Source organism: Sebastes umbrosus, chromosome 10 (genome assembly GCF_015220745.1).
Source record: "Sebastes umbrosus isolate fSebUmb1 chromosome 10, fSebUmb1.pri, whole genome shotgun sequence".
NCBI classification, from domain to species: domain Eukaryota; kingdom Metazoa; phylum Chordata; class Actinopteri; order Perciformes; family Sebastidae; genus Sebastes; species Sebastes umbrosus.
In genome coordinates this window covers 6,198,186-6,269,827 of record NC_051278.1, presented here as the reverse complement: position 1 = coordinate 6,269,827, position 71,642 = coordinate 6,198,186, and the positions used below count along the sequence as shown (strand labels likewise).

At 38.9% G+C, this 71,642-nt stretch overlaps 1 long non-coding RNA gene across 2 annotated transcripts; it reads right to left on the bottom strand.

The window, feature by feature from the left end:
* Window positions 1-30,483: 30,483 nt before the first annotated feature.
* LOC119495197 lies at window positions 30,484-62,960 on the bottom strand. Of its 2 annotated transcripts, none has more exons than XR_005208388.1 (3): window positions 62,804-62,960; window positions 49,563-49,715; window positions 30,484-31,792 (listed from the first exon to the last, which is right to left on the bottom strand). It is a non-coding gene; the product is annotated as an uncharacterized LOC119495197 (long non-coding RNA). The 2 variants fall into 2 exon arrangements; XR_005208389.1 differs by having other exon boundaries at window positions 30,484-31,353.
* Between the last annotated feature and the right edge of the window lie 8,682 nt (window positions 62,961-71,642).

Genomic DNA, 71,642 nt, shown 5'->3' with positions numbered 1-71,642 from the left:
GGGCTGTAAAAAAGTAAGTAAACTAGTGAGCTGATGGTCAATTCAGGGTTGAGGTTATTGTAGCAGCTGCTTGAACTTGCAATACTGAAGTAAATAAGCTACTAAATGCAACATTTCTGATTATAATATCATAAGTTAAAAAGGGATGAATAAGAAATATTTGACATTTCTGAAATGTTTCTTCCTCAGTCAGAGCTGGCAAAGATGCCACAATCCCAAAAGAGGTGCTTTTAATTAAAAAAATAATATATTATCATTACATTGGAGTCATATTTTTTTTATACTGAACTACATTTGAATCTGGAATTTAGTCTAAACAAAGCTGGAAAGTGAAATAGTTTGTGAAAAATCCCTCTTGCACGCTCTAATTGATATAAGTGAGTTGGCTCAAACTGTATTTGAGCCAACGTTATTTTTTATTTGATCCGGAAGATCAAATTTAGAGTCTGAAATGCTCAGAAACACATGTGCATGAAGAATATGCAAAAGAAAAGAAATTAAAAAAAAGCACGAAATCAGCATTTTCTTCTGTTAAAATTACGAGTGACTCTTCTTTAAAGATTTCTATATTCTCCTCCTGCTTTTGAAAAGCATTTCATTAAATGAAATTGCATTTGTTTTATGTTGTGGCATGTGAAACTTTAATGTATGTTTAGATGCTGCTGTCTTGGCCAGGTCTCTCTTGCAAAAGAGATTCTTAATCTCAATGAGTACTACCTGGTTAAATAAAGGTTAAAAAAAAAAAAAGTTATCTGGAGAAAATGAAAAAGGACTCAATGGATGGATTTAAAGCTTCCTTTGGAATATTTCATAAACATATTATATATAATATGGAATATTTACAGCCCTAAAACTGTCCTGTAATATAAAGCAAGCATTTTCTGAAGCCTGGATATGAGGGCCGGACCGGGGATATGGAGACATGCGTACTAGTGCGTGCCAGACACCGGCAGTGACAGAGGGCCTGGCTCAGGGAGATCCAGGCTGGTAACAGGTAAACATCTCGGCGACTGGTTTGTGGAGAGAAATTACGCACAGCAGCTCACCAAGAGCTGCAGATCTGCATGGAGCTCGGTATGTTTTGTGGTGTGTTTCTCCACTCTCCAGCTTTCTTCAAAGATCTTTTTATTAATTGTCAATAATCAATAGAACAGTCACTATACAAGGAAAGTTATTTTTCTGAACAACACTCACCCTTGACACAACACATCAATCAATCATACCTGACAATATATATATATATATATATACATACATATATGTATATATATATATATATATATATACATACACATACATATACATACAAACTCTCCAGCTTTCTGACCAGAGACATCCGGATGCTTTCGGCTGGTTCATAACCAGAGATGTTTCTGTCAGCACCTTCCTGAATCTCTCTCTCTCTCTCTCTCTCTCTCTCTCTCTCTCTCTCTCTCTCTCTCTCTCTCTCTCTCTCTCTCTCTCTCTCTCTCTCTCTCTCTCTCTCTCTCTCTCTCTCTCTCTCTCCTCCCCTCTACCTCTGTGGAAGGTCACCTTGGCAGCTCCAGGCAGGGCAGGAGGTCCAGAGGAGCACGGGGGGTGTTGAGGGGGTCGGCTCCTTTGCTCACCTGGTGAGTCCGGATCCACTAATAGCGTCCTCCCCTCCTCTCCCCTCCTTCCACAGCGTACACCCCCTTCCCTACTCGCCCTCCACCTGCTAGTGGATATGATAACAGCTTTGGCACACAGTAGAATCATCTCCTCCGCACTTTGCATATGAAGTATTTCTACCTTTACAGTAAGCACTTACACAATCACTTTGCCCTCCTTCCTCCAATATCTGAATCCCTTAATTCACAGTCTCTCCCAGAGTTTTGATGACTGAAGCCCAAAACAGTGACTCAGCTGCAAAAGGTGGCGGTTCAAGTCCCAGAGGAAGAGCTCTGGACACCTTCATCCTCTCCTCGCTGCCAGGATATGAAACTGGTTACAGTAGAATGGAGCTATTGTTTGCGCGTAGAAGGGACGTCACCAATACCAGACATTTAATTTAAACATAAGTGAGATTAATATATCTGTAATCTTTTTAGGATATTATTCTGACGCTCGGTCGACAGTAAAAAATAATCAACTCTGAGAATTATTAGTTATTTATTGGTATTTTTATATATTAATATTATCGTTATAATAATGTGTTGCCCTATGTTTTAAGCATGCAACATTTGGTTTTAAATTAAGAATCATGGTGCATTTGCATTTTGATGCAGAGCTGCCCTCGATCATCAATTAACTCGTGCACGTACTGCATGGGTGCGTTTTAATTCTGCTGTCTCGCGGCTATAGTGCCGCCTTCACCCTCTGCACAGTCGCACCATTGAGCTGCTGCAGGGACTGGCTGCTTAGGCCTCCAAGAGTAAACAGTGAGGAAGCAAGTCGAGACAGGACAGAGGGGCTGAATTCCAGCCACAGCACAATACTGATAAAGTATTGGCCTCGAGCCACAGCTTTCATTAGTTTATTTATATGTTGAGGCTACTTCACCATTCATCATACACAATCCAATCTGTGCTCCAATCTCTAAATGTGTGTTGGGCAGTGGGGATGTTTTTTTTTTTCTAGAGAAGTATTGGGCTGTAAAAAAGTAAGTATAATAGTGAGCTGATGGTCAATTTAGAGTTAAAGTTATTGTAGCAGCTGCTTGAATGTGCATTACTGAAGTAAATAAGCCACTAAATGCAACATTTCTGACTATATAAAAAGGGATGAATACAAAATATTTGACATTTCTGAAATGTTTCTCCCTGAGTCAGAGCTGGCAAAGATGCCGCAATCCCAAAAGAGGTGCTTTTAATTAAAAATAATATACTACCATTACATTGAAGTCATATTTTTTTATACTAAACTACATTTGAATCTGGGATTTAGTTTAAACAAAGCTGGAACGTGAAATAGTTTGTGAAAAATCCCTCTTGCACGCTCTAATTGATAGAAGTGAGGCTGTGGATGTGCTACCCATCTCGCATATTCATCAGCCTCACATCAGTGATGGGTAAAGAACAAAAATGTCAGCTCCTCCCGCTCTCACCCTGTCAGTCGGTTTCCACCCTCCGACTGTGACAATGTGCGTCTTCATCGCTGCTGTTGTTTTGTCTCTGTTTCTCTACGCCTGCAGCCTCAAATCTGTGTGTGTGAGAGCCGGGGCAACTGTAACAATGAAAGCAGCTTTGACCTTGTCATTTAAGTGTGACCTCAGTTCAGATTTAATTTGTGGAGGTGGACAAAGTAATAGCACTAAACCAGTATATTCAGTAAAAAAGACATGCGGTGTTCTCCAGCAGGCTATTTTCTGTCCATCCCCTGTGATTCATCTTCCTTTACACTTTTCTCTAATTAAGTAAAAGTTTGATTACTGTGAGAGTTTCATCTCATTCAGACTCTCTCTGAGTAGAGTTTCCTCTTGTTTTTCATTCAGTTGGTGTTTCTGAAACAACTTTTTATATTTTTTGTTTGTTCTCATTTCTCCCATTTAAACCACTTCTGTCTGCATGGTGATCTTTGTGGATCTAAGAAATTGGCCTCTTTGCTGCAGCTCTGCCATTTACTTAAAAAACTGTTCAGCATAACGCAGATGTTGTTTTTGGTATCAGATGTGTTGCTTATTTAAGTGTTGTGTGCATTCTGTTTTCCTCTTTTAAAGGGTCATAAATCTTCCTGATTGTCGTTAGAGGTAAGTATTAAAGCGCTACAATAATTTCTCTTCTACATTAACTTAATTTCTTACCAATTGCGCCCAAAGTCATGCTTCCAAAAACCAATTATGGGCCACAGTTTTTACAGATAGTACAGATAGATAGTCATTTCTAGAATGCCATAACAGCGATCCATGTTTCTTAAAGCCCCGATGTAGAAGCTTGCATTTATAGCATGTTTAAAATGATTATGTCAAACAATGAAACAATCCTGACAGTTGGTGCAGGCTATGTGTTGCTTTCAACATGTCATTTTCAGTGTCTGAGGGGTTGGATCCATGCGGGGGAAGTGTCTTTTTACGCTCCCATGAGAATTCACCAAAGTTAGACATATTTAAATCCTATATGTAGGGGCTTTATTTAACATAATTTATTCCATAGTATGACAGGATGTGAATGAGTGAATTCCCTGATTGGCGAGACGGTGGCAATGTTGCATTTCAACTTGCTGAGCCACGAGCCACTTGTCACATTAATGCAATGGCATATATTTAATATAATATTTACATAACAAACAGTATGTGACAGTTGTGAATGTAACCTCTTTAGAATTATGAGTGTTTTGAGTAAAAATTAAGAGCTGCACACCTGATACATAATTGGATTTAAGGCTTAAAAATAGTGCGTTTTAAATAAAGTATTATAAAAACAGCACAAGACTACTGCACACAAGTGGAAAGGCAAGTAGTGAAGCTTACGCTGTCTACATGGTCTGAACTGCCTTATCTTTTCCCATCTTTATCAGTGCCAGGAAGCATTACTAAAGTGTGTAGGAGGCAGACTCTGGGAAACTATGTCCAGTTGTGAAAAAAATAGTGTTTTATTTACAGTATCACCACGTTACTCATGTAACATAAATATATACAAACAAAAGAAACAAACAGTTAACTCGGCTTTATCTGAATATGACTCAGCTCATGCTAAAATAACAGTTAGTAACCAAACTTCACATGCACACAGCTACACGCTGACGTCTTTCTCCATACCAGCCCAAAACAAATGCTTATATAGTCCCTTCAATCACCAAGAGTCACTCAGCAGCAGGCTGTACCATTCTCCCAGGAAACCCAGAACCTTCTCTGAAAAGAGATGGACTAATAAAGTTGGTAATTCCCACTAAGTTAGTACTAAAATGCTTTCACACACATCCCTGCATAACATGCATATGCAACCACGGTTAAACTGATTGCAATACATAAACATAATTCCTTTATCCAAATTTTCACTCCCCCCACTTGCTTGGTCCGATCCAGTGACATCACTGATGATGTCACTCAGTGGATAAAGACTACCAAACACAAACAAACCTGGGATAATTAGCAAGTTAAAGTTGATGGAATCATGGCTAAATAAAGATTAAACAAGCATGGTTAAATTAGTTTGAAATGTTGGAAAATGGAGACAAATGGTGTTTTCTCACCCACTTTGTCACAATCAGCATTGTAGATTTATGTTTATCATATAGAATAAATGAATAACTGTGACATCTGTAGATGATTTAACCCTTACTTGGACATCTGTAGAGTTAAATGATAAGCACACTCACTCACTGTTTGAAACAGTTTTTTCTCTCTTTTCTCTTAACCCTGGATCTCATTGCACAATTTACTAAGCAAATCTCAGTGAGGGTAGAGAGAGAGAGAGAAGAGGAGGCGGGGGGATGTGAATGTGCGTGTCCCTGCAGGCCGACACTGTGCAGTGTTATGCTCAGCGCTGCACAATTTATGGACCATAGACAGTTTATAAGAAGCAATGTAGTCTATCAGAGAGGCAGGCGAACTGAGGACAGGGGGGGGGGATCGTTTCCATGCAGGAAGCTGTGTTTTGGAATAATATACGCCGTGATAAAGATGTTTCCCCTGTGACGTAAAACAGCAGGGAGCACCAATGGCCACTTACTATTCCAACCAAATACGAAGGAGAGTCTTTGAGCTGCCATGTTTTTCTCTCTTGTGAGCCTTGTGTTATGAGATTTGGATGCATGTGGCTGATTTATCCACATGTTCAGTCTCTAAAAGCAATGTTTGGTAGCATTTGAGTCAGGATAGAAAAGATCAAGACATAGATAGTATAGTTATGCAAAGTACTGCTGCCTACCACTGTTAAAGCAAGGTACTGGGAACAGATTGGAAATTTGGGTAAAGCTTTATATTATATATATATAAGGTCATGTCTAAAATGCATCATGAGCACATTTATAAGACATTCTAATGAGTTCATAAGGCTTCATAAAACCATTTATACTCCATGCCAAAGTGACAACACGACAACAAGACTCCTGGATGACACAGCACAATAGAACTACCATAACTTTCGCCGGTTCTAAGACACATGGAGAATTGCACTACGATGATAACAGATAATAAATTCAAAGTTTCTGAAGTGGAATAAAGTCTTACATCAATAAAATACGCTACTATGATTTCTTTAGGAGATTTTTCTACATACTATGACTTTTTATAACTTTTTTTGACATACTACAACATTTTGTGACATACTATACTACGACTTTTTTCAAGACATTTTTCGACATACTAAACTATGACTGTTTATGATACTATACTATGACTTTCTAATAACTTTTTTCTACATGCTATACTGACTTTTTATGACATAATATAATATGACTTTTTTTGCCACACTATAGTTTAACTTTTGTTTTAGACAAGGTAAACTATGAATTTGTATGGAATATTTATTCAACATACTGTACTATGACTTTTTTCGACATACTATAACGTGATTTTTTTCGGTATATTACAATAGTACTTTTTTCGACATACTATACTTTGACCTTTTTTCATGAAATTGACATTTTATACTATAAATTTTTTTGACAGTCATATTGTATGTCGAAAAAAAGTCATATTTAAATTTTTTGAGAAATCTTTCGACATACTATACGTATGTCGACAACTGCTACACAAAAAAATCATAGTATAGTATGTCGAAAAAAAGTCATAGTATATTATGTCGAAAAAATGTCATAGTATAGTAGAGAAAGACCACCTGACTCACCTATCAAAAAAAAGACTTTCAAAATGAATACAAAGGTGGCACCAACCAGTAACCTAGTGTTTGTAATAAGATGATAATAATATGAATGAAAAATTAAAGGGGTTCAGATTCTTCTTTCAAACACTGTTGAATCGAAATGTACTAATAACAGTCCAAGAAGGTGATTTAGCACTTTTTACAGACAGTAAAAGAAAAATAGTTATTACAGTTAATATGTCATATATAGTTTATAGTACCCCCAATGATTTGTTGGCTGAAACCAAAATAAAAAAAGTTCTTTCATTCCAATAAAATCTAGTATGAAACTTTATATGTTCCCACTGAAAAATGATCCACTTTTATTATGTTCTCACATGATGTTTATGACTGTCAAGTGACTTCCTCAAACACTGTGACAACTCCAGCAAGGTCTTGATGAGACTTGACTCACCTCGACATAACAATGTTGATTGTAAAAGCGGAGAAAGAGCCAGAACAAAGAGGGGAAGACGCTTAGAAATGATGGAAGGACGTGACAAACTTCCCTCACTAGGCTGACATCTGTCGTGGCGTTGGTGTCACGAGGACGGCTTGTTATGCAAATGGTTGATGCGACCCCGTGAGACACTGACGGGCCAAAGTGCTAGCTAGCTTGACATCAATGAAGACGTCTAGTTGGGCGGCACGTCGCTGCTCATACACTCCCTCGTTCGACCGTCATGTGGTGTTTTAAATAAACCAGCGGGGGTGTCAGCGAGGGAGAAAAATTGAATATGAGGCCATTTTTCATCACCTGGGTTTACGTTGTTTAACGCAGGTGATGGGAAAGATTGAACTGGAAAGTGGGTGACATAAGAGCACTGAAACAGAACTCCTAAACATGTAAGAGATTCAACGATGTGCCTCTGTCAGTGCAACCTGCCAGCGGTTCAGCGGTTGTTTATGTATATGTGAGGATTCCTTGGCAGTAGAGATATCAAACACATCCATCTGATAAGAGGTGCAGGCCCCAGGACACACACACACATACATGCACAAACACATTGCACACATACTCTTAAGCCTCAACACCGCCAACACACACCCAGCAGGTCTGCAGGTTTTACATGAAAAGCTTTTAGCGACGCAGAAGCAGCTGAAGACATGGCTATTGTTAAGCTCCGTGATGGATGAAGTGGAGGTCTGTTAGTGTTAGCCGACTAAAACACAGCTGAATTTATTAGGCTAAGCGGGGTCACCACCTCCAAATGGAATGCCAATGAACCAAATACAGTGTCAAGGTAAATAAGAAGCACTTGTGTGAGGAAGTGACCCGAGTGTCAAACTGAAAGTGTGTGTATTTACATGTGTCGGAGTGTGAACATGCACGTGAAGCTGAAGAGTGAACTTCCAAATCCGATATCTACTAAAACAAGATGACACCCACTCATATATTGATTGCTGGAATGAAGGTCAAGTACATTATGGTTTAGTATTACTACTATTAATTGAGGACAGAATCATTCAGCACTTGAATATAGCAGGATTTTTTTTTTTGGTAGCTAATGTAATGATTCAGGGAATTTTTTAAGAAATTTCAAATAAGTTATTTGCTAATTATTATTTATTTATCAGCAGACATAGAAATAAAGCATATCAATTAACATTGTATTCTTTTCCTGGAAATGTATAAAATAAATTACCAGCTATTGGGAAATAGCGGAATATAATTATTAAATCATGTTTATAATAAAGTCATTTTCAATACATTTTGAGGTAAATATTGGGGTAATTTGGCAGTAATTCCAAGGATATTTGAAATAGGTTACTTGCTAATTATCACCTAATTACCATGAAATTTGCAGATCTGTAAAATGAAGTGCTCACTTTTCAACCTCTCATTTCAACCAGTGATAAACACTACACATGTCCTGTTAATAGCATTAAGTTATAGCATTATCAACTGCTCAATTATCAATAACTATTGATGAATAGTGAAACATAAGACATATACTAAATATAAAGTATGAGGCTGAAATATTGCAGTTTCCTTTACATGCACTATGCCGTGGTTATGCATAAACTAATTCATATTACTACAAAGTAGGAATACATTTCTCCCTGTTATCATAGATTAAACTCAACTTCTCTGAAACACATAATCTAACCAAGAGAAACCAGCACATATGGAAGTAATGTGTAATTATCATCTGTTGTTCTGTCGCAGTATTCTTATTATAATATGACTTCCAATTGGTTCAGTCAGAAAAACACAAAACAGATTGCCACGTTGGGAAATGGTGACAGTTTGTTCCTGGGCAAAACCAAAAAGCTATCATCAGCATCATCTTCGCTCGCCACGGAGACCACAAGGACTGATGATGGTACCAGCATCAGAGTAATCAGAGTCAACTTCTATCAAGCTGAAGAAATCCCAACACACAACACTTTGTAAACAAGGCCTACATTGCATATTCTAAAACACATCCTGACAAAACATCTGGTTACATACTTGCCGTCACGGTTAATCAAGTACGAGTGAGGAGTTACAGCATTACAAAACGCTACATACCATCACGTTTCTGTAATTACCTTGTAGGTGTGTTATATATCACAAGTGCAGGTGATTAAATATAGTCTACAACCAGCAGGAGAGAGCCTTGGATTGTAATGGCTTTAGTAAAACTGAATTGCCTAACTGCAGGACACAGTATCTTATAATCACCCTATTCCAAAGAAGCCCAAGCTTAGCCAAAGACATGAATAGCTCACCAAATACTAATGTTGAGTGGCAATTGCCCAATAACTGACGGCCACCAATGTGGCCAGCCTAGGTTGTGTTAAAAGGGCAACACACACCGGAAGCATACGACTCATGATGAAACACCAGCACCCATCGTTTTCTAGGTAAGTCCGCATTATCGACAGTGTCATGATGCATGTTACCATGTCAGCAAAGCAGCAATTTTATCACAAATGAACAGCCAGGATAAATGATGTAATGCTTCGCAATGCGACGCCATTCTGCAAACACGCTAATGTGTGCATGATGGCTGCACGGCCAACAAGTTCTCATCCCAACTCGTCACATACCGCTGCTTTGTCACGACCCTTGGCGTCACTTTATTTCCGGCATCAAAACCACTATAGTTCCCCTTGGTGTCACTTTAGGATTAGGCAACAAAACCACTATATTTAGGTATAGGAAAGAAATACATGGCTAGGCTTAAAACTACTACGTTTGCACATGAAAATGAAACTGTAACACGAATTAACAGCTAATTGTAACGTGATGCACGGGACACGTAAAGCGGCCCTCTTGATGAAAGCATTGTGTTTGTTTGACTCATCCACCCCCCTTCCCACCCGCCCGGTGTGTCTCTTTTCGCTATTTAAACTACGTCACTTGCTCTGACCGAATGCAAAGACACTGACATTCAATGTATCCCTGGTTTGCAGAATGTCCAATGCAAATATTTTTTCCTGGCAACTGGGCTGAAAAAGTCATAGTATAGTATGCCATAAAAATGTCATGAAAAAATAATATTATAATAAAGTCATAGTGTAGTATTCCACAAAAAACTTTCATCAAAAATACCGTAGTATAGTATGCTTTAAAAAATGCCATAAAATTGCAATTAAAAAGATGTTCTGGATGAAAGCCTTGTGTTTGTTGGTTAAGTTTTTCCGGCCAAGATGTTAGTGCCAGCATGTTTAGTTTTTAAGTGTGCAAAACCAGAAGTATTCAAGGGAGAAATTCTGATATCGGGAGGAATGGGTCCTGATCTGCCCCTTAAGCGGTTACACAGATACACACAAAGTACTATGTGAACAAAGCTGCTCACGTCGCAACTAATCCTCTATGTGCACGTGTTGGTAATGACACTTACATTACCTGAAAGTCCTCTATACTGTCTTGTGTTCTACTCCTTCTACCCATCTATCTCTTTTTCTATCTTTAAACCCAGCACTTCTCATCTCTCGTCTTCCTCTGTGACCCTGAGCGCGCGGGGCAGCGGCCGACCTTGGCTTCCCTCCGTTATGGCAGCATGCCCGTTAACAGCGGCCATGAGTTGTAGCCTGGCGTTAAACTGTGCTCCAGCCACAGTCAATGTTTATGTCTACCAATCAAATGCAATGTGTTTATGTTATATGGCATTATGGACAAGGAGGCTCTCTAAAACACACAGGCTGGAGGAGTGTGGCCCAAGACGAGGGGTTTATGGTCCGTTGAGCATCTGAGAAAAATGAAGCGTCAGTTGGAGACGAAACAGAAAAGCTGGTTTGATTTTGTGTTTGACATCCTGGACACAACTTAAAGCCAAAAATGAGAAGCAAAGAGGGAAAAATAAAGAACATTTAAGGGCATTTGTGGATAATTTCTAAATCAATCCTGCAGGAGATTGCTCCATAAAGCACTTGGTGACAGAACTATTTTCTTAAGAATGCTTTATAGATAAATTCTATGTTTGCTTAATGTTGATATCATGTGAAATCATAGCTGTAGAGTCAAAGCCTAGGCCGTATACACTACAGAGTCCTTCAAGTGTTCACATTAAAATACCCTTTTGTGATCCCCAACTTTACACTTCTAATTACTAATTACTCTACAAAACTTGGTAAAGAGGAGGAATAAACCATTATCTGAGAAATCAGAAAAGCATCTCTCTCACTGAACCTGTGGTCAAATAAGACTAATGGGGCAGTCCCTCAAATTCAACATATTATTTAATTAGTGTTCCATATTTAAAGAGTGAATTCATACATGGAGGTGAGTTTGGTTGTGGACATATGGAGATATCTGTCTTGCAATTATTTTGACGTTAAGGGGCGAAAGATCATTTATAGCTACGCTGTTATGCTGACTGATAACGCTGTTGTGGTCAACATATTCTCATACAACGGTTCGTATGATATCTTACGAAAAAGTCATTCTTCCTTTTTCGTTCGTTTTCCAACGAATGTCCAGCAACACGTGTCAATTTCCGCTCGTTACATGCATAAAGTCTTTTCAAAATAAACTTCAGTCTTAATAGGAAACAACTTCCTTAGGTTTAGGCAAGAAAACTACTTAGTAAGGCTTAGGAAAAGATTGACTTGGATAGAATTAGGCAACAAAACTACTTGGTTAAGTTTAGGCAAAAAAAACTGCTTAGTTGGGTTTAGGAAAAGATCGACTTAGTTGGGTTTAGGCAACAAAACTGCTTAGTTGGGTTTAGGCAACAAAACTGCTTAGTTGGGTTTAGGCAACAAAACTGCTTAGTTAGGTTTAGGCAACAAAACTGCTTAGTTAGGCTTATGAAAATATTGTGGTTTGGCTCATAATAACTCCGGAAGTGGTGTTACTTAAGTGCGTAAACTACATGACAAATAAACCAACATTGACTTCTGGTTTAACACCGGTCCCCTGGGCAAAAGTCCGGTATTTTTTGACCCACCCATCCACCCGACCTCCTCCCTACACAGTATTCGCCGTACTTTATATTTCCTGGTTCGCAATTATGTTAATTACACACAAATTGATTTTGTGGGATATACACAAGTTATAATGCATTACTTTCGTAGGTATAGCTACGAACAGTGTATGAGTCCAGCCTGTTCTGGTTAATGTACTTACATTTAACGGCAAATCAGGCAAATCAAATATTGTGCTGAGCTGAGGGTGGATAAAATGTCATTATGCAGGTTCAACCACTTCTAAAATACTATTGTGATTATCAAAAACTGGCATCGTATGTAACTGCAGTTTGAGGACAGTAGTTTGGTTTTTGTAGTTTGTTTTAAAGTCCAAGTCGTGTGCATTTGTACGTTTACAGAGCTTAGGTGAAAAGATTAGCCATCTCCTCCCTGTCCGGGCTTAAACACAAGTGTCTTTGTGAGTTGTGAGGACTTGTGGGGACTCAAGCTGTTTTGTCCTCAGCACCACGTGTGAACGCAAAGAAAACACTCAGTTAATCCTCCTGGATTCAGAGACTTGACACCAATTTGTCCCTGTAGGGGAGGGGCCCCGGGGCGAGTTCCCTAAACCCTCACTCCTCTCTCTGTTTCCTGGGCAAAATGTCCTCCTTTTTATCTGTCTTATTCCCCTGAAAACATCTGGATGAAAGACCTGACAAGACACTCTCTCCCCTGCCCTCAGAGCTACCTTTGAGATATTTTTGATCGAGGCACTTAACACCCAAAACTCCTGCTGAGCGGTTAAAAGAAGATTGTGGTTGAACTGGGCAGTTTTCCATGAATCAGCATCCGCCTACTCTGGAAACATCTCTGTCACACAGTTGCTGTAAAAGAGTCTGTATTTCCCCTTTAATTGCCTGGTGAACTATTTTTATGATAATCTGAGAGATTGTTGTCTTTTTATTTTGGTGGGCTCCATAGTGATAAGGGGTCAAAGACAGTTTTTCCACTCCTCTCGGTTATGTGTAAGTTCATTAATGACTGAGAATAGAACAAATACAAGCTGTTAAAACAAGCAAGCGTGTCAAAACGTGAGAGCTTGTGCTTACTTTAAGCACAGAAAATGCGTTGCCTTCAAAACTTGTTTTGTTCCAAATCAGCTCTCCTCATTTCCTCCAGCTGTTTTGTCAGATTCTCACCACTTGAGATAATGAGAGGGTACTTCCCAACAAGTTTTGGAAAACATCTGAATGCTATAGGGTCATATATCTTTTTTTTTTTTTACAGTTAAAGTCTGTGGAGAAGAGAAAAAAAAATGGGTCCAACAGATATTAAACTTTACTGAACCACAGAGAAGATGGATTTCTCCAATTGTATTTTTTGGTTATTTTTCCATTTTAGTATGTAAATTGAAAATATAAAATAAAATGAAAGCTCTTTTTTTTTACTCTCTTTCTCAGACCTTTTTTAACAATAGTTGAGAAGTCGACAAAAAACATTATTCAAACAATAATAAACACTACAAATTCCCGTCCCAAGCTTTGATACTGATACTACTGGAAACCAGTGCTTGCTGGGTGAATCATAAATGAACATGTAGCAGCCTGAGGGCCTGTATTTGACAAATGTCATGCCTGGAGCAGAGACTTTTTGGGGCCAGGAACAACAGTCCAAAATACTAAATTTAGACCCCGTTTTATCCTGTCAAATACGGGAATACTTCCTGAAAAGGTTCCAGGATTCCTGGAAACCTATTTTGATTTTCTCTTGATGAAATTCCTACCTTCTTAGGTAGTGTAGGAATCTTATCTTGATATCAAAACTAAATACACAGTCCTTATTTTTTATTTATCCCAAATAATTTGTTATTGCAGAAATCTAAAATGCCTCACTTCCTGTTTTCCAGATTTTTTTTTTTTCCCAGAAAAGAACTATCAAGCATCTGGTGGTTAGAACAACAGATGTAGAAACTCACACGAACCATATGGCTGAATCACCGTTGTTTTGTATCGGTATAAAGTAGCAAAAGGAACACATGATATAAAGGATGAGCGGACTTTTTCTGCCTGATCCTTCTTTCTGTCCTCATTCTCTGTCCCCACCACCATCTGTAAAGCCATAAAGCAAAACCAATGACTTTTCCACTGCTCCCTCCTAAACATCTATCATGTATCAAAAACATTTGAAAACATCTGTTTCGGAAAAAAACAAAGTTTTTTTCAGTAAATATAAAGTAAAGATAGAGGATCAACGCAGTTAAAGTTTTATCATTTTATCAATCACAGACATCCAGTTATTTATAATCCTTTTGGAACAAGATTGTTCCATTGTTTTTCTTCGCCATAATCCTGCCTCTGTCCTTCATCCAAATGCTTCTGTCTCAACCCAAAGCAAACTGGATCAATTTTCTTCCAGCCCCCCCCCCGTCCCCATTCAGAGTCGTATGCCACAGTAATAAATCCTCACAAGGTGGTTTCAGACGAGAGTGCCGTAACTTATGTCACCACTGGAGCTAAATCTGAGCACAGCGGACAGCACGATGCAAGCATGCTGGAGATATACGCAGGGGGATTTATTGTGGCATATTTCATCTGAGGCGGTGCTGGGCCTGTTCTGATGTCTGTTTTGCACTTGTGAAATGGGATGTCTTGTAGAGAGGCACGTGGACAGGTACGGAGTAAGAAAGTCACTCTATTGTCCCTATATATATACTCCATTCTGCAAGGATATTATTTCAGAACTAACTGAAACTTGAGATGTTTTGGTCTACTGCTTCATACTTTTAAAATCAGTCTGAATAAGTGCTGAATGTATACAATGTGTGAGATATCACTTGTGTCTGTGTTCCAGAGGAGAATGAAGACTAAAGTCCCAGGTACACTGCCTGCACGATATGGTAAATGAAAAGCTGTGTAATTCATAAAACATAAGATAAGATAAAACAAACCCACACAGTGAATCTGAGTGAATTTGCGCATTCTTTAAACTCGAGGACTCATGTTGGCTTGAACGCTCAAGTAAAGCCTCACTTGCAGCAGCTGTAGCATTTTTCCTTTGTTTATAATTTACAATTTTTTTATATCTTTCACTTGAAAAACAGTTATCTTTGGAATGTTATCTGCTATTCTTGTTAGGCAATGTGTTTACAGTAGAGCTGTCAATCGATTAAGATATTTAATCGCCATTAATCGCAAATTAATCGCACTTTTTTATCTATTCAAAATGTACCTTAAAGGGAGATTTGTCAAGTATTTAATACTCTTATCAACATTGGAATGGGCAAATATGCTTGTTTTTAATGTAAATATATGAATATATTTATTATTGGAACATGAAAAACATAAGAAATATGCTAAAATCATAACATGGCAAACTCAAGCCCAACAGGCAACAAGACAGCTGTCAGTGTGTCAGCGTGCTGACTCGACTATGACTTAACCGAAAACTGCATGTGATTTCCATTCACATATCTTAAGGTCAGAGGTCAAGGGACCCCTTTGAAAATGGCCTGGCCTGTTTTTCCTCGCCAAAATTTAGTGTAAGTTTGGAGCGTTATTTAGCCTCCTTCGCAACAAGCTATGACACGTTTGGTACACAATGGATTCCTCAGGTTTTTTAGTTTCACATGATGCCAGTATCTTCAGTATCTTCACTCTAGCTTTAAAACTGATCACGCCACAACCTCCGAAAGATTGATTGCGTTAATGCTTTAAAGAAACTGTGAACGAATTTGTGTTAACACGTTATTATTGCGTGTCTTTGACAGCCCTAGTTTAGAGTGATACACGTGTAACTGTTTATTTATAATGTGATCTTTGTACACAGATGTTTGAATTAAATTATATAAGGACAATAAATAAGCTTTTCAATAAATATAAAGTTTATTTTGATCCTATTATTTTCCCAGATGATGCTTTTTTCAAGTTAAATGAGCTTGAGTTCATGCCATTTGGTCACATATGCTGATGAAAGATGAATGAGTTTTATGCTGTTACTGGTCACCGAAACACATGTGAGTGATGTTGAGGAGATGGAGGGAGAGAAAGAGAGAAAGCGGTCACGGGGAGGTCAAGAACACAGATACACGTGGAATAGCAAAATAGTTATGGAGGAAAGTTGAAACAGCAACCAACATGTGGGATACTCAGTTCCCCATGTGGTTTGCTGTTTAGACATGCATGCTGATTGCCAGTTTTTGATGGCAGATGAATTTAAACGTCATTTTTAAAATATTTTCATCCCATGATGATGAGCTTGTCAGTCGTTATTTATTTGTCTCTCTGCTGTCTGCATGGTGTAAAATCTATATACATCTATAATATTTGTTATGCTAACAGAAAAGACTAGCATTGCTAGTAATTAACTTTACCCCGCAAGGATTCAGGTGGAACATGTGGACTCTTGGAAAGATATGCAGGAAAAAAAATCCTTTTCAGGCTTACCTTTCCCTCTCATTTATGCTTTTTACTTTTCCTCCCTTCTTCCTTTAGAAGACAAAGAAAAAAGCTCCCAATGGTGAACCCGAGGGGTGAGGCAGAGGACACGCTGTCTTGTAAAACATATGCACTTAATATTAGGGCCATAAAACTTGTAAAATTAAAAGCTATTTTGGAAAATAGAGAAATATTTATGCGTCTGGCTCTGGATAGAGGTCGTTTTATCTCGGGGCAGCGAGGGCCCGCCGGGGCACAGGTAACAACTGTCAACAGGCGAGGGGGATGCTGTGGGGCTGCATGCTCTCTGTGTTCAACCAGATGTCCACATGTGTGACTGGGTTTCCCCTTTTCAGTCGGCCAGAGTGGCCAATGTCGGGGTTTCGAAAGAGAGAACGTCTGCTCCTAATTACGAAAAGAGAAGAAAAAAAAAGGAAAGAATCTCGGAGCTTTCGGCTTTTGCTTACGTTTAGACTCGAGTCACGGCTACGCAAGGGTAGCTACCGACACACAGAGCAGCCTCACTGATGACAAGGGGGAAAAATGAGAGGTGAAAAAAATACAAAAACAATGTCCACCAAGTCAGGTTGATTGAAAAGCTGCAAAAAGCAATTATGATTGTGAGAATGTGCAGACCTCTCGTCTTAGCAGCCAGCAAACATCGTAAATCGTGTGGCGGCCTCTGTTTACATTGGTTTGACCTCTCTGTGCCCTCTGGTCCTGGCTGGGCTCTCCATGCCCTCAGCACTGTTGACATACATACACATGGAGGCTAGTTCATATATACATGAACTGTAAAAATGACTTTTCAAAATTTCCATGACTTGTCTGCGTTCGTATGATGTTAAGTTTCCATTCAGGTTGTCTTGCCATTACGTTCTGCTGTCAAATAGTCTTTGCAATGTGGGTTTTTCATTTATCTATTCATCTTTTATTCATCATATCAGTCAAGAACTTGTCATATCTGTAACATACCGTATATACACGTTCTACTTTCTCCCAGGCTTTGCCATGGGAGGCTGAACTTTTGCATGTATTCAGCTAATCAGACGTCTATGAAAGGCCCGTCCTCATACTCTTCATCTACATGTTTTCAGTGATGATAACACAGCTGATGACTATGACAGCTAAGGATGGGTTTGTTCACTCTGCCAGACTCTACTCATCTCACCCTCGTGTGAACGCCTTTCACCTGCATTTAAGAATGCTACTTCACGGTCTTGTTTTGGTCTGTGTTGGACCTGATAGCTGCTTGGATCTGAGGCAGATTTTGGCTTGTGGACCAGTGGACCACATTGAATTGTTTTTTATATCCACCACCTGGAGCTCAGCAGCTGGGGTGTGGAAACTGTGGTTTGACCAGCTTCGTTTTAATCACCAGGTTTTTGCTTGGAAACCGCAACAAAGCTGAAAAGAAACATTTACGGCGCAAGTGATTGTGGGAATGTCTGAAAAGCATCCGCTAAGTTTTGTAAATTTCTGAAATGGGCAATCCAACGAGCATGCCCATTTTAGGCAGCACAGTCGCACATCTACTTCTGTCACTTTCCATGCCAAACGAGTACAACGCCATGAAAGACGTGTTTACCCTTAAACCGACTTTAACGATTATCACTTTTCACCCCATGATGGCAGGCCTGAACAGGTGCAGCAGTTTTGCTTTTAGACGAAGTCAACACTTTGTATGAGTTTGTTTCAAGCATCCCACAGCCTCAACACTGAAGTCTTCAGTGCAGCACATGGAGTCGCAGCACAGTCAAACAGAAGTTGCGAAATAGGCATGAAATTGAATGTACTGATTCGTCTACATAGACACCGGACTTTCGCCCAGGAGACCGGTGTTCATGTCCCGTGTGAAACCACAAGACAAAGTTGATTGATTTGCCAGGTGACTTCCGTACTTCCAAAGTTATTTTAACCCAAACCACGACCTTTTTGTAAAGCTAGCTAAGTAGTTTTTGTCATGGAACTTCCGTACTTAAGTTACAGCACTCACCCTCCTAAACCTAACTAAGTAGTTTTGTTGCCTAATCATAACCAAGTTGATCTATTCCTAAACCTAACTAACTAGTTTTTTTTTTTTTAAAAGACTGGAGCGGAAATTGACATGTGTGTCACGTGTTGTTGAAAGTTGTGCTGAGCGTCACGAAAAAAAAAAAGGAAATTGGTGTCTATGTACATGAATCAAATAGATTCAATTTCGTGACTATTTCACGAACTGCCGTGAGACTGTGTTGGGAGTCCAGGCTTGTAAGATCTGGTGTATGGCAACACATTGGCTGCTTTCATGAACATACTATGCAAGTGCAAATTGGACTGGACTCTGCTGAGAGCATCTTGGTTAACAAGCTATTTCTTTACTGAGGGGATAATAGCTGCACATGGTGTCGGACATTTACAAACAAAAGAATGCAAAATAACGACCGGGTTAAAGTGATCTTTGTTTTTTGTTTATTACCATCTGCTTCTGGGCCACCACCAACCAAATACAAAGAAAACCCACTTATTTTGCTCATGAATGTTATACTAGGAGATGAGAGCAGTAGTAACGGGGCAGGAATCAAGTGAGAAAAGCTGACTGTTGGTATTAAGATCCACCTGAGTTCACGTTTTACCTCACACTTTGAATACAATGTGATGTTCAACACCGGAAACTCATTATTTTGAGTGTTTTCGGTTTCGTTAGTTATTTACAGCCCGACACACATTTTGAAAAATCCTTTCAAAGCTTCATGAACACGCAATTATTGAGTGTATAAAAACTTTTGCCAGCCACAGAGCATTTGAAAGAGTTGGAGCCGCATGTGAGCAGCGGTCATAAAGACCGATTCGTGTGAGAGACGCTCATTACCACCATCCGCTCCAGACACAAAAAAGAAAATGTTTTGAACTGTAAAAAGAGAGCAGCTCTTTAAAAAAAAAAAAAAATGTTTTAAGGAAAGTAGAGTTCAGAATATTATAGGCTATACATGTAGAGGATTGTGGCAGTAACAGCACTATTTTACTACTTGCTCCTGGAGAGGGATATAAACATTTTAAATGCATCATCAGAGCAGATGGGAGCTGTAGGAATCATGGTGCATTCTTAAAAAGCATTGGTTGCATGCAGTAGATACTACTGATACTGATATTATTAAAATATGACATTATGTGAATGAAAATTAAAAAAAATGGATACGTGAATAATTTGAAAATAAGCTATTCATGTAGAGTAATATAGTGTGTATTCAAAGTATCGTCATGCAACAGTTCATAGGATAGGTTAATATGATATCTTACGAAAAGTTACTCCTCGTTTTTCTCCTACGAATGTCAGCAACATGTGTCAAATGTCCGCTTGTTATATGCATACAGCCAGTTCAAAATAAACTTCCGTCTTCACAGGAAACGACTTGGTTAGGCAACAAAACTACTTAGTTAGGTTTAGGAAGTTGTTTGGGTTAAAATAAGTGGCATAAGCACGGAAGTTACGTGATGAATAAATCAAAGTTGACTTCTGGTTTCACACAGGACACTAACAGCGGTCTCCTGATCGAAAGTCTTGGTTAGGTTTAGGCAACAAAACTACTTAGTTAGGTTTAGGAAAAGATCCTGGTTTGGGTTCAAATAAGTGGCGTAACTTAAGCACGGAAGTTACGTGACAAATAAATAAAAGTTGTCTTCTGGTTTCACGCGGGACACGAACAGTGGTGTTTTTTGACCCACCCATCCACCCCGTCCTCCTCACTACGTAGCATTTGTCGCTCTTTATCCGTCCTCGTTCACGATTACGTGGATTAAATACAAACTGATTTTGTGGGATATATACGAATTACAGTGCATTACTTTTCGTCGGTATAGCCACGAACGATGTATGAGAACAGCCTGCAATATTGGACATTAAGTGTATCTTTTATCCTCTGAGGTTTGAAGGCATCTCTTGTGGCTTCACATTTGAAATTGAGAGTGAATTTAAAATGGAATATACTGCATGTTGTACCTTAGCTGGAACATTTGAACAATGTCAGGTATGTGTGTACTCCCTTTTTCAGCTTCACTAAGCAGCTCTGCTCTTAGGTAGATCTTTAAATGTACTCCTTTGATGTGAACCACTGAAGATGTGGAGCAGAAACACAATTTATAGTCAATCTGGTCATTGAGTGGGAATGTAGAGTAGAATTTGTAGGGATGTGTCTGCGAATGCTGATGTGTGTGTCTACTGGACGCATAAATACTACAAGTGTAGCGGTTGTGTCTCGCCACCTCGACACAACTCTGGACCGCCGTCATGTTTTTAAATAATAACTACGCACACAGCCATTCTCTGTGAATCTCAGACACACATACACATGCTCTTAACATACACCTCTGCACACCTCAGCACGGCCAAAATGCACTAAAAATTTACAACCTTAACATTCCTGCGGGGTCAAGCAATTTATCAAATCCTGCACATTCTGGTTTCAATTACACAGCCGATTGTGGAGAGCGGTTATTTTAGCAGGTTCATTTGGCCCAGTAGGGGAGGTCGAGTCTTTTTGCTTAACACCCCATCCCCTGAACGCAACTGGGCATTACTTTCTGGACAGACGCTCGCCTCTCTGCATGCTACAGATGGCAGGAGAGAAATTGTCAGGCCGCTAGAATGTGAGCAGATGAGCCGCGGGTGTCATCACACAACTGTCTCTCTCAATTTCTGTTCTCCTCTTGTCTCTCGGCTTTGTCTTCCTTCCAGGTCTTTTTCGGCGGCAAACTCCGTCTATCATTCTGCATGTTCCTTCCTTCAACCTCCCTCATCTGTCTGAAGCTTTACGATGATGAAAAGTCTTCTATCAGGGTTTTTTTTCCTTGCCTCTGCGGGTTTCTATTTCTGCCCCTCTCTATTCTTTCTCTCCCACGTCACCCTTCTCTATCTGACTTTCTTGATCTCTTCGTCCTTTTCTCCGCCTCACACCCTCTCCCTCCATCTCTCTCCTCTCTCTCTGTGGTAGAGTGGTGATAAATCCCTATTTTATTGCTGGAGAATTCCTCTCTCCCTGCAGGGCTGACAGCTCCCCACGTTCTAAGACACTGCTAGGACCAAACCCAATCCTCCCTCCCTCCATCACTCCATCTCTGCCTCCATCTGGCCCTGATTACTGAGAGAGAGTGGAAGGGTGGTGGCGGCGAGGTGGGGGAGGCGACGGAGGGAGGCATCACACCATTACACCCTAGGAGAGGAAAAGGAGAAGGGAAGGAGGGGATGGTGGAAATGGATGATGCACAACATGTTGGTGTGGAGGCAAGGAGGATGAAGATGAGGAGGAAGAAGAACACCAGGGAGGGAAAAGGGAGAGAATAAGGATGCAAAAAAAGGAGACATGAGGAGGTGAGGTCTTGTCTGGATGAAGAGGAGTATAGGGAGCGGCAGAGGAATCCAAAGGAAACTATTTCATTTTTTAAAGTGCATTCATAGTGCTTTCTATCTTTGCTTGGATTCAAGTAAAAGACAAGATTTAGTAACAGCATGTTAAAAAAAACACTGAAATAAATATGCTGCTTTTGTTTGCACGCGTCTCAAAAATGGAGAGAATAGAGCAGAAGCTGGAAGGCAAAATTATAAAAATAAATAGTCATATTCTTACTGTGACTTTAAAAGAAGACGAAAACCAAGTCAATAGAAATATTCCTTCACGATAGAGAAGAAAAATGTCCCCAGTGATATGAGTAAGAGAGACAACAGTGAATGATGGAGTGGGAGCCAAACAGACGAGGGGGAAAAAAAAGAAATAAAATAAAATATAGAGAACAAGGAACAACAGGTGACAGCCACAAGCAACAAGACAACGGTTAAATAAATGTCCAAGCAGAGCCAACACCCCACTGTTTATAGTGTGTAATCTCATACAGCCCACAAGAGATGCAACATAGGACGACGTGCACGCTGTGGGGCATTTTTAGTGCTTTTCTTGCACGATTAATTTGCATACAAAGCTGGAAAACATCACATTAAGGAATGGCAAGAAGCACAAATAAAATTGTCTCAAAAAATTATTAAAAATATGCATTTTGGTTAAACTTTGCAGGTGTGTGATGTGATGGTTCAGAGTGTTTGGTTGCATATTTCCAAGTTTCACAACACAGCACAGCACTGAAACAGCAGCTGAGTCCTGCAAATGTAATTGGAAAGTGATAATGGCCATCATTTGGGTGGAAAGTGGCTAAATGGAGAGGAGATTTTGGAAGACCGTGTGTGTGCGTGTGTGTGTGTGTGTGTGTGTGCGTGTGTGTGTGTGTGTGTGTGTGTGTGTCCTGGCAGGCCGACTCGCTGCAGCAGGTGCCAGAGGAGTGTGTAATAAACACAACTGCTTTGGACAAGCTGGCCTCTCACATCAAATAATGTGTTTTGGCGATGTCCACCTCAGCTGTTCACACGATCAACACTCAGCGGCGAAGGCCCTCAAGAAAACACAACTAATTAATATCACAGTTCCTCACAGCGAGGCAGGGCCACGCGAGGAAATAAAAATCTGGTTCTGGTTTAGTTGTGGTTCTGTAGAGCGCCTCTAGACAAGGACAATCAACTCAAAGTGAAGACTTTCATTTCAAAATAAAATCTCATTTGATCATCTGCATCTAATTATACAGAGTTCCTCGTGTGTGTTATAACATTTTAAAGTTAATAATGTTTATAAAGTATGGGGGTAAAAATCTTTATACATTAATGTAAATACAGTGTCTTGTCAGATTAATTACATTATTAAAGTTTATACCTGTTCTACATACAGTAACTCCAAATTGTGTTACCTCTGCATTATATGTTGGCTGATTAAACCTTTTTTTTTTTAAATCACAATGGATAAACACAAATGCACTCTTTAAGCCAGAGTGATTATACTACATCAGGAAGATGCAAATCATGCATTTTGCTTTTTAATACGGAGCAATCAATATAAATGTTGATTAAAAAAAATATACGCAGCATTTTAAAGCTGTATACCCTACATATCTTTCCCCTGCAAACATTAAAGAAAATCCACAAGACACTGTTGACTAAGCTTTAAGCTTCCTGTTAGATTATGAATCACACCCCCCATCCACTCCTCCTCCTCCTCGCTCGCTCTCCCGCCACCTCCACCAAAAATAATCAGGATAATTTCTATTCATTATTACACCTCCATTTATCTGCGAGACGAGACGTAGGGAGGACGGGGTATAACTCTGAGGAATAACAATACCATTAAAAAGCCTGTGCGGCAAATATCAATCATTGTTGCCGTTAATGTCCCTCCAGCCTATTCAGATGGCCTCTCTCTTTTCCTAATGTCCACCCATCTGTGTGTGTGTGTGTGTGTGTGTGTGTAAGTGATGTGTGTAAGTGTGTAAGTGTGCAAGTGTGTGTGGCTGTTATATTCAAAGCCCTTTAATCAACAATCGCTGCATCTGGGCCAGATAATGAATGGCATTGTTTATAACCTCACTCCTGTAGCGGGGTGATAAATGCATTCGCGCCTAATGCCATCCTTTGAATAAGAAATGAGATTGTGCTTTATTTTAATATCGAGGAGAGATTATCTTAATATAAATTTCTTGGTAAAGTTGTGATGATGATAGCGATGATGATGGTGGTGGTGATGATGATGACGATGATGATGTTCCATTTTGTCAAGCAGCCAAAAGGATTAAACCGTGGCAATAAAAAGGCGAAGATACAAAATGAAGTTATGAAGCAATTGTTTTTGATTCATGGCCTGTGACAATAAGATATAAACAGGAGTGGTTAAAAGCAAAAGGGAATTGCATTCAAGTGGAAAGTAGATTTATTGAGTCACAAATTTACAAAAACAACAAAATGCTCCGTGAGCATTACTCAAAGTGTGGAACAGGTTTCTCAAATTCCTCCATCACCTGAGCGCTGATGTATGTGTTAAAGCTCTCGTCGTGTTTATTTTCCATTCTGACACATTTAACAAAAACTGCCTCGCCGCGTAACACAATGTGATCCTCTGTGTGCTTTACGGTACAGATGTAAAGTGGTGGAGGAGGCAAAAGCAAGTCCAGCTCAAACATCATCATCAAAATCATGATGTTATGAAAATAATATCACGCTCGGTTTAGATGAAATATTTCATGTGTTGATTGTTAAATGGACGACAAAAGGTCAGTGTCACTCACCTTGAGCTCATTTAAATGAACACAAATCATTTTTTTTCTGTAGAAAACCTTCATAAGAATTGGTTTTCATATTCTGTTACTATTATTCTTAACAAAATGACAACACCAAACGTATGTGAAGTGTTTGAAAAAATACTAAAATGTATATTTAGAGATGTAAAACAGTGTGGAAGGTAGTAATAGCTAAGGTAAAAACAGTGCAATATGCGTTTCACACTGCAGCAGTGTACTGTATGGTACCCACAAACTTCTCAGTCTGTTCATTAGCTTTTGAAAAGTGACAAAAATATATTTTTTTGCACACAAAAATCCCCTAACCCTACACAACAGATCCCATACCATGAAGAAAAATAAAAATCCATTGCAGATAATTTCCTGGCACTATTTCCTCCGTGACATTATCCCACTGGAATAGCAGTGGCTCGGTGTTACAACCCTGCGTGTTGCCACGGTGGAATACAGATAGAGAACAGCTTGGCGTTCGCCTCCCGGGGACGTTAGCTGTCCAAATCTTTGACAGTTTCTTAGCAGCTCCCCGGTCCTTAAACTGTGAAAGATTCCAGCGACAGATAGGGAACCCCCACCCCCCCCCCGCACCCCTCAACCCTCCACACCCCACCCTACTCCATATCAGGCAGAATCATTGATAAAGACAGCCATTCAGGGATGACACTGATAGCTGCTCCAAAACCATTCGAAAAGTGATTTGCCTTCCATTTTAGCCGCTGCTGCCCTCTTTATGATGCACACGTGTCCAGGAAGACAACGAGAGGAATTACACAGGAGGAATTAGGTGGGACCTTAGGGGGGAGAACCCCCAGGTGAATAGGTAAACATTTATAACTGATAGATATCACCATGAAACTTCCTCAGAAGAATATTAACATTAAGATTATTCTTTTTTTGTATCACAAGTTGTCTAAAAAATGTATCCTTAAATATGCAGAATGAGGCATTATCTTATTTAATATGTGCTAATTTGCATACATTTCCAGAATAGAAATCTGAACATTGGATAAAGCCAGGTTGCTTCATTTTGTTGACATGTTGGAGTCAAAGGTTTCTACAGAGGGGAATTTCAGACATCTCTTTTTACCACTCCATAAATCAGAAAACACTGTCAACAGCTATGAAAAAAAAATCAATTTTTGTCATGTTTTTAGGAATAAAATGTTGTATAAATCAGGCTATGAATGATATATGAACAAACCACTCCGTAAATACCATCAGAACATAGAGAGGAATGAAACTGGAAAGTTTGGTGTACGTAAGTGTTACTGGAGTGGATATTTCTGGCTCAGAGTATAAATAAAAGTAAATCATTTTGAGAAAAAGCCCTTAAAAGATTATAAATGTCCAGACATTTAGAAGACACTACAAGTGAGTAGGGGCAAAAATAAAAAAAATAATAGCTTTCTCCATGAAACATCCCCAGTTGGTTACTGACATTAAGACAATTATTTTTTGTATCACAAGTTTTCTGAAATTTTTAATTTTGCAATTTAAATATGCAAAAGAGGCATTATGTAATGCTAACTTTTGGTGAATTTAGGAGAAATCTACAGACGCAAACAGACAAAGTAGTCAAATAAATACCTAAATATGTATGTTGGATGTTTTATTTAGTCTGAAAGACGACATGTTATGGAAGCAAAATAGCACAAACTCTCGAAAAATTGCCAAGTGCATGAAAAACAATGTTTTTGCCTTGGGTGTTTCTCCCCTTAAATGGCCATAAATAGGTCTTCAAATTTTCCTCACTTGAAATATTAAATGCAATTAATGTTTACATTACTAAACTTTGAATTTGTTTGAGTGGAACAATTTAAAGTAATTGTATTTTCAAAAATCCACTCTGTTGCAATGTCATATCAATTCAAAATTGCATCTGCAATTGTTCTAGTTGGTCCTGTTTGCTGTAACATTTAGATCATTTGACATGGAGGAGCTGCTGCATATTGTTAACCAGTCAGAGCCCAATATTGTGAGGACTCAGTCTGCACATTAATACAATAAATACCCTTTCACTGAGCTTGAATTTATTTGTAAAACATAATGAAAACCATAACTCTCGTCATGTGAAGCACTGAACAACATGGGACCTTTAAAATCTCAGAGAGAGAGAGAGAGAGCTTGGAATTGAAATTGTTAACACACACGTCATGAAGTGATATATATACAATTTACACACATAATTTAAGTAGATGTTGAAGATACAGATACACACTCCGTGGCTATGAAATACCCACTATAGAGCGTCTGATGAAAAGTTGAATTAAAGCAGGAAGTGCATTTTAAGGCTTATAAAGGAAGACCTAAAATAGGAGCAAATCCTGATGGTTTCCTGTAACGTTGACACTCTAACAGGAGCAGTTTGTAGAGAAACTACAGAGCTTTTGAGAGATATTTCTCTTCTAAACTGCAAAGCGTTTCATGATGGCTTTAATTTGCTGCATTTGAAGGCCAAGTCAGACATGAGATGGAGACACTGTCTCTACTCCTCTGTCTCCTTCTGCTGCTGCTGCATCCCTTCACCCCCTCCTCTCTCGCCTCCATCCCCACATCTTCGGTCCAAATGAATGACGCCAGCTGGGGTCGGCTGGCTGATGCTGGGCCCTGCTCGGTGGCAGTGACAGCTGAATTATCCCACAGGCCGCGGCGGCTGATTATCAGCGGAGAAGTCATCAGGGCGTCCCAGCCTCCCCCCCTAACCCTCAACCCTCAACCCTCCAATCCCCAATCTCTCCACCCCCCCACTCTGTCCTCTTCTCCGTCCCCCTGTCACCCCTTGTCAAGAGAGGGACGCCTTCTCCAAGCTCGCCGCCCCGGCCCTCTTGACAGGTAATCTCAACAGTAACAATTACCGCCATTACTGGTGTCATAAACAAGTGGCCGACCCCAAGCCAGGGCAATAACAAAGGCTTTATAATTCACCATGCAAGGCCATATAAATACATGCCAACAGGTAACAAGTAATCTAGCAGAGAGAGAGGATGAGGGCTGAATGGGTGCAAGGCTGAGGATGCAGCAGCAGAAGCAGCAGATTGGAGTCGAGGCTGCAGACACACATTTGAATATAATCACAAAAGGGAAAAAGGATTTTAGTGTGTGGAGTCACATTTGCTTGGTGTTTGAATGCAGTGAAGCAGGTTTGTCAGGCTATTGATGACACCATTTTATCTGAGAATGTTATTGATTTTGAGCATGTTATTGATTTAGCAATAGAGGCCATACTTCACAGTAAATCTTTGATTATCAAAGAGATGATAAATATCAGGAGTCTTGAATATTGAAAACTCACATCTCTCAACATGTTCAAACAAAAGCTGCAACAAGTCATAGTTGACCAGCCTTCACTTCTCTCTCTCTCTTCCATTACAATTTTACAAAGAACATCCAGTAATCCACCTTTTTTTCATACATAGTGTTTATTAATTTCTGACCTATTTATTTACCTATGCTGTTTTTAGCCATTTTCTCATGTCTTGTCATGGCATACTGTATGTTTGTCATATCTGTACTGTATCTGTGCTGTTTGTGTCGCTTGTGTGGACTGTGTTTTCATACTCTTGCTGCTGCCTCTTGGCCAGGTCATCATTGTAAATGAGAATTGGTTCTCAATTGATTTTACCTGGTTAAATAAAGATCAAATAAAAATAAAATTGAAAGCAAAAAATCCTAATTGGCAACAAAACAGAGGCATTATAAATTATTATTATTATTAATAAAACAAATTTATGAAAGAGCTAATGATATTTCCCTGCAAGTTAATATAAATATGCATATTTTTTATGTCCACCATTGTCAGGCTATTGATGACACCATTTTATCTGAGAATGATATTGATTTTGTGAATTTTATTGATTTAGCAATAGAGGCCATACTTCACTGTAAATCTTTGATTATCAGAGAGAAAGAGTACAGTCAAATAAATATCAGGAGTTTTGAATATTGAAAGCAAAAAAATCCTAATTGGCAAAAAAAACAGAGGCTTTATAAATTATTATTATTAATAAAACACATTTATGAAGGAACTAATAATATTTCCCAGCAAATTAATATTATAAATAGGCATATTTCTTATTTAAACCATTTAAAAAAAATAAAATTGTGATCAATTTTTTATTGGTATTTAAGCATAAGTATATAGGGTGAGGTTACAAATTGATAGATCACCATTAGAATAAAAGATAATCACAAATGTCCATGTACTAATCAATACAAAATTGGCAAGTAGCTACAGAATAAGGAAAGAAAAAAATAATTTTAATTATTGTTATTAATTTCAGTATATTTGTAATCATACTTATTAATTTTACGCATTTATTTATTTACGCATAAATAAATGTGGCCAAAGGTGTTGTTGAAGTTTGGTCCAGATTGCTTCTCTTCTCCTCCTCAGCAAAGCAAACAAGCGTCGTGGCCTGCAGCGCTAAAATAATTTGAGACTCCCTAATGAGGAGAGCTGAGCAGCAATTAACACGTGTCAAAGTCGACATCATCAGGTGCCACTCTCATTTTCTTCCCAAGACTCAATGGATGTTGTTGTTGTTTCTTCTTCTCCTCCCGTTTCCTCTTGTTTATTTCAACCCGAAGGCGACGGCTAGAGAAAAAAAGAGGGTTTCTATTTCTGCTGCGGTTGAACTGAGGAGCGTTTAACGATCACTAGTTAACGCCATCGAAATTGTCACGCGGACGTCTCGCTTCATCCTTTATTCGTTTTCTTTCTTCCCTTTTTTTTTTTTTTTTTTTTTTGCATCAGACAGGCCGGTTAACGGGGCGTAATTCCTGCAGGAGCGATGTGATGCTCCGAGCAAATAAACAGCAGAGGAGAGGAGAGCTGCAGCCAATTGTGTATTATGCATGTTTATTTAAAAAAAAGAATTGAGACGGATTAAATTATTATTTCAGTCTGGCAACACTAGATGATTTTAGATAAATTAAGACAAAAATAGTTTTTTTTTTCTTTTTTTTTTTTTTAAATGTGTGCAACAGGAGTAATATTTATTTAATAAAAGAAAATTGAGACAGATTAAATTATTATTTCAGACTTCCAACACTAGATTATTTTAGATAAATTAAAACAAAAAAATATATTTTTTATTTATTTATTTTTTTAAATGTGTGCAACAGGAGTCATATTTATTTTCATTATCTAGAAAAAGTAGTCAAATAAAGACCTAAATGTGTATTTTGGATGTTTTCTTTAGTCTGAAAGAAGACATGTTATGGAAGCAAAATAGCCCAAACTCCCAAAATTGACCAATGCATGAAAAAACAATGTTTTTGTTAGGTGTCTCGACTTAAATGGTCACAAATAGGTCTTCAAATTTTCCTCACTTGAAATATTAAATGCAATTAATGTTTACATTACTAAACTTTGAGTTTGTTTGAGTGGAACAATTTAAAGTAATTGTATTTTAAAAAATCCACTCTGTTGCAACTTCATATCATTTCAAGATTGCATCTGGTCCTGTCTGCAGAAATGCATCATTTTGTACAAAAACTGATTAGAAACAGCAAATATGTGAATTAAAAATAAAAGATAATAACTATAAATTGGAAAAAAAATGTGAGTACATTTTAAAAGTTTAAATTATTTTTTATTTAGATTACTTTTAAAAACAGGTTATTCACGAAAAATAAATTATTGCATTTATTAAATTAAGAAATAACATAAGGATACATAAAATGAGAAGCATGTCACATACTTAAACAAAGAGGACAATATTAGAAGCAGACTTGAAAATACTAAAATATAAAAAATAGGCTACATATAGCATCAAATGTGTAAATGACTTCCAATAAAAACTGTCTTTTATAATTATTGACAAATGCATTTTATTACAAGAGTAAAACAGGTCATGTCACTTCCATCTCGGCCTATTACATACACTAGACCCTCATGATTAAATGGCCATGTTGTGAGTTTAAATTTCCAAATGGAGTGTCAAAAGAAGTTACTGTCAAATTACCAAAAAATGACTTCCATAAGCACAATTAAAGGGCACAATGTGAGTTCTCTGCTGAGCTCAATTTTTTATTTTTAGGGTAATCATTTATGACAATTAAAAGTCTGGAAAGTCAGGATGTAAAACCCAGATGTGTTTAATCTCCAGATAATTTACCCAACAAATGTCAGTGAGCTTGCAAATATGAATAACAGAAAAAACAAAACAATCTACCTAGCAACAGCAGTCCAGGAACTAAAAACAGCATTATGTAGCAGCAAAACAAAGTCTCAGCTAATGTGTTCAGCAGTTTTCATCTTTCTCTGCTCTCCTAGATGCACGATGAAGGAAAAGAAAGAAGGAGAAAAGGAGGAGGAGGTGTTTTGTTGTCATTCTTCTGACCTGAGCCGCTCATCTTCCTCAGAGCTCAGCAGGAGCTCGGCCGGCGCTCGCCTCGCCTACCCAGGGTCCTTTTTGGTGTGTGCATATCATTTGCATACATTTCTCGCCGGCCGACGAGGCCTCGCACTCATTAAAGCCTCGTCTCACAAATTCCCCCCCAGAATCCTGCTGGTCCTCGCAGCCATGAATCCGTACCTGTGGTGGTGGCGGTGGCCGCTGATGATGGCATGCTGTTGTCCAAAAGCAACCAGACGAGGAGGGCGAGAAGATGGAGGGGGGAGGAAAGACGGAGAGAAAGAGAGGAGATGTATAGGAAGAAAAGGGCAACAGTTTCTGTGCAGTGAAAACAAAAGAGAGGAAGAAAAAAAAAAAAACTGCAGTCAAGAGAGAGAGAGGATAAATGAGTCCTCTGTGTGCGGTGGAGCACTGTCTCACTCTCTCTCTCCCCCACTCTGTGCATGTCTCGCTCTCTTTCTGACTCTTGAACCAGGCTCCATTTTGTGTTAAGCAGCTCCCTCTCATGACAGATCTCTGCCAGGGTCAGGGGTCAAAGTTGAGGATAGGGTCAGCTGTAACACAACATGCAGGGGAACTCTGCCAACTCTCTCTCTCTCCCAAATTTCTCTTCCATCAATCCGTCCCCGTCGGCCAAAAAGTGCTTCACCAGGTCCAGGGTGATGAACTATTGCATCCTTAAAGTACCAGGATAAGCTTCTTGTCAACAAATGCCATGAAAAGACCAGAACCAACAACGCGTTACTGGAAGTTCAGCCTGAAAAGAGGACAGTGTTAAAGATCGGTGAGGCATGTTGCTTCAGGTACGATCCAGGAAGTCCTCTTTGATTAATAGATCCACAAGTCAGAATGCTTATCTGACGCCAAAGCACTTTCACAACGATTTATAATATGATTTTACAAGTGTGGAAAGTTATCACAGCGACAATCGCGTCAACGATCGCAAGGTAAACAGTAGAAACACAGCGGTCACGTTACAAAGGAATACACCGAGAACGTGTGCTCGCACTTATTTGACAGGCCAAGGCGCCACCTTGCCTGATGATGTTGCATTGCGTCGTGTAATATGTTGAGCCAAGATCTACTTTTTTTCTGCGTTGTCACCCCCGCTGCATCGACACGGTGATCTCACTGAAATGAACGAGCAGACTGCGATTTTCACGGTCTGAACGCAGCCTTATAGTGCAACTCTCAATGCTTTCCAACTTCCCTACGCAATTCAGGCCCATGAGCCCATTTGTTCCAACTGAAGACGTACATCTTGATAAATATTTAGTTTCATAAAAGAAAAAAAAAGGCCAAATGATTTCTTAAAACAGCTGGGCACTTTGGCAAACATTACTCAAACAGGACCAAGTAGTACATTTGTTAGTAGGGCTGTCCTCGACCAAAGGAATTCTTAGTCGACTCACTCATATGATTTTGTTGACTGTTCTATTAGTTTATTTAATCGACAGATCTGTAAAACTGAGTTTCTCCACAAAGAATCACACAAAAATACCTCTTTAAATTTTGTGTTTACAAGAGATGTGCTCATAAGTTTCTTAAAAATAAGTCATTCAGCATGAAAAGAAGCATAAAAAAACTACTAATTAACTAAAGAAATCTTTGTCAACTAATACCAAAACAGGTATTCATGGCAGCAGGACCGTGTTTATGGAATTGACTCAAAATAAACTATGGTGGCTGTGTTCATGGTAATGAAGTAAAACATTGCCCAGTGCTTTGGTTTGGCTCATTGGTGTGTTTTCAATAGTTTTTGGACAACAATGGGGGTCTGAGGCACAGAGGAATAAGATATATCAGGCTTTGGCAATACAGACAACTTATAATAAAAAAAAATATCACAAGCTTTGTCCTTCCAAAGTCTGGTATGCATCCACGAAACAGAGGAGCAGAAGGAAGAGTTGTCAAAAACACGACACACCGAAGGAATTTACTGCACGTATGTAATGCTAGCGCAGGCATGGACTCACACACACCCGCAAAATGAGTGGACACACAGCACAAACATGCGGACAAACCACATCACTCAAGCCTCCACACCGCTGAACACAAGTGGAGGGCGAAAAACAGAGAGAGAGAGCGAGAGAGGGAAAAAATGATGAAGTCGGACTTGAACATCAAACAATAAACAGTCCATTAAGTCTGTGGGTGGAAGGGTTTGGGGGGTGGAGGAGGGGGGTGGGAGGGCAGATATTGGGGAGGAGGGGGTATGGGAGTGATGAGAGTTTATTTAAAGCATGGTGACCCCGTGGCCGAAGGCTGCCTTGGTGCAGGGATGAATAAAACTTTAATGGCTCATAAAACACAGCGACCCCTTCTCCGAGCCCAGCTACACAGCGTTTATTCCTGCTGGGACGACCAATCAGATTGCTTGAAGCTCCAAACACAGAGAGGAAGAGAGAGAGAGAGATGGGAATAAGAGGAGTGTTAAAGGAAGAGTTCTACATTTTAGAAATATATGTTTATTAGGTTTCTTTCCACGAGGGACAACAGAAGATCACAATCAATCTCATGTCTGTGCGTTAAGAACGGCGCTGGAGTCAGGACTAATTAACACATACCTCATTAAACTTAAAATCCACAATTTCGGATTCTTACTGCAGCGCAGTATCTCCGGCTGCAGAGTTAGGTTGCCAAAAATGGTCAGTGAGCACAACTCATGGTTTTGGTGTGTGTACAGGCTCGATGGCAGCAAACCTGGCAACCTCACCGTGAAGACAAGACTTCAGGATGCTGTCCGCTGATGTTCGCCAAGAAAGAGTTCCAGCACTTAACTCTCACCAAAACCACAAATTACTGTATTTTCATGTCTGTTCAGAAACAGCGTGTAAATTAGCGAGCTTATGTGAGCGTTGGTAGGCGTACTTTTTAAACTTTGGACGGAGCCAGGCTTGACGTTTCCCCCTATTTACAGTCTTTATGCTGAGCCAGGCTGCCCACGTCTGACTCCAGCGAGGTAATTACCACATAAACATGAGATTGATAACCTCTGATATCACTCTCGGAAAACAAATAAGCATTTTTCCGAAAACTATTTAAACTATCAATTATTCTCCAGATTTGACTGTTATCAGGCCATTAAATAGGCGTTATCAGTTGCTATAAGCACCATAGATGTGGGTCAGCAGGGGCCTACTACACCTACTACAGTGAAGTGAAAGTGAAAGCGAAACTTAAAAGCAACACATTCTAACCTGTAAAACTGAACATCACGTTTCAAACTTTAGGCTTAGGGAACAAAACTACAACTTCTTTAGGTTTAGGCAAAAAAAAAACTACAACTTCTTTAGGATTAGGCAACAAAATAGTTAGGATTAAGCAATAAAACTACAACTTATTTAGGTTAGCCAAAAAAAACAACAACACTTTGTTAAGTTTAGGCAAAAACATTGTGTTTTGAGTTAAAATAACTACGAACAAAAAGACGACTTCACATTGTTGGTTTCACATGGGATGTGAACTCTGATCTCCTGGGTTAAAACCCTGTTTTGTGCTGCTAGAGGTCGCTGTCGTGTTGTTTTAGTCCTTCTTTCGGTGATCTACATGTGGATAGATGATGAAAACCTACAAGTGGGTGTAGTAGGGCCCCATTGACCCACATCTATGGGGCTTATAGCGACTGATAACACCTATTTGATAGCCTTACGTGATGTGTGAGAGAAAAGGGGTGAGTAAAACTCAGAGGCAGGACCGAAGTAGCGAGAGAAATGGAGGAAGCCAATGATAAAAGTGGAGGATTTTTGTTGTGGCAGTGGAGGTAGAAACAGAGCAACAGTGAAAAGTGGAGAGCCGTGTGAGAAACGAAAGAGAAGACCACAGATGAGACTGTGCTATTTATCCTGGTAGAGTTTCACACCGATATGTAAATCACACACACAGGTCCCCTCAGCCTTTTTAGCACAACCCTGCAAAGGTACAAACTATCACCAGCGGTTTAATCGAACCCATGTGAACTGTACTTTTTTTGCCAAACACCATTTGCCTCTCTGGAAACGGGCCTGTGACAATCTGAAGCTGAGGTGTCAATCCACGCCGGCGTCACCCCGGGGTGCTGGGATCTGTAAACAAGCAGCTGTCACCTTGTTTAACGCTCAGCCATTTTCTAACCCACCACTTCACTCAACCTGCAATGTTCACCGAATTCCACGAGTCATTATGTTGATGTGTTGAAGTGTTGCAATTTGCATTTTTAGTAGCCACTCTTCCCAGGATTGCTTGATCTAATTCTACTTCTAAAGAATACGCTTTGTCAAATCACAAGAAAGAGGTCCAACTTAATCACAGTAAATGATAATCGTGATCACTTTACATGCTTACCACAACACTAGATGCGTCGTAATTTGCTCTAGTTTGAACATTGTTACAGATTGCAACTTTAAAGCTGCAGTGGGAAGAAATGGAGCTAATTTGATTATAAAAAGTTATTTTTTTAAAACGGTCAAACTAGGCAGTGCTGATAAATTATTAATTAATATTCTGTTACTGTAATGCCTATTTTCTCTCCTCAAATGTTTTCAGAAGCATCTTGTAGTATACTGTTTAGCTGTAAAATGAGAAAGTTTGTGACCCGGAACCCATGTTGAGATCAGTTGAGGAAATACCAAGCACCGCCCACCAGCTGGAGCACAGCCAATAGGAACGCTCTCTCTCTCCGAAATGACCTGTGATTGGCCAAAGTCTCCAGTGACAGGCTAGATGATTTAAAGCCTGAAAACAGAGCTATGAGGAGAGGTAGAAGTTTAGTTTTCTCTCAGAACACTTGAATTACAATATGCTGAAAGGTTATTATGGATTTTTTGCCCAATGATTCCAAAAATATACTGCTACTACACAATCATTTCCTAATGAAGTGAAGTTGGAAACTTTTGTGCACATATTCTTTGTGCATGTGTTTTCTTCTTCTTTTTCTTGGTGTATGGGAAGTGAGAGGAAAAGTCAAATAACTTGGACATAGATGACTAATGCAAAAATTTTACATGACAAAAAAAGTAGAACTAAAAACTACTAAACTAAAACAAAATGCGATTTCATGTTTTTAAGCTTGTCTCGAATCTTCATTGTCCAAGTGTGTCAGACAAAACATTGAATGTATGTGCATGTAAGTGTGTGTGTGTGTGTGTGTGTGTGTGCTGCAGTCCGTGACCCTTTCTACCCCTCTCTCCCCTCCTTGCTCAGCCCAGCGGGTGTCATTCTCAGGTCATGAGACTGTAAATATACACAGTTAGACCCCAGAGCCATAAATCAGAGAGAACAGCCTGAACTCCTACATGGACGGATAACATGAGATGACACGCCTGCTGGAATAGATAATAATAGCACATATTCACAGCTAACAGTAAGATCGTAACAAAGATCATATTAACAAAACTAACACTACAACAACTGTTACACACACAAACGATAAGAATAGAACTATAATAAACAATATTACAGGTTTTGCTTTTATTGCGAAAAGGACAATATAATAATCCCATGAGCTATTTACATGGCTAAAAATTAATATTCCACTAATATTCCAGTTTACATACAATCATCACAATAGGATTTTCTTTCAAAGTTTTCCACCGATGGTGAACTTGTTCGACCGTGTGAACTCAGCCTCCCTCTTTCATTCCTTCAACCACCTTCTTGAAAAGGTAGGCGTTGTGATATTTGCACATATCCAAAAACCTGTTGATATCCGAGTCTTTCATAATGTTTAAAGTGTGTTTCTCCTTCTTTTCTTTTGGGCATGCATCTCTGCAAACTGCAAACAAAGCACAGAGCTGGACGTAAACAGGCAAGGGGCCGTGTGTCGCAAACTGCTGTAAAAGCCCTAATTGAGACGCAATTTCTCAATGCGCTGTATACATGTCAAAAGAATTGCTCCTAAAACCTGAATAATATCGGCATGTCCCACATGTCCTAACTGGAAAATGTTCCATTCAGAATAATTCAGAATATCCAAACATAATATGCTGTTTTACATGACACATATCAGATTCATAATATTGTCATAATCTGAATAATAGTGGAATATTAGTGTAAATGTAGTCAATGTTACTACTAGGATTATAACTTTAAATTTAAAAGCCACTTTTCTCAGAATAGGCTCATTAACAGTGGAAAAAAAAAACTTATTTAATGTTACTACAGGCATTATCATAACTATTTTAGTGCCATTGTTATTGCTAATACAATTAAAACAAACACTTTTATTAATTCAATCCCATATCATTTAAAATAATTCAATACAATGAAATGTGCAAAGCTGAAGAATATATATGCCATCTTCATAAAGCAAATACTATACACCATTACCATGAGAAACACCATCAGCACTACTATATATTACTACCACTACTACAACAAATGCTATGACCTCCATCAACATTACACCTGTCATCACTGCCTCTACTACTCATAATATTTATGCCACTTATCCTGATATTATGTTTTATATATAAATATATATTTGTATTCCTGGTGTTGTTGCTGGTGTTTTGAACCTGTCAACCAATGCAATAAAATAACTACATAATCAACAGTTCATGCAGGAAGACCGCTCTACAGCTGAACTGCAGTTGTGCTGTTATTCATCAGTTCTTTGGTTATGTTATTACTAGAAATACCCATAAAACATAGTATTTGTGCTGTCAATACTGTGTCACCAAGATGAGTTCCATTACATCAACTCTCTTTGGCTCTTCTTAATATCATCTTAGTCATTATATTTATTCAGAGAGGGGTGTGATTGAAAACATAGATCATATAAATTGACGGGACATTTCCACAAAGGACAACAAATACACCCGGCGGCTGAATATTGATGACACACAGTGGCTGAATACTGATAATCGTGTTTATGGAAAGCCCTAAAGTAAAGGTTACCTGCCACAGCTCGTCGTTAACGCCAGGTGTCAAGCAACATAAAGAAAACTGTTAAGTTTTAAACATAGCTTTCAAATTACGCATCTCTCATTCTCACACTTTTCAGAGATGTTTTACGACCCAGAAGGTATTCATGCTTCGCTTCGAGGCAACCTGCCTCTTTAAAACTACTGTTTTTTATGCTTCTTGTAAAAAGACAGAGTCGTCACTTTTTCTCTCTGCTTGTCTCTCAAGGGCAAAATGTAGAAACATGAAGAGGTTAAGAATGCTTTGTCATAATCATCAACAACGTCTTTTCAATAAAAGACTCTTCAGAATAAGCAAGGGCAAGTCACACATTCAAAACTATTGTTAAGTGTTTTGTTGATTTCGGTCTGCGCAGACAAAATGACAAAATATTATTTTTATTTACTGATGTTTATTTAAAAGAGAAGATTAGAAATAGAGGTAGGTTATGTTGAAACAGTAGCTTTGAAAGGCAATGGTACGTCACACTTGTAATTCTTTCAACCCTGTCTCCTACAAAATTACCTTCCCATACAACTAATTTGCATTCTCAATTACATTTCGAGGGAAACATATTTTCTCTGGGATTAAGGTCGCAGTTTTGAACACATTGATAACGTTGTAAATCAAAACAAAACAAAACAAAAAACGCAACAAAACTACTTGGTTAAATTTCGTAAAAAACGTAATGGTTTGTCTTAAAATGTCTGTTTCTAAATCCAAGACCTGCCCTTCCTCTCTAGATCCATCACAAAACATAACTTCTTTAACTATCTCACCATTTCAATCATATCACAATCCCACCCCTTACCTATACCCCATTTTACACAAAAAATAAATGAATATAAATTAAAATAAAAAAAACAAAAAAAATAAACAAATACATAATAAATAAATAAATAAATAAATAAATAAATAAATAAATAAATAAATAAATAAATAAATAAAATCGCTGTATGTTATTTAGCTATGAATGTAAATTACAATAAATGAACGTTGACTTTTAGTATCAAACAGGACACGAACAGCGGTCTCCTGGGCGAAAGTCCTGTGTTTGTTTGACCCTTCCACCACCCAGACCTCCATATGTGGACTATCATCACAAACGTATTTGTGATAAGTCAAAAACAAACATAACCCGTGACAAAATAGGTTTCCATTGAAACATAATTCACAATGCAGTTTTGTTGGATGGGAATTTTGAGGAGAGAAAGCTGAATTCTTTTTGGAAGGTAATCTTTTTCCTGATTAATTCTATCATTGCTTTGTAATCCATATTACACATCCAGAGCTAACATAAGTCATGCATGCGGCCAGGGTAAATCATCGAAAAGTTCAACCAACACATTTAGGGTGTAGTGATCCAAAAACATTATTACTCTTGCAAAATTATCCACAAGTTACCAAGACACAGTTTAATGTCTTGGAAAGCTACGTACGGTGTCAAATGTTTGTTTCATGAGTGCAGAACTTTGTGAGGCATGCACCAGCGTACAGTACCGGCCAGCTGCCTGGTGAGAACATGTGCAGCTGCTGAAAAATAGCATGTGTGCTCCAACACATTTCACCAATGAATCAAAGTTAAATAAATCTCCATGGCTAAAGCCTGGTCAATATAATCTGCTATTACTGTTACATTAATGTCAGCTCCTGTCCAGAAAATCAGCTTTAAGTCTGCAGTCATCCAGCCTTTAATGGTAATGACTGAGTTCTACTTGACCTCATATACGCTGGAGTTCCCATTACTAAATTACACAAAATAATATCATTCATTATGTCATCTCTAATGGCGACTCTCTGGATCAAAGGTGTGAAAGTGGAATACAATATGAATGTGTTTTATATTCAACACCCTGGCAACAGTTGAGACAAAATACAACTGAATCTAAACTTTACATCATCTCCTGATATCAGGGGGCAGTTAACTTGAACTGCAGTACATTTACATCATTCCATCTGTGATCTCCGAGGCGGTAAATGTTTTTGCAGGCATTAACGCGTCATCAAAGTGTCCGAAATCCTAGAGGGTTTGATCCTCCGGATCTCTGGAGAGTCCGCGGACACAAAGTCTACAATTATCTCTCTGCTATGTCAAGTGCGCTTGAGCCAAAAATTGCTCGCCTTGGATTGTTCAGAGCTATCAGGTTCCCATGTGAAAACACAAGGACTATGACATCACTGCGTCACTTAGCTAGCTAGCTACCTCACACACACACACACACACACACCCACACACAACCGCACACACACTAATCCCTAGTCTTAAGCATGCGAGGCCTACACAGACCTCTTGTCTGCCTGTCTCCCCATTGACTCATGTGACTCGTGTCACCATAATGGCACCATAACAGTCAAAATGTGTCATGAAAGAAGGATTTTGATGTTCTTTAATGAAAACAGGGATCCATCATTAGCTTTTGTTTGAGACAGGATTTCATAAGTGATGCAGGCTGTTCTCAGACACAGTTCGTAGCTATACCTATGAAAACTAATGCACTGTAATTCATATATATCCCACAAAATCAATTTGTAATCCACAACCATGAGTATAAAGAGCGATAAACAGTGCGTATAGAGAGGATGTCGGGGTGGATGGATGGGTCAAAAAACACCTTTAAACACCACCGACTTTCACCCAGGAGGACGCTGTTTGTGTTCCGTGTGAAACCAGAAGTCAACGTTAACTTATTTGTCACAAAACTTCTGTATTTAAATCGGTAATCTTGAAAATTTTCATTTAAATAAATGTCTGTTAAGTCACTTTCTATCGTCGAAGGTGGTAACACAGTGGTGATTGACCCTAATGGCCCACTGGTTAAAGTACTGCAATATTTAAATATTTGCAGTATTACAAACTGGGAGTCTGAGGCAAAATTCCCAGAAAAGAAAATTTGGTGCAGCTTTTCTCCATTGTATACGGACAAAAAAATTTAACTGTGCTTTCAGTTCTGAAAACTTAAAGCTCATGTATAAACACAAATACTCCAGACTGCTAAACTCTAAGCAGAAGTCGAAGTTGTTTTCACTCAAATTAGAAATTCAAAATCAAGAAGTTGAAGTTGTCAGTAAGTGATCTTTAACATTTTAATATTTCCAAGCCCAAAATATTTCATCTGCTCAGTGAATTGTATCCTTTGCAGGGCACGCATGCCTGCGGACCACCAGGCCTATACGGCTACTAACATTAACTTGCTTTAAATCAAACAGTAAAAGAACTCAAGGTGAAACGGAGCAGACAGTTTAAAAAATGGATTTTCACTGAAATTTAATGTCCTCATACACCCAAAAGTTGTTGCATTTCTGGAGGGCACTGTTAAAACCATCCATGCATTCATCTATTATCTACACCTGCCTGTCCAGCTGACACTGGGAGACCAGCTGGTAAAACCAGTTTACAATAAGTGTCCTCTTGTGGTGAGAATAGCTCAACATGCTTCAATTAATAACACGTAAATGCAAAAAAATAATATGGAGAAAATGTCAATAAGCTGCTGATCATTTAAGATGTTTATGGTGATAAGATATATACTACTTTAAAAATCTGACTTTCATCTGGATTTTTATACAATAAAATGTTTTCTCAATTTTTTTATTACAAAAAAAATCTGCATTTTTTTATGACAATAAGGAGCCCTAAAACATATTAGTAGTATATGTATACAGCTTAAATTAAGAGATACACCCAAAATCACACATTTCATAACCACAGCAAACCAACAAAATGACTGAACGACCAGACAAAATGAATCAAAGAAGACATATTTTGCCAAAATCATTTAACTTCCATGGCATCCTGAATGAAACACAATGTTTTTTTTTCTTCTATTTTTTAATCATTAAATTATAATTGGGCTGATTTTATCACCAAACAGCTCACCTGTTTCAGTGCAGGTCTCACTTATCAGCCTGCTGTTACATCTCATACTACTGATGCAATTAACAAGGCTGCCACTTATGAACCGAACACAGGAGAAACACAGGAAAGAGTCAGAGAGGTGAGAATGAGACAGAGCGATAAACAAAGTCATCATATCAGGGAGGAACCTGACTGCAAGTGTAAATGAGAGGAAATGGATGATTTTGGCTGCATTATCTGGAATCAGCTGACATTTCTTTTATGTAAACAGTTCAATAACACTTTTCTCATGCACAAAGTGAAATAATAATAATGTCTTAGTTCAGTTTTTATCACTTGGTTACAGTCATTAATGTTTCTTAATTCTGATGCAAATTGAGTCCTTGTAATCTGTGTAATCTCTAAAAGTGAGTTTAGCTCATCCCAATAAATTTAGCTTCTAATTTCCCCACATCTCAACCACAGTGGTCCATTTCTAGGGCCATCATAAATTCAAAATAATGCTGACATGACCTTGTGTAAAACTAAAGAGGAAGTTAAACCAATGTTGTATCAAACCATAATTCATAATCTCACAGAGGTCATTATTCATTGCCTCTCCATCTTAACACTGACAGTTTCCTATACTGTTTAACTGCCACCATCAACCGCAGTGTAATAACACACACTTTCATAAAAAGCACACAGTAATAAATTACTAAGCAAATGCAAATATCACATCAAACTATACAGCATGAACTTAACCGCTATCATTGGAAATGTGTCCTGTCACTGCTGTGGAAACACAGATACTGCAGGGAGGAGACAAGCCAGCGTTTCTATCCAACCTGACGCCAACCTGCTCATCGTCAGTCTCGTGGATAGATACTGTACATTAATGTGAAATGTCCATAAAACTTAACCTCCAAATGTGATGATGGGACTCAACCCTGATGCATGTGTGTGTATCTTGGTGGATAAAACTTTATCTGATGTCTGATTTCATGATCAGCTTGAGAAGAGAGTCACTGACCTACAGTATATGCTGGTCTAAATGGGAGAGATAAAGACGAAACCGTAAAAGTCCCCATAGTTAATCGCGATTAATTGCAAATTAATCACAAATTAATTGTAAATTTTTTATCTGTTCAAAATGTGCCTTAAAAGGAGAAAGGCCTACTTCATTTAGCGTGAAAAAATATGCTCAAATCATAACATGGCAAACTGCAGCCCAACAGGCAACAACAGCTGTCAGTGTGTCAGTGTGCTGACTTGACTGTGACTTGTCCCAAAGTGCATGTGATTATCATAAAGTGGGCATGTCTGTAAAGGGGAGACTCGTGGGTACCCATAGAACCCATTTTCATTCACATATCTGGAGGTCAGAGGTCAAGGGACCCCTTTGAAAATGGCTGTGCCTGTTTTTTCTCGCCAAAATTTAGCATAAGTTTGGAGCATTATTTAGCCTCCTTCCCGACATGCTTGGTTGGTACCAATGGATGGATGGTTCCTTAGGGTTTCTAGTTTCATATGATGCCAGTATCTTCACCCTAGCTTTAAAACTGGGCCCGCTACAACCTAAAAATCGCAAGTGGTGTTAAAACCAATTTGCGTTAATGTGTTATTATCGTGTTAACTTTGACAGCCCTAATCTGAACTCTTTATACGTTGTTTTATGATACAACTTTATATGGACGATAAAACTCGCTGTTTCAGTACTTGTGCACATACATTTGGGTATCTGGAGTGCCTACCAACTCACAAACTGTGAAATAAGACGACCCAGTCAGTTTTTTGTGGGTTGTCTAGATCAGAAAACATGTGATTCAACAAGCCATTCAGATTCGGCTCCCCTTCCTATGTCACATGCAGGCTCATTAGAATATACCGCCCACAGCTTGAGAACTACCTTTGTAAAGGTGCACCATATTTTTCCCTCAAGCCAATCAGAGCAGACCGGGCTTTTTCTGGAGGGGGTCTTCACTCAGGGAGTGTTTCAGACAGAGGGTGAATACAAGTATATTCAGACAGACAGAAAAATAAAGTGTTTTTTGAACATTAAAGCATGTAAACATGTTCTAGTAGAAACCCAAAATACAAGTATAAACCTGAAAATGAGCATGATGAACTCAACATTAGAGCGCAGGTACATAGCAGTATTGGTCATGAGGCTGAACAGTCATGGCTTATTGTAATACATTACCACGTCACTCTCCTTAAGGAAAAAGGTTACACCTATGGTACTATTGTTTTCTTCCTGACTGTGTAATAGCAATGCTGTTGTTTTTAAGATAAAACTCAGAAGTCAATTATGGCTTGTTGTTAATAATTTGGTCTCGTTTTACATGGAAACCAATTTGATATTAAGAAAAAGCAGCTGTGATGTAACTTGACATGCTTTTGTTGATAAGATCAAAGAAACAGGACAATTTCTCAAAACCCCTTGACTGATGATAACACACACATGAATATACACAAAACAATGCTTTATACCGTGCTATTTTAAAGTGACAGATACTTAAATGAAGTACTCTGAGTTGAGTTGAGAGGTACTATAACTAACTGGATGTTGGCTATGGTCTATGATCACAGTGGAGATTCAGCAGTAGGCACGGGGCTGGTCACTTTCCCTCCTCGTGGTTCAGCAACTTGAAACTCTGAATGTGATCTTTGACTGTCTTTCACTCGCTCACACACACACACACACACACACACGCTCCTTGTCTTTGTATTGGCTTTGATAAAAGGGCTGGGAGGTTGGGAAGGGAGTAGCGGAGTGTGTCAGCTCCTGGAGTATAGGCTTACTGTGCTGGGAGATGCACTGGGCCATTACACACGACCTCTGACCCCAGCAGGCACCCTGAGGTGAAATGACGCGGGCCTGGTCTTACTCAGCTGGAACAAGGGGATAGGAGGGAGGCGCAGGGTGACTTAGTGTGTGTTGTTAGTAGATGCATATATGCATATCCGTGTGCTCATACATGCACTGACGTGTGAGTAGTGTTCACGCATCCCACCCTTCATAAAAACAGACACGCCACCAGACCGGTCCCAGGCACGCCGGGAGCTGCAGGCCTGTCCCGTGGCTATGCAGATGTGACGGCGGGTGTAAAATATGAATTTTAATCACAGCCACCTTCCTCCAATTACCAGCCAGCGACCCTGACGGGGATCCGTCTGCAGTTGGGACGAGGGAACGACAATGCACACATACAGAAAGTATGTCAGCTTTCTCTTATGCGCGACATAAACGCACACATTGGAAAAGAAGTCTATTAAAAGGTCGGCGGATGCTTTTGTGCACAGTGATTCACAGTATCATGCATGCTGTGTGCAATTTATAATAATCTAAGAAAATTTGAAGACTGTCAGCATTAAGCTATTGGCTGTTGTTGTTCATTTTGATCTTCAGTGGACGGGGATTTCCTATGTTGCTGTGGATAATTTGCAAATTGCAAAATCATTTGCTGTCAGTCTCTCAGAATGAAAGAAGCCTCTCAGGTTCGTCATTTTGAACCAAAGTTCAGTTACAAAAGATGAGAGAAGAGTTCTCCACTTACAGCCTCAAGGCTATTGTTTACTGGACGACTCTCACTTGACTGAAATAATTCATGTTTATCTATTAATATTGTTTGTACCTACATAAAAAGATGTTCTTTGTACTGACATACAATCTGAATGAACTAATTTTGTACCATCTCACGACAAGTTTTACCAATTAAATGCTTTAAAGTTAAAAGAGAGGCAGTCTAAGGCCGTGGTAGAGTTACACCAGGAGCTCAGAACCCGACCTTGTGGGGAAATATGTTTTTACTATAATTATATAATTGTACTCTATATCCCCTTCTCTATTACTGTCTCACAATCAGCTTTCGTCCACTTTTATAATTTGTAAGTACTTATTTTATTATAATAGTATGTATTTCCTTTCTTTTAGATCATTATTTTAATGAATTTCAATTTATTTTCAACTCATTTATTTACTTACCATTATTATTATTATTATTATTATTATTATAATTATTATTATTATTATTATTATTATTGTTATTATTGTTATTATTGTTATTATTGTTATTATTATTATTATTATTATAATTATACATATTTTGGGGCTGTTTCTCTTTGCTTTTATTTTATTTTTATTTTTTTCTTCTTCCTTATTTTTTCCTTTCTTTTTTCTTTTCCCCTCACATAGAAATACTGCTATTTGATTTACATTTTCATATGATGATTATGTTTTTTGGCTTACTCATTTACATTGTATGATGAAATGAGTTTGTATTTTGGACAACAAAGTAACTGAGTTAATAAATAAAAAGTAAAAAAAAAGAAAAGAAGAACATGACTTTTGTCCGTTTGTTATAACTCATGCTGATATTTGTGTTTGCAGTGTTGTTGTGAGAACAGACAAACATTCTGACTGAATAATGTCCTCTGATGAAAACACTGTAGAGTCTGCCAAAAGAAAGCGAGATCGACCCTAAGAGGAAGTCTGAGACTCGTGGCAGAAGAATCGCCTTGGGGCATCGATAAAAGTTACACAATGCAGTTAAGAATCAGAAAAAAATCAAACAAAGAAAACACCAGGACTCCTGGACTCCAGACTGATAATATCTCACAGATTAAGAAGATGCAATGATGAAGTCTCACTGCATGTAAACCACAGCACACACACACACACACACACACACATGCACACAACACTTAATATTAGGGATTGTTAATTAGCGAGGAGTGTCTCCATCCTCTGGGTCCACATGCCAGTCATCCACGGCTGTGACGAGTCTGTCCTCATTAGCATGACCCTCCTCCTCACTGTCCACTCCACTGCTCAACACACAACCACTCAAGCATGGACACCCTGCTAATTATGGCTTAATGTATGTGTGTGTGTGTGTGTGTGTGTGTGTCCATGCACACCAATCAAAGGTACATGACTTGATGGTTGACGCTAACAATCTGCTAAGAAAAGAGAAAAAAAAAAACTGCCATGTGCAAATGTTCTCAATTTATTATCATTTGGCGTTATGTTCTTGGCAGCAATTAAGGACAAAGGATTATAAAGTACTGACTGTGCCGTCTATTTAATTGGTTATTTAGTTTTATTTATAACTAGATAAAGTCAAGATTTCAGACTTTTTGTTGCTTTTTGTTCATCAAATAATTCATTTTTAAAATCATTTTAAATTTTCCTCTATTTGATTGTGCATTTTTTTTTTTTTTTACAGTTTATTGTAATAATGCATTATGTTTTGACATAATTGTATTGTAAATAGAATATATAGTGTACCTAATGTTTTTACTTGATCATGTTAAGTTATTGTATAAGTTTGTAGTGAGATATTTAACTCAATAAATCTGAAAATGTTTCAGCAAGTTACCAGACGAGTTAATCATTTCATTTAATTCAAGTAGAATATATTAGTCTTAACATCATCATATATTTTGAACTCAATTATTTTTAATTCCTTAAACTTTAAATGGTATATTTAAGGGGAATTTAAGTGAATATTTTTGGATCTGAATTTTAGGAGGTAAAAACTTAATTAATATTTAAAACAACAATGCTCAATTAGTTAGAAACCACTACTGATTATTGTAATCACCAACATAATACAGCGGATCTGGCAGCTTTTGTGCAATTTGTGCTGCAAAGAGGTCATAAACTTATTGCCTTGTTTACAGCGGGCACACAAGATGGAAAGAAAATACAGTTAATGGTGGAAAACACGAGCCTATTAATTATCAATAACTTGTATTTACTGAATCTACAAAAACACATTCATCAACACAGGCTCAAAAAACACATTTGGACCACTTCCGTGCGCATTAATGAGGCCATAAAGTTCGTCCACCAACTCTCATTAAACCCCTCAAACACACACATGCAAATGAACACACATTTATAAATCTACACACTCATCATATCACTGCTGAAAGCTGAATATAGGAGACAAGTTACAAAGTAGGTGTTGACATTCATATGTAAATACGAAGCCAGGGCGAGCCCGCGTCCTCGGGCGCCCACACGCTCCTTTGTTCGTCTCCAGTCAGATACACTCACCCAGAAACAATGAGGGGGAGAGGGGAGAGAGAGGGAGAGGGGTGGGGAGTATGTGACCAATGCCAGCCCACCCTCCTGCCAATGGAGGGGGTCACACCGGGAGGGTCAGAAGACAGTGAAGAGGGTCAAAGGTCAGCAGCACAAGAGTGTGTATGTGGCTCCAACTATTGTTTCCCACCAGTGTGTGTGTGTGTGCGTTTTATTTCCCAGTGCTTACATCACTCAGTAAGAGATCCCATTAGTGCTCCGTTAACCAAAATGCCAATAAAATTACCAACAATCAAAACTAAATTAAATAGTTATGCCCCAACTAAACTCTTAAATTCGTATACTGAGGGAATTATACACTCAGGGAAATCCGAGGGGGGAAACGGCGAGAGGATTACGGATTTGAAACTAAACGCAACATACAATAGCTTTTCTGTCGAACTCAATCGACGTAAAAGCGAGTTTAAGTGAGTAGGAATTTTCTCACATGGCGTAAATGGCCGCGTTACCGCACAATTATGAAAGCCGTTTGGAGGGGCTCTAAACATCTCCGAGCAATTTAGAAAATACTCAAGGACACATGAGGTAATCGCTTCGGGGGTGCCAACTGGCTTCAACATGACAGTTACGATTAAAAAAGATTTCCACATACCGCACGTCCTCGCGCACACACACAGAAAATATACACTTCCTGCACATGTACACAATATAGATTCATGCAAATAAACACACACGTGCATGTGACACGTATATACACACAACTTCCCTCACATCACAGATCTGATCTGACCTCCCCTCCGCACACACACTCACACACCCACTCAGCCATTATAACCAGCATAAACAAGAATGACAAGTTGAGATTAATGAAGGGCCCAGCAGTGACAGACCAATTTAATTGTCAACCATGATGGCCATTGAACTCCACCAGTGTATTTATACAAGGTTACGGTAGTGCCTTAAAATGTTGCTAATTGATCATGAGCAATAAGTAATTAGAAAAACTGATAGTGTGTCCTTCCTGCACACGTGTCAAAGGCACACGGCGTCTCAGGGGCGGCGAGGAGGGGGGACGAGCGAGCCTGAGAATAGCGACTGAGAAGAGAGAGAGTTGATATAATGTGTGACATTTTATTGCTGGAGTCACGTCAGTATAGTGAGGCTTTATACTGTAGTTGTGCAGGCAGCAGATAACACGGTGGCGGCTATTTTGCTCCGCCAAGGCTGAAGGCCTAGGAAGGAGGTTATGTTTTAACCGGCATTGGTTTGTTGGTTTGTTTGTTGGTTGTTGGTTAGCAGGATTACTCCAAAAGTTTGGGATGGATTTGAATGACATTTTTTGGAGGGGTGGGGTGTGACACAATGAACAATCCATTACATTTTGGTGGCGATCCGAATCATGATCCGGATTCAGGAATTTTTTTACGGATGTGAAATACGAATGAAATAATGCAAATCCAACAGCTGAATTTGACTTCCTCAGCAACAGTCGTGGACTGACGGACGGTTGAATAATGTAACGTAATGTGAAATGCCACAAGATTCTTATCTGATTTATATTCAAATGCTACAAACCTACAAAATTCTACCTTATAAAATCTAATTTTATGAAGTAAAAGTACTACTAAATGTTGCAAGAATGCAAAAATGTACATGTTAATTTAACATGGCCAGAAACTGTAAAACAATTCTGTTCATCATCAACGTAGGTTCAACTACTTCTTTGAAAAAAAAAAAAACTCCTCCATCTCCTACCTCTCGCCTGGTCTCCCTGCCAGCACTGGTCTGATCCAAGCCCAGGTTCCCAGGAGGTTTTTTCTAGGTTATTCTAACCACTGAGAGCTGACAGTGGCCTTGGCTCCCTGGCCTGACTTCACGTCCTCCGCTGGCAGCCCAAAGCCTGGCTCACTGGGAAGGAATGTGTGAGAGAAAGACAGTGTAAATAAATACTGTAGGGTCGAACAGTGACACCGCAGCCAGAGGAGACCCCGGTGTTAGAGAGGGAATTAAAATAAAAAAGATCTTAGCAGCTGCAGAGCATATTGAAAACCATCGTAGCCACCTGTTTTATTTGACAAATGTGTATTACGTATCATTTCAACCAGATATGAATATCTGAAATAAAGAAGACCCACACACACAGTCTAGTTGCATCAGATCAATGTAAACATTTCAATGTAAAGTTAAAGCTACTACAAGGAACATTCATTTTGTGTCTATTTTGGCGGGCCCTGTGGACAAAAGCGGTGGTGTTTCCGAGCACCAGAGTCCCTTTAGAAAACCTCTCATTTTACTGCAGCAGGGTCTGACAGTCTGCCCCGCTCAGTCCTGGTTCTGGATCTCCCATGCCTCCCTTCCCTCCAGCGGGCCCAGCAATACAGCCTGGGCCTCCGGCAGTGAAGGACTTCTCCATCTCCCGCCGGAGCTGCAGGTCGAAGGAGGCAGCGAAGCCAGATCTGTGTCTCTCCGTGGTGGGCTGAATGCTGCATGAGGCCCCGCTGGAGTTTCTGAGCTGAGCTGAAGGAGTTTCAGGTGAACCTGCATGATTTCATCTGATTTTGCGCGAAATCCGACCCGTCGGCACCGATGACGAGCATTAAGAATAACTGTATAGAAATAGCCAATCTTCTCTCTGATGGTCTTGTTTACTTATGTAGGTCATATAGAGGCATCAACATTACGTTGAGACTGTTTCACAACCAGTTAAAAGTTCCTCATTGTAGCTTTAAATATACACCTGCAGATGTGACATTTACAGAAAATAATATCAAACACATGCTGGTAATCAGAGCCGGCCTTCCGTCAAACTGACTTGTCAAACTAAAAGTCACTTTTCTGACTGATACGCTACGCGGACGGGCAAACACATACAGTATGGGCCTTTTTCCCAACAGAAAGTATGGGAACTAAGAAGTACCACATACTAAACTCAGGAATTAAATAAGGAAGTTATTTGCGCATTTCCTTTTTTTTCATTTCCAACACATCTCCAGAACTGTGAAAATTAGACGAATTAAACCGATAACAGGTTAAAAAGCGATGGCTCGGGTTGAGATGTAATTTCCACACGCCACAACACAACAAGCTGTTGTGTGAATGTGGCGTTTGAATGTTGGCAAAGAGACGTGCAGAGGTGGAAAGTGAGACAGGCAACACCAGAGTGGCGAGACGCCTGTTTCCAAGTTATATGCTTTTTTTTTCCAGGTTTCTATTTTAGTATACAGTATAGAACAAATTGAGACAATTTACAAACAAAGTTGAGTTTCATTTTCTGTTGCCCATTCTCTGTCTATATCTCAGTCATTTTGAGATGGTAAAGCTGGAAAGTTGGCTACATCACTAACACTTAAATTTCCATACCGGGACATAATATCTATAATAGCAACAACTAGTGTCTTCCTGCACTCTGACTGAATGTTGTTCACAAGTTCTAGCAGCCACGGGGCTTTTAGTGACGTCCAGGCAAAGCAAGACACAACAGAAATATAAACAGTTTGCAAAATGGTTCAAATCCACTAAAAAAAGAAAGCAAACTCTGACTGCCAATAAGGCGTCCAGTGTAATCACCTCCGTACTTAGTCACCCAGTTTGAGCTGACACAAGTAAACAACATAAGTGAAATAGAATAATCTACTTGAAGAGGTACTATGTCATTAATGGGGAAATTGTAACAGAACTCGCAGCATTTCCACATCACATGCCATCAAATACAGCCAATCAAATCCGATCAAAATGTACATTAAGAAGTGATAAATTACATTGTGAGCCTGAGAGTTGAGAAGAAACAGGATCTCTGGTAGCTTTTAAATTTACAGACTCTGAACTTGTGGTGTGCAAGGATATTTTTTCGAGTATTTGGGATTTTTCAGTTTCTTTGTAGCACCATCCTGCTCAGACTTTGAGAAGCAAAACAGTTGGAAAAAGGCCACTTCAAAAATAAGCAAAAAAGAAAACAATGAATACAAGGTGTTTTTGCTTGTAAAGTAAGAAAAATCTGCCAATGGCACAAATGAGAATTGGTAAAATTTCTTGAAAAGATAAAACGAGATGTTGAAATTAGCTGGGAAAACTCATTTTGAGCTATATTTAACTAGTGTGTTGTGTGTCATAATAAGCCTGTAATGCTTAAAGGTACTATTTTTTCTCTTAAAGGTACAGTGTGTAGGATTTGGCTGAGTACCCCTCCGCTCTCTCATCCCTTTCCAAGACTGCGGTAATGTGAGCCGGCGAGTGAAAAAACTTGGTAACGCCATACGCCTCGCTCAGAGGCCATCCATAATAACTCTAATTCACAATTGTGTCGGAGAACTACGGTGGCCTTCAGGTAACATAAACACGTGAAAAGCTCTCACTAGAGCCAGTGTTTGGTTTGTCCGTTCTGGGCTACATTAGAAACATGGCGGAGCAACATGGTGGACTGCGTGAAGAGGACCCGCTCCCTAGATACAAAGGGCTCATTCTAAGCTAAAGAAAACAACAATTCTTAATTTCAGGTGATAATACACTAATGAAAACATAATATTTTATTCCATTTATGCTAATAGATCCCAATGTTACACGCTGGCCCTTTAAATAGAGCTATTCAAGACGCATTGTCTAAAAAAAAGACCCTATATCTCACTGACATGCTAGGTGTTTGCGTCTTATATTAAGTGTTATGAGATATTTTGACTAGTAATTAGACAAATATACTAGTTAAGAATTAGTGTTTTTGCAGTTTGTGACAGTAACATCTTACTTAAAGCATCTGTACGTTCTGAGAATATAATAAACGTATAGGCTCGCTCTAATATTGAGCAGGTTACACGGGTCAAATCTTTATTGCTCTGTCTTCAGACAACGTGTTTCTGTCATGGCAGCAGGGCTACTCAGTCACAGGGTATCAGTGGTGTGTGTGTGTATAAAAGCTTAAACTGTGCGAGACCTAAATCAGGATATTTGGACGTGACAGGTTGAATGCCTGCCCCTTATGTCCATATTAGGTCATGAATGATGCAGCAGCCATGTGCATGGAGTTCAATGGGAACTCATTCAAAAAGGCCTCTCTCTCTCTCTCTCTCTGACTGTTTATAATGTAAATGACAACTTTTACTGTAAATCATATGTCGTACTCGGCTTTAAACGTCACTGCCAAAGCTGGTGTTTTGTTTGGGTTTCTCCCATATCACTGCTCAGTGAAGCTGCGGCTGAGTTTATATTAAGAAAAGAGAGAAGGTGTTACGGCAGGATGAGTACAGATGAGTAAAACAAATACCTATTGTAGCACCTTTTTGGGACATTAGAAAAGAAACAGGGTCAAATACGAGAACCAGACATTCAGATGTTGATTTTAAGCATCCATAGAGGAGCAGAAGTGAATAGTATGATTCGAGCCAAGTAACTCCGATACATCATGATGTACGGTTGTTCTCTTCCAAGTGAACTGTGATGAGGTCTGCTTGAGGCTTTATGGCTGTATAGATGTGGGTTTAACCATCTGACCGACATCAGCTCCTCACATTTCTTCATGTTTTCTGAGTGTGAAATAATAAATTACTTTTAATTACTGTAAATCAAAAGTACACTCCAGTTTTCCTCCTTCTTTACATCAAAATGTTTTAAATAAAGGTAGCCTACTTCTGAGTTCATATCACTATTTGTTCTCCTAGTGAGGTAAATTAAAACTTTGCTACTAGCTCATATCCAAAAAACACTAAAGGTGTGATTGCACCTTTAGATGTTATGAATGTGGATTAATTAAAGTGGCGACACATTTAATTCTAAGCTGCTGACACACATCGCCTCTGTAAACATCTTTGCCAATAAGAGTCCTCTCTGAAACCTCTGTGACATTGATGCTATTCCAGCAGGAAATGCACAGCGCAGTCATTTGCATGCATTGCTAAAAACACGCGCTCAAGAGCTGCTCATGACCCTCCCCGTTTTCCCAAGTTACCTCGGGGCCTGCTGTTAGCGTAAAGGCTAATGATATCTAGGGGGCTGGGTGTGTGCACGCCTATTGGGTGCGTGTCGGGGGGTAAAAGGTGTTCACCCTATTTGCTGAGTTGATACGAACCTCTGCAGACACCTACGGCGAGGAGGGAGGGTGTGACCTCGCCCCTGACATATGAGTCGGCACCTGTCACACACATTAACGCTCGCAGATGCAAACACACAAAGACTTGCATGTATAAATTGCACAACGGCGCCGTCCAAAACGCTTCCATCTACACACTTGCACATCTCCGACTCCGTCTGCCACCTCCAGCTCTCCCGTTGGCAGCCGGCTGGCGAGCACAGTGGGCAGCGTCAGATAAGAGGATATACACGGGCTATGTTTCAAGGTAAGGTGTGTAACAACAGAGGGAATCAAGGTGCTGATTAAAGTCTCGCCAAGTAAATAAAACATTAGGACATCTATTATGAGAGACCTGGTTAATTAGTGCATGTCTAAGGTTTAAGTAGAGGAATGTGCAGTAACAAGAGCCACAAAAAGGAATTCTTTAAAGCCTCAAGGAAAGTGTAAGTAATGGAGAGAGACGCTGAATCGAAAAATGACAAAAAAAAAGATGAATTAAGAATCATCAATCAAACCTCTGCAAGTCTCGATCATCCAAAGTAAACAGATCATTCATCAAGATTGATGTTCGTCTAAGATTTGCGCAACTGAACGAGACTTTAACAGCAAAGACAGTATAAGAAGCTGCCCAGAATTATGGCATAGCAACGTTTCGCACCGAGGACACATCTTAATAGATTCTGAAAAATAATCTGTTTCACACTGTTGCTCGTTGTGCTATTCGTGTTTCCTTTCTGTGTTGCCAACACAAATCGGTTGCATCAACAGCTTCATACAGCCGAGGAAAAGTAACAGAGACTGAGAGGTGAAACGAGAAAAAGATAGATGAGCCAAAACTAATTCAGTCTCTGTGCCGTAGCTCTCCGAATGATCCAAAATAAGCACTTGACCAAAGCTAACATCATAGACTGGAGCTATATTAATGGTGCAGATAAAATATTTATATAGTGAGTCATAACGTCTGGTCCTGGAAAACAGCTGCAGGGGTATTAGACGCTGCAAGATTTTGGCAATTAAAAGACTTAATTTCTCTAGCAGGATATGCCATTACACATGGTTTAATATTTAGGTATACAGAATGAAATAAAGTGATTCATGCAACATCCAAGTTATCATTTCTCCAGCTGGCATATTATGTTTTATCTATTTATTTATTTTTTTTGTGTAAAATCCTCCTATCATATAATTTGAGTGTATTTGTGCTTCCTTAGTTTTTTTACTTTTTGGTGATCAATTATCTATCAAGGTGATAAGAGGGGAAAAAAAGGGTGAGTAAGTGTTCAGCGTCACACATAAACAACGTCAAGAGCAAATATAAACTCCAAAAAAAAAAAGCAAAAAGAATGATGAACAACTATTTTTGTTGTATATGTAAGGAAAAATGTAGTACAGGTATGCATTACAGCAAGAAACAAGAGAAAGAGAGTGGTACATACTGTAAATAAATAATGGTATTGGTCCTTAAAAAGGTGACGAGAGAGCAAAATGTTATTTCATACATATTGTGAGACAATTCTAATGAATGTAACAAGTTTGATGTCACATGAGGAGAGCTTGTCAGATATAACCACTGTTGCCAGATTTCAGCGGGTTGGAAGAGCAGCCGAGGCTCGAAATGAACTTTTCCTCAGTGTGCCGCAACTATCCTGAATTCTACTTTCAACCGTCCCAGACTTAACAACCAACGTCCCAAATTGAAGTTATTTTTTCAATCTACATAATAAATATAGTTTTATTATACCTCTACTGTCCTAGAATTGTCCTAGACACTGTATCTTTGTGTCCCAGGTGCTATTTTTATTGTCCCCGGGACAACAGGACATTCTTAAGTTGGAGGGCTGACAGCCAGGCCTGCGTGAGCGTGCTGAGTATAAACTAGAAGAAGAAATTAATATGGCTTCTTTATCACCTAACATTTTACATCCCACTATGGGAATTTGAAAAGCATAGACCAAGACTAAACTGAAATACTATATTCTAATAATCAAACCTGTGTCCTGGTTGGAAAGGATGAAGCTCATTGTAAAGAATACCATGCTCCATCCAAGGAACCACCTGTGATTACCATCTTAGTTGAGGCAAACTGAGAAAAAAGTTGATTCTGAGATATACAGATCAAACCCGTTAAAACCATTTGTCAGGGTTGAAAGAGAAAGCATCAATAAATCTCTGATGGGGAAATCGTTGTCTTCCCCGGCTCACTAAAACGGCACAACAGCCCTGCTTTAAAACTTGATCTTTAGTGAATAATGGATTGTGGTCCTATCAGATACAGAGGGGAGGATCGACCTCGGCATCCCAGACTAAACACTGGCCTAGATGCAGGGATGAGTTATGTCTATTCCAGTCTCTTGATTTTGAATGAAAAGCAGCTAATTAGAGATAAATAAATCATGCCGGGCTATCGGTGGCTGTAGGGCCGGTGTTTGGTGTCGGATGGTGGATCTACGACACAGCGAGGTCCAGATTACAGTTAATAATGGAAAACTCCCTGGTTCAAGTGCTCATGGTACACACAGCAGATACACTGCTAACAATATGTCCAATCTTTGTTAGAGCTCGCTAGCAAGACAGTATTTCATGAATCTATTCATTCTGTTAGAGAGTTTGCTGATATACTTTGCTTACACTATATGGCCAAAAGTATGTGGAACCCTGTTCACATATTTTTACTTTTTTGTGGTTGGCTAGGCCCCTTACTTCCAATAAATAGTAATCTTAAACACATAATGACACTTTGTCAGGACCCATTGGCGTCACTTTTTGGTCACAGTAAACACGTGGTTGACACTGTGAATTCAAACAGGACTGGACACAAACAGCTGATTGTAAAGTGAAAGTAAAAGTTAATGTTTCCGACAGAGGGTGAATACAGGTAGCCTATATTCAGACAGACGGTATGAGAAAAAAATATGTTTTTCTGGAAATTAAAGCATATAAACATGTTCTAGTAGAAATAGGGCTGTCAATCAATTAAAATATTTAATCATGATTAATCGCAAATTAATCGCAAATTTTGTATCTGTCCAAAATGTACCTTAAAGGGAGATTTGTCAAGTATTTAATACTCTTATCAACATGGTAGTGGGCAAATCTGCTGCTTTATGCAAATGTATGTATATATTTATTATTGTAAATCAATTAAAACACAAAACAATGACAAATATTGTCCAGAAACCCTCACAGGTACTGCATTTAGCATAACAAATATGCTCAAATCATATCATGGCAAACTGCAGCCCAACAGGAAACAACAGCTGTCAGTGTGTCAGTGTGCTGACTTGACTATGACTTGCTCTAAACTGCATGTGATTATCATAAAGTGGGCATGTCTGTAAAGGGGAGACTCGCGGGTACCAATAGAACCCATTTTCATTCACATATCTTGAGGTCAGAGGTCAAGGGGCCCCTTTGAAAATGGCCATGACAGTTTTTCCTCGTCAAAATTTAAGCTAAGTTTGGAGCGTTATTTAACCTCCTTCGCAACAAGCTGGTATGACATGGTTGGTACCAATGAATTCTTTAGTTTTTTTTAGTTTCTTATGATGCCAGTATCTTCACTCTAGCTTTACAACTGAGCCCGCTACAACCTCCGAAAGATTGATGGCATTAAAGAAATTAGTGGCGTTAAAACGATTTTGCGTCAACGTGTTATTGTAGCATTAACTTTGACAGCCCTAAGTAGAAACTCAAAATACAAGTATGAACCTGAAAATGAGCATGACATGTCCCCTTTAATGGTCTGCATCCAACTTTGTGACAACAGCTTGGGGAAAGCCTTTTCCGGTTTCAACATTTTTATGCCACTATACACAAAGCCAGTCTTGACCTCAACGCCACACGACAATGTTGGCATGAACTGGAACGCCGACTGTGAGCCAGGCCTCATCACCCAACCGTGGCCAACCTCACTAACGCTCTTGTGGCTAAAAATAGGAGCAAATCCCTGCGACCACGTTCCAAAATCAAGTGTCCAGATATATTTGGCCATGTAGTTTATTCAGACACACAGTATAAAAGCTGGCAGAAGTATTATTATCATAATTTTAAACATCACGGTAGAAGAAAAAACAACATTTAGACTGGGTTTGCCAAGCACGACAAAATGGATGGAAATGAACACGTCTTAGCTGTGGACAACATCTCAAATGTATTTACATTACTAATGCCTTGGAAGGCTTATTAAAGCTGCAGAAATGGAGCTGATTAAAAAAAGTTATTTTTATAAAACGGTCACTATATCCTGACGATATTGCATGAGTATTGCATAAAAAATATCATGTGTCTCGGTGTCCTTCGGTGCTCCTAACGGCATCTGCAAGATTTCACATACCGGAGGAAAACAACCAATCAGAGCTGATCTGGAGTCTGCCTTCCAGCTACCATCTCTGAGCAGCTGTCAATCACTCGCGAACTCCGATCAAACGGTCAAACTAGGCAGCGCTGATCAAATATGAATCAATATTCTGTTACTGTAATGACTATTTCTCGCCTCAAATGTTTTCAGAAACATCTTGTAGTGTACCGTTTAGCTGTAAAATGAGGACGTTTGTGACCCGGCAGCCATGTTGAGATCAAGTTGAGGAAATACCAAGAACCGCCCACCAGCTGGTGCACAGCCAATAGGATTGCTCTCTCTCTCTGAAATGACCTGTGATTGGCCAAAGTCTTCTATCACCGGCTTGAATTTTTAAAGCCTGAAAACAGAGCCATGAGGAGGTGCAGGAGTCTAGTTTTCTCTCAGTTACAATATTATATTATAATATTACAATATGCTGAAAGGTTATTATGGGATTTTTGCCCACTGATGCTGAAAAATTGTTGCCTACTGAAGCTTTAAGTCTGTGTTAAAACCATCTTCGAAGGACATCTCTGCATTTTATCCCTCGTTTTCTGTAGCAATCATTCACAGACAGACCTCATTTGATTTCTGCTTTCAAATGCAGCACAAAATGAGACAAAATACCACCAAGATCCAGAGGGGCGTTATGGAAATGGAGGAAGAATCAGGTCATGTTTGATATTAGGGAGAGAGGAGAGGGACGGGGGGACAAAAAGGAGCATTAGTGCAACTATTAAGAGCCTCTTTCCCCAGTCTAATTCATTAAACATAGAAAGTTCTCACACTCGCAGTGAATTCCCCCCTTGAGATGAAATTCTAATGTGATATTAAGAGAAGTGGGACAATGGCAGCTTATTACCATGAAGCCGAGGCAGGCAGGCGGCCATGTCCTCCGTATGTAAACACGAACGGAGCAGAAGACATTACAAGATGCAAACTCTGACGGCTCTCAAGAGTGCAGCACATTTTTTTTTTTGGATCTGTATTCACACAGCTTGTAAGTTTGTTTGTACGAGCGGAGGCTGAAATTGCAGCTTTAGTCTTGAGCGAGGATCCGCTCTCAAGAAGCACTCACGCTACAATAAGCAGAGACAGAGAGGTGAGGGCATCCAGCTGGTTACACACTTCACCTCACCTGACATTGTCTGCCTATGAATGTAAATTATATACATCAAACTTTTGTTTTTTATGCAGGTAAGAAGCTGTTCAATCAGCAGATAGGCTGCAGTAGCAAAGTGGTTATTTTTTTTCAAATCTCTCTCATTTAGGTCGAGTGTAAATTACTCTGTCTCAATGTGCTTACACAAAGTGAGAGTGAAAAGTTTATCACCTTGGAAACACATCCACAAGCAACACGTCTCACATCTCCCAGCTCTAGTAAAAAAAGAAAAGAAAAGCCAATTAGATGAAGACAAACACATGCTGTTTGTGAGTTCAAACAGCATCTCACCAATGCTGGTTTAAAAGAACAGTGTGTAGTATTTTGGGTGATCTATTAGCAGGAAATGGAATATAATATTTATAATGTTTACATTAGTGTATAATCACCTGAAACTAAGAATTGTTGCATTTTCGTCAGCTTAGAATGAGCCCTTCACATCTACATAAAGAAGTATGATGTGAAAGGTGTTATCACCCGACCCCGCAGTTCCCCTCAGCTCTACGAAGCGTTTTAGACTCTTTTAAAGCTTCGGTAGGCAGAACGTTTCTGATATCTTTGGGCAAAAATTATATAATAACCTTTCAGCATATTGTAATTCAAGTGTTCTGAGAGAAAACGAGACTTCTGCACCTCCTCATGGCTCTGTTTTCAGGCTTTAAAAAAATCTAGACTGCGATGGGAAACTTTGACCAATCACAGGTCATTTCAGAGAGAGAGCGTTCCTATTGGCTGTGCTCCGGCTGGTGGGCGGTGCTTGGTATTTCTTTAACTGTTCTCAACATGGCTGCCAGGTCACACACTTCCTCATTTCACAGCTAAACCGTGCACTACAAGATGTTTCTGAAAACATTTGAGGTGAGATATAGACATTACTGTAACATCATATTCGATCAGCGCTGCCTAGTTTGACCGTTTGGTCGGAGTTCGCGAGAGATTGACAGCCGGCTCTCATAGACGGCAGCTGGACGGCAGACTTCAGATCAGCTCTGATTGCTTGTTTTCCTCCGGTCTGTGAAATCTTGATGATTTTTTCTCTGATAATCTGTCTCATGCACTACCGTCAGGATATAGTGACCATCTAAATCTAAAATGCGTTCTCATGACATGAATGTCCTTGTAATATCATGCTAGTTATACGCCTTTCCATGAGATTGGGTTAAACATTTAGTTCCCTCAATAACTATTGAATTAAATTAAATTAAATTAAATTAAACAATTAAATTTATTTCTGCCTCTGAGACATGTTTGTTAAAAAAAAAACCCTCTATATGTGACTTGTTCTCATCCAACTCTCATGATGGATGCCTTCCTGAAATCCAAACTCCTCCATTGATAGTTTCTGTGTCCTCACCTGCGCTACACCTCATGTCCTGTTTACAAGTTGGTGTCTTGGAAAAACCTCAACAGCAGTTAGACCATGTGACACACACACTAAACATCTAATTGCTCATTTATTGAATTCTTTTAGTTGGTGCACTCGTCTGCCCCGGCAGGGTAGCTCAACCTCACCTCTCCGAGCATGCTTTAGACTAAACGCTGACCCAGATACAGATATAAGCACCAGACATCACCTTCCTGCTTCTCTTTTCTACAAGTCTGCATCTTGGAGGCTGGTAGTGGAATCAATGACCATCTCCAAGTGTGATACAGACAGCCAAATGTCAGCTTGCTCCACTGCAAACCCTTCTACCACTGCTTAATTTATTACGTTTAAATTAAATCCAGTGAAATTCAATATTTTAATTGAATGTTTAGAGCCGGAGTGTTCAGTGATAAATTTCCATTGGCGCCCTGCGCTCCACTATCATGTTTCTCGGCCTAATTACATTTGCATAAATGATGTTCGTCATTATTATCGCGGGTTGGGTAGGCACTAGAGGGGTGAAAGACGGAGCCACGCAGTGTGAAGGGGCAAAAGGTGTGCTGAAAGGATACTGGCATTAATGATCTTGTTTTTCTTTCCTTGTGATGACCCAGAAAAGTGCTGAGGATACATGTCTGTCTGTCCAGTGTGGAGAGAGTGAGAGTGGTAGGTTTCCATCCAAATGAGGTTTCCAAGAAGCAAGCATTGGCAATATCAAGTCTCAGTCGCTGAACAACCGCTGACGTGAACGACTAAACGACCGCGGTTCACCTCAGACAGAACAGAACAGAGCCAGCTGAGGCAAACTATCAGTCTGTGACCTACTGTCTGAGATCGATGAAAAATAAATTTATCTCATCTTGATAATGTCAGCCAAACCTAACGTAAAGACAGTGCAGTTATTATGTGTTGACCTTTAACTGTTGTTCATTTATCATCGTTACAGACAGGAGAGCTCAACCAATGCTACACGTTATTAATCTGAGGGTGAGGCGCCATAAGGACATTTATTCAAGTGTGCTATTAGTATACTTCTTTTAAACCTAAAATAAGAGAGTATACTTTCAGTTTACTTTTTATGTACTTATCAGAGATATACTTAACAAAAGCATACTTAAGTACACTTGGCTTATACTGACAAGTATACAGAAAAGTCGAAGTAGACTTGGCTTATACTTGTACTTTTGATCAAGATGTACTTAAGAAAATTATAAGTTAGTTAATTGTAGTAGAAAAACTATTTAACTAGTAGTTATCTGAATATACTTTAAAGTGTACTTTCATAAACTATAAAGTGGGCTACAAATATATACAAGTATACTTGCAGTATAAAAACTATTAAACTAGTAGTTTAAACTAAAAAGTGGGCTACCAGTATAAAACTAGTAAACTATCAGTACAATACTTACACTTAAAGTATACTTTAATAAACTAAATTAGTCCCAAGAAGTATTGAAGTAGTACACTTACAAGTATAACAGTAGGAATCTGTATACTTATAGTTTAGTTGCAGTACATAATAAGACTTAAATGTAAACTAGTTGTGTAGGCCTACTCAAAGTTTACTATTCTTACACTTACTAAAAAGTGGGCCAAGTTAGTTCCAAGAAGTATTAAAGCAGTATGCTGATAAGTATACTAGCACATTGATATTAGTTTACTTGAACTTTATTTAAGTGTACTTCATAAAATAAACTTGAAAGATACTACTTTTTTGAAAGGGAAACTTAAACCTGCATTAATCAATACTTTTGGCTGCAGGCTCACGGTGCCGGATTACCACCCGACTCTGCAGCTGTACTGGCTTCTTAACCTCTTTAAACTCATTATTTTAGTTTTACAGTCTGCAGATTCACTTTGTAGTTGAGTTTCATCAATGAAGCCATTTCCAGCAAAGAAATTCAGATAAACATAATGTGCACACTATTCAGCAACAATGGCAGACAGACACAGTTAGCAGCTAGCTGCAGTGAACACAGTCAAACAGTTAGCAACTAAAGATTCACATATGTTTGCCAGGAGTTGGTGGAGACAGAAAGAGGGCTACAAGGTGAAGAAGTGTTGGACTTACAGTGGTCTGGTGGGCAGAAACACGACTCCAAATAAATGCTAATGTTAATCCATGTCTGCTTGATGTGTCGATAGGGAAATGTTTGCTAACACATGGCCTTCTCAGGGCCTTTTTTTGTATGACTGTGGTTAACAACAGAACAGAACAGAAGAGCAGCAACAAAGACAGGCTCACACAACACACCATTATATAGGCTCCTAGCTAAAGAATTTAAATTGGACTAAACCACCAGCGGGGGAGCTCACAATATACATATCTACAGAAAAAACCTTATCCAAATAATTATTTAGATATAGATATTTAAAAATACAACGTCCATCACAAATGCACATCTAATAATAGAACCAAGTATCCATGTAAACACCAACAAAACACATTTAATAAAAAACACACACATATCCCAACCCCCCTCCCTCCTCAAACATGGTGCAACCAGGAAGTACAAACAGACAAGATCCTCAGCTGATCATTTGTCACAAACTTTTTTTTTTAGTTTAGTTTATTACTTCATTTGACAGGGACAGTGTATATTGATAACATTTCTGAAAATATGCCAGAGTTAGCCAGAAAGTGGTGATGGTGAGATGACCCTTACAAAAACTTCTTTAAACTTAAAATAAGAGAGTATGCTTTCAGTTTACTTTTTATGTACTTAACATAGATACACTTAACAATTATACTTAAGTATACTTGGCTTATACCGACAAGTATACAGAAAAGCCCAAGTGTACTTGGTAAGTATAGGTCAAGTGTACTTGGCTTATAGCCTACTGAAAAGTTTACGGAAAAGTATGAGATTATTATTAAGTTCACTTAAAGAACACTTAAAAGTATACTTGCAGTAAAAACTATTAAACTAGTAGTTGGCTAAAAGTATATAACCAGTAAACTAAAAGTATACCTAGAACTTCACTTGTAGTATAGTTAATTTTATAGTTGCAGTACAAAATACAACTTGGATGTAAACTAGTTGTGTACTCAAAGTTTAATACTCTTACATTTATAGTATGCTTAGAAGTATGCTTTTATAAACTAAGAAGTGGGCCAATAACAGTCCCAAGAAGTGTTCAACTAGTACACTTGCAAGTGTACTACTAGAACATTGATATTAGTATACTTATTACATAAAGTATACTTGGGATTATACTTGAAGTATACTTCTTTTTTGTAAGGGGAAGCTTCGTGAAGCACTGAAGCTCTCCAGCAAATTTGTTCGCAAAAGGTTAATTTCACGAGGCTTCATCTGAGCTTCATCTGCACACAAAACTACCTGTTGGTCAAATAGTGCAAAACAGGCAGATACTGTATATTACAGATGTTAGGCAGTGGTTTAACCAGGCAGAGGGCAGTGAATGTGCTTGTGTAACTAGGAAATGATAGAGGGGAGACTTTATTCGTTTTTATCCAACACTAATTTCTCAACTGTGTTTTTGGCTTCGGGGCGTCTTCAATTATGTCACAGGCACATGCTCCGAAGCCTCGGCACAGCACGTAACATCACTATTAAAACACAGACCTTAAGAATAAGAGCATTGAAAAGAAGATCAACGATAAAAGCGATGAAAAATAAAATATGCAGATACGAACAGAGCCTGCATTACATCGAGATCATAGAGACAGTTCTTATAACATACAGAATCAAGCATGACAACAATCAGCAGACAGCATGACAGTACACAAATAACAAATAGCATGAAAACACTGCAGCACTAGTGAAGAGTGGATATTATGTAGCAACACGCTAAGCAGGAGTAGCTCTTACACTAAATATAATAATGGCAAGTAAGACGATAAACAACATCTCACTGTTCTTTGAGTTTTACTTCTAGTAAACAAGCTTCTTAATGTTGTGGAGAAAGAATGGTAGTTTTCACAGTTTGTGTTGTGTTGTGGCTCAAGGAATGCAAATGTAGACTTAAAACAAGAGTAATTTATTAAAACTGAAGTTAACTCAAATGAATAGTGTGTAGATCAGTAATGAATGCTGTGTATGGATGTGTGAAAGGTGAAAACCTAAAGGGAAGTATAGCAGGGTGGATGTCAGCTGTGCCAGCTTTTATAGCCGAAAGGGCCTGGGTGAGCTTGATCAGCTGATGACTTTCCCATGTCAGCCAGTTGATTGCTGAGGTCGACCAGGACAGCCTCCATGACAGCGGTCACACTGACGGCCACAAACTGCAGACGGATGAATCCTCCCATATTGCACAAAGACACAAATGGCAGAAGATCCAACACACACAATCCAAAACAACTTCATAAACTATTGATATAGTGGTGTATCTGTCACTTTGTTTTGATGTTTCTCTGCCCCCTAACAGTTATAAACGTATTAATACATCTTTAACTAAAGCTGTGACAAAGTACAGTAAAGATAGAAAGACAATGTGGGTACAAACATTTGCTTTCACGCATGTTTGCTTTCTTGGAAACTTATCAACATGCAACAAAAATACAAAACAGAACACACAATTGTGAGGATGATGAATATAGCACAGCATCCCAGTGCAGCTTTGTACTTAAAAAAAGATGATGCATTATGTTTGATGTGATGAAAAAAGTTTGATAATTTGTATCCAGAATAGCAGAGTTTGAATGTAAAAGTATACATAAATATAAAGATTTACCTTAAATTTAAAAATAAAAATAAATTGTTAGTATGGACATAAACCTTTATATAATGAACTATAAATAATATAGTATATCTACAGTACAAAAATGACAAATAAATGTAATTTTCATGATTGGCATTTGCCTTAAGATAACAGTTGCGTTGTTAATTTACGGAATATGTCTGTAATTTTACAGATAATTTGAAAAAACAGTGTTATTTTCTGTAGAATTAAGTTATAGAGTTACACATAAATATAAAACCAGTAAGACTCACCTTAAAATTACAAAGAAATGCATTTAATTGTTAGTATAGACATAAACCTTTATATAATGAGTTACATATTTAATGACAGATAATTATTGTCATTTTACATACATTTGTATGTAATCTAAAAAAGCAGAAACAATACTGTATAAATAATATAGTATTTTACTTTACAAAAATTAGAAATAAATATATTTTTTAATTACTGGCATAATATTTCAAATAACAGTTGGGTTGTTAATTAACAGATAATATTTATAATTTTACAGAGTTTACACACAATTAAAAAAAAGAAAAGAAAACTACTGTAAAAAATATTATTTTCTGTAAAATTATGATTTTTTTTTACAGTGCACCATTAGCCCACACTGGGTGTCTGTCAGACTCGTGACTGATGGCAGTGGGTAAGGTGATCCCTGGTAACAGTAACACCACTTGTGGTCGTATGTACACAGTGCTTCAGAGCTCTAAAGTGGGTGTCAACCGCTGATGCAGGCAGCGTGTGGGAACAATATGTTCCTAAGGAGGAGAGTGGGAAGATGGGAAGAGATGGGCAGAGATTAGAGATGGGTGTTGTCATGGGGTGGCAGCTGCTGATCCAACCTTTTAAGCAGACTGAAGTTACTTGACCTGATTCTATCCCGCTCCTTCTCATCTCTCTGGCCGACCTCATCTCGTAACATTTTCTTAAATACTTTTGTTTGTTATAAAATGTTACTCATAAACAAAACAAGTTCCCACCATGAACAGAGTTAATGTGGTTGTGGTCGGTTTATAGTGGATGAGGCTGGCAGTGAACTGAAGAAAACAAGCGACTCGTGAAGTATAAAATCAGGGAAACCAATAAAAAGCCAGATATTTTCCCCAAGAGATGGAAAACCAAATCCAGAAATTACTTTTATGAACTACTAATTTGCAACAGTAAATATATTTTTGATAGAAACTTGCAGAAAATGCTGTTATTGGTTGTTATGTTTCTGCCAGGTTACAAAATGTTGAATGTATCTGTAAACATTCAGTGAGATTGTTTCCTCTATAATATCTGTTTGTAGCTATTAAAGTGTGATTCAACTGTTTTACGGTTATGTTAAGGCACTCACAGCACTTGGGTAAGATTGTGGTCTTGGTTAAATATTGAAAAAGTCAAAAGTGACTTGAAGCAAGACACCGGACTGTGTTTACTTTATTATCATTTAGCCAAAACCACAATCTTTCCCTGACCTTTACCAAAGTGCATGACTCAGGATACAAACCCTCATCCTCAGTCTCAAAGTCCTGTGCTTTGGAAAAAAACCCATTGTCAGTTAATATAATCCAGGCAGCAATTATACGTTTACTCTCAAAATGTAATTGGTTAAATAAATGTGATTTCTAGGCCACAGGGTTGACCATACCAGAAACAAAAAGCATGAATATGGGATTTATATTTCAGATGGTGGGAAAGACAACTCCTATGCAAACAATCCTGTATCTGGTGAATGTGAAAATAAACTGTTTGCTAACACATTAGGCTGAAACATAACTTGACAGTATATGGAAACACTGGCTTACTTTGGCGTCTCTACAGGGAAGAAAGCTAAGATAGAGAGGTGTTTTTTTCTTGCCTGGTTATTATGGATTCTAGCAGCCATCATGATGGTTGGGAGATTTGTGATGCAACTGTAATGCCTCAGCATGCTCTATTATGATACAGTACAATGAAAGTTTATTATTCTTTTGTGCCAGTTTGGTAAAAATACTCTAACCTCTTAAGCCCCTGGTGTTGGAAGGTGTGGTTCGCCTAGACAGACATACCCAAAATAAATCAAGAATAGCTCCACAACTACCAGGTCTATATGCATGATGTTGGTCTCTATGAATAGGTAAAACCTCAGAGAATTCATCCCCAGTGTCAGTAACAGTGTGACTGTTTACTATGCCTGAGTAAATTGTTATGAACCAAAGGGAAAATTTAAATTTGTATCCTCGCCTAAAATGTTTTCTAGATTAGACAGTGGATAACATCATTATAGCAATGATGCCATGCACAGAAGTGCAACTGAATTCATTCAGCAACTCCTTGACTACAACTGTGCCAAAGCAGATATAAATAACAGATATAAATAACACAAAGCACATAGATTCTACAAAGGATAGGACCAGGCGGATTCTCCATTTGGCCACTTGGATACCCAAAGTGTGTCAAATGTGTTTTCTACCTCTTGAAAGGGAATCTGTCTCTAAAATACTACTGATATCCACTACAGGAGGCTTTGTGCACACAATGGAGCCTTTGGCCATGACATTTACCCTGTGCATCATCACATTCTACCATTGTGCACAGTATAACATCAATAAAAAACAACTACATTGTATAATTTTGACTCCAAATGGAGTAGATTTATTATAATAATGAAATATGATCAAGTAAAACTTAGATAATAACAAATAAGATCAATAACAATGTAAATAAGATAACAAAAAATAATCCAAAGTCAAGTATGTACATTCAATATAAAAACGGTCAAACATATTATAAAATGAGATTATAATTTCTCGTGTGTTGATTCTGTAACTAAAATATTGAAATCATTGCCAAACAAACATTGTTTGGACAAAATACACTTGGAGTGTTGTTTTAGTAGCGTTAAGGCCTCGTCTTTTAGAGACAATTCAGAAAAAAGACCACCACAGCATTTTATGAAGTTTTTAAAGGCAGTGTTTTAACACACAGCTCAGCCGAACCCAGTACCGGGTTTGTCGAGTAAAAGAGGTTAAGCGGCACAAATGGTTAAATTAAGATTTGTAGGCCATATTTTGTCTGAGATATGATCTGTGATTTAAACTGAAGAAAAAACAAAACACTGAAAGTAAATAACGGAGCAGAGGAGTCGAGTTTAAAGGGACAGATTCTCAGGATGACGTCAGTACAGGCTCTTGTTTGTACAACGTCCGTTGCCTCTTGATTAAAAGCCTGCTCAGATTTTCACCCGGAGGACTTCTCAAGAGGAGTAGCCTGGCTTCAGCTTCGGTGACCAGATCCTATTAAGAACTGCAAAGAGCTTTTTCTCCTCTTCGCTGCGGAAATAACTGCCGTAATGTCTCCCCTTCTTCACCACTTTGGAATGCTTTTCTCGGCCTCCCCCCCAGTCCTTCTCACTTTCCCTCTCTTTCTTTCTTTTTGCTCCCATGCTGGGAAGAGTAAGTGAGAAAAATGATTAAATCATATTTTGTGGGGGGTGGGGGCTGGGCAGGACAGACGGGGGCTCTTAAAACAACACTAGGTACATCGTCAAAAAGCAATTTTGGCGCTTAGGTTACAGCCACTGACGGGCCGTTACACAGCGCCCCATGGCGTGGGGCTGGTGGTTAAAATATGAGTGGGGCTGAGAGGACCTCCTTATAGTGATTGAGGAGGATTCCCCACTGTTCGAGGCAAGCTGGAGGTTAAAGCCCAGAAAGATTCACTGCACACTGCTCTGCTGGACAGGATAAACCTGTCCTCCAGATTCGCCCCCAAAACAATGGTGTATTATGTGCTTGGATTAAAACTGACTACCTTCCATTAAACACAATGGATCAAAGTTCCTTTAAATACTCACGAGAGAACAAATGTGCTCACAAATTCAGGTCAACTTTGATTGACTCCAAACACATTTCCAGATGGAGAACTTCTCTTCCAGTTTCGGGGAAGCCAGACGTTCTCATTCCCCCAACAAGAGCGGGGAAACCGATAGCATAATTTGTCCGCTTAGGGAAGCTCCTGTCGCCACTAAACCTTTGTTGGAATTAAAGCCAATAGAGGGTGGAGATGCCCAGGGGAGCCTGGTGTTGTCTGAAAAGTCAGGAGTAGAGTTACTAGAAAATCCCATCCCTTGAGTCCGACCCCCACCGTGACCTCTTCCCCACCCCAGGGATGGTCCAATGTACAGGTAAGGAATGAACACAGCGCTCCATGACAGTGAGATGGTAAGTGGTGCCATTGTCAAAAGGGCCATCCAGAAGGGTATCAGGGGGTTAAGTGTCCTGCAAAAAGATCCTATTCTTCCACTTCTATCTAAACTGCCATCCCACCACTCAATACCACTACACACAGAAACCATACCACCTTCTCAAAGTCTGTCAGATGCTGCTTTGACATGACCTCTTAATTTGACTTTTTCTTTTCTTTTTGTGTTTGATTTCATCACTGCGGACTTCAAAGCGAGGGCTCGTGACAGGCGGTTACAGTGAGAGGCTGTCGCTGGCTGACTTCAAACGATGCCATATAATGCCACATTGTCATAACTAGCTACCTGGGCCCCCCGTTATGATGTGAAGATGATATGCCCTCTCTGACCTCAAAGTGCCCCATTATTTTTTGCTTTTCCAGTCTTTCTATGCAGGTTGAATGCTCGCTTGAATTAGCTGGATATCTATAGAGCATTCTACAATAGCTGTATGTTTGGTGGAGATCACATAAAGGATATTTTCTTTAATAATAAAAAAGGAGTTGAATTCACGTGTTCTTTAACTTTATCCTGAATTAGTGGTAAACTCCAGTGCTCCAGATAGGTGCTTGAGAAGTTATCACTCTAAGAAATATCTGTGTATTAAGACTTGTATGACTTGTCCATAGAATGTGAATCATGGGTGTATTTCTGTTTATTTACATTTCAAATTGCATTATGGGACCTTGGTCTTTCATCCGATAGCTTCTGGCGGTCACTAGAGGCAGCCACCTCCAGGCACGTCATAACATTTTATGCAAGTCTGCATTTCAGCGATATGTATTTTTTGGAAAAATTAACTAAATGAGTATTTTATTAGCAGTATCCATAGTTTGAAATGTTATATTATCTGGTTTGGTCATGTGAAACATAAGGTTACAATTGGGAATTTCCTGGATACAGCTAATACTGCTTGTGTTTGCTAAGGCAATGTTAGTGAGCTGATGTTTACAACGCCATTATCATAACTAGCCAGCACTTGGTTTGGGAGATAAAAGAACTAATATTAGTTACCAGCTCTGCGTAAAATTATTTTTGTAACGTCAATGAAAATAAGCACTCGTTATTTGGTTATGCCCCCATCCCCCATTCTTTGTGGTAAATAATAAAAAATATTTTTTTTACTATAGATACACCATTAAATAACAGAAAATATTAATTAATTCAAAATGTCTACAAAAAGTCAGAGTAATGAGCTACCAGTACTTTTTCTGTTATTTTACGTATTTCTTTGCTTAGAGTAGCTAAATATAGTGTTGGTATGTGATATTTGGCTAAAGCGGCTCCTCTGTTAATCAAATGAAGATGTTTGGGGATGTACTGCTCTCTCTTCTTTCAACAATAAGAACAATTTAAGACTGTATTTTGCAGGTCATTCACCAGGAAGTCAGTCAGGGCCCGATGAAGATGCACATGTGGACGTTTCTCACAACTGCTCCTTCCATATTTGTCACCATCTCTGCCGTTCCCTCACCCTCTCTCTCTATCTCCTTCCGCCTCAACACAACTTTCCCTGTCACGGCATATTAAAAGTGGTTTACATGTGCATGTCCAATGCGATGAATATGGATGTGACCTCTTTCTTTGGCGCCTGGCCGCCCGCCTGCCCTCTCGCCGGCACCCCCCCCCCCAAGGCACAAGACACCACTTCTCAATGAGCACAGCGTGCACAGGAGACACAGCTTCACCCCCACTGAAAACACACACACACACACACCAAGGAATTACACTCATAATCATAGGCACACATATATATACACATGCATGCACAGAAACCCACGGCCCGACTCTCTCATGCTCTCGCCTTTTCACTGCTGCCTCTCTCCGCTGACCTTTCACAATGTGTTTTACATAAAAATAAAAGAAGAAGGGGGTAGTAAAAGCCTGAAGACTGAGGTGAAGGAGGATGCTGATTTATAATTCATGTTTGTGACACCTCTAATGAAACAGTGGCCTCTGGTCTGTGTCTTTATTTGTGGCAGTTCAGGGCTTACAG